The 72089-nt window shown below is 40.7% G+C and overlaps 2 protein-coding genes and 1 long non-coding RNA gene across 5 annotated transcripts in view; 2 read left to right on the forward strand and 1 right to left on the reverse strand.

Annotated features, from left to right (window-relative positions):
• Positions 1-367: 367 nt before the first annotated feature.
• hapln1b (hyaluronan and proteoglycan link protein 1b) lies at positions 368-24002 on the reverse strand. 2 transcript variants are annotated; one of them, XM_085464655.1, is made up of 6 exons: positions 23651-24002; positions 8270-8402; positions 6925-7088; positions 6302-6500; positions 5207-5509; positions 368-3743 (listed from the first exon to the last, which is right to left on the reverse strand). In XM_085464655.1, the coding sequence occupies exons 2-6, from the start codon at positions 8373-8375 to the stop codon at positions 3454-3456; spliced, it is 1062 nt and encodes a 353-aa protein (XP_085320781.1). In that variant the 5' UTR covers positions 8376-8402; positions 23651-24002; the 3' UTR covers positions 368-3453. The 2 variants fall into 2 exon arrangements, with proteins under 2 accessions (XP_085320781.1, XP_085320782.1); XM_085464656.1 differs by lacking the exon at positions 23651-24002 and adding an exon at positions 8802-8865.
• A 12602-nt stretch (positions 24003-36604) lies between these two features.
• LOC146706493 (uncharacterized) lies at positions 36605-38151 on the forward strand. The gene is made up of 2 exons (XR_014921570.1): positions 36605-37636; positions 37717-38151. It is a non-coding gene; the product is annotated as an uncharacterized LOC146706493 (long non-coding RNA).
• Positions 38152-69577: 31426 nt separating this feature from the next.
• Positions 69578-72089, forward strand: part of cetn3 (centrin 3) — a 5094-nt gene continuing 2582 nt past the window's right edge. Inside the window, exons 1-4 of one of the 2 annotated variants that reach the window (XM_085464658.1) lie at positions 69578-69757; positions 70919-71054; positions 71260-71374; positions 71495-71686. In XM_085464658.1, the coding sequence (XP_085320784.1) occupies positions 69741-69757; positions 70919-71054; positions 71260-71374; positions 71495-71686 (460 nt within the window). In that variant the 5' untranslated portion in view covers positions 69578-69740. Of the gene's footprint in view, positions 69758-70880; positions 71055-71259; positions 71375-71494; positions 71687-72089 lie in introns of those variants that run through there. The other variant, XM_085464657.1, reaches the window with a different exon arrangement.

The raw sequence follows: 72089 nt of genomic DNA on the forward strand, positions 1-72089 counted from the left end.
ATAGCACAAACAAAAGAATCAGCATGAAAACCAACATGCCGTCACTCAGCTTTTAAAACAGTCATTTACTTTGGCAACATGCTGTATTTCAGTTACAAAATTAACTGATGCAGCACCATGAATGGCCTCAGTGTTCCCACTGGAAAAACATTTTCATGTAAGCAGGACCCCTCCCTCTGCAAACATTTACACATTACAGCATTACCCAAGAACTACAGCTCTGCAAATACACATCCTAACAAATAAAGGGCAGACATTAACTTTGATGATTTTTCTTTTCCGCTGCAACTACAGTGGAATCGCTCATCGTTGCTATGATGTATTTATGTTAATTCAGTAATGGTTGTATACATTGATAGAGGCTGAGTCATGGTTTATATATTCTTTTATTATCCCTTTGTCTGCAAATCCCTAAGATTGTTTTCTATGCTGTGGTTCTCGAAGAACAATATCAGAAAGACAATAGAATACAAAATAGAAGCTTTAAAATGAACAGTTGAAATGGTGAAAACATAGATATTTACTTTCTTGTGATATGACAAAAGTGATACCACTGTCATATCTGTACAGTAGATACAAAGTGGTAGATAAGCAGGAGACACGTAACTTCATTTAGCATAAAAGAAAGGCTAGTAAAGAGATGTGAAAACATTTGCTGAAATGTGATATTCCTGACAACTACTTGAACTTTAGCTACACACAGAATTTAGACTAGCAACTGGTAGAAACAGGTAATCTGGTTAGGAAAAATGTAACATACTAAGTAAGGCAAGTAACAAATGTAAACAGGTAGCTGAGCTGCACTAAACTTGAAACACTGGACAACGAATTAGCAAAATTTCCCCACTATTTTCTTCATTTAACGAGTAGCAGGTTGAGACAACTTGACTGTAGGAAATATGGATGATGTAACATCAATTGTGAAATTGCTTTCAATCCGCACTGATGCACTGAAGAACTGCCTTGCATATCTTATTATATATCTTATATATTAGTTTCATTCTATTTATTTTACAGGATTTTCCAGGTATTTTTCTATGCTAGCTAATGAGCTTGTGGGTGTCCTAAATTTAAACACTGGTGTGAGCTTGGTGTCAACATGTAGCTCAGAATCTTACCAATTAACACATAATACTGTTTACTTTCAAGAAATATCTTGATTTTATAGCCCATTATGAGATCTAGCTATTACACAGCTGTGTGTTAGCGTACCAGTTTGCACTTTCACAAATGTCAAACTATTCATTTAATTGACTGTAATTTCTGCAATAATTCTAATCAATACACTAATACAAAAGGAGTAAATTAAATAAAACAGATCTTTAGTAAGTGTTTACTTCATAGCTGTTATAGCATTTTATCTTCCACATCATCAGTGTGTGATCATTACAGGCTATTTTCGTCCAGCAGTTCACTGATGATAAGTATAGCAAAACTCTGATTGTGCAGTGACTTGAGTAGCCAAGTATAGCCAACTCTGCACCATTCCAATTAGATTACCTAAACTTCAGTCTTTTCCATCCTGGGCTGTGTACAGTGAGCTTACACATTACATTTACTGTTATACCCTTAAATGGAAGAAACCTTTAGAGGCTCCTGCAGGAAGAACTGGTCGGCTGCTTCATGGCTGTGCCTTGCAGAACTTAGACAGCAATTAGGGGACCAGTTCAGGACCTTAGACTTCATCTCTATATACATTAGTGTGTAAGTCAGTCACAGAGTGTTATCTCTGTTAACCTCAGCACCTTATTCTTTTACCTGGTATCCATTAGTAGGTTTTCTGAATACTCTGACCTAGCCTAGCATTAGTCCCAATTTATTCAAAAGAGTTGCATATTATTTTTAGTCACAATTGAGTTTCTTGTCAACGTAAACTAAGACTTTATTACGTCCCCCCCCCCCCCCCCCCCACACACACACACACAAAGCATCAATACTATATGACTTGTTAAAGAGAGGGTAGATTTTTGGGTCCAAAGAGTTTGCAAGTCTTGTTTAGGCTGACAATCCACAGTGTGAGTAGTAGTCATTGGCCATGTGTGTCTGTTAGCATACTAACAATCACTATTTTGCTTTTTTCTTTGTATTTGGCACAAAGAACTTTGCAATTTCAGTGGTACAAACAACTAAATCTTTGCTTTTGTGACATGACTAATATTTATTTCTTTTTATTGTTTTGCTTTTTTGTTGACTAAAATAGATCAAACATAAACCTGAGCATAACCTGGATTTAAATCTAAATTTTCCAATTCTAGCTACAATTCTAGTTAACAGCAGCCTAGCACCATCATAGGAGAGGAATGGAGTAGAAAAATGTGATTTAAAGGTCAAGCAACATTGTATGCAGAAAGCAGATTTTTATGATATTACAAACACATGCTGAAGGTCAAACCCACAACTGAATAACAGGATTTTTTTGATTGTCCTCTCAGGTTGCACTGGGATTGCTGGGCTAATGAGCAACATCAGTCACAAGCAGGGCAAAGCCTGGCTCTGGTAATAAGCTAGAAGAATCTATGGCATTTGTATCAAAAATAGCAGTCTATAAGGCGCTAAATAGATAGCAAGAGTAGCTATACTCTAATAGCAATTTTGCTGTTGAAGTCAAGGCATGCTCTGAAGTACTCTAGCACTGCAAAGCATTTTTTCATGCCAGGCATTCTGTATTGCTGCAAAGAGCAAACTGCTGTTTGCCTTGTCTTCTCTCCTCTATGCATCATATTCGGTAAATTCAGTGCAAAATCATTTTTTGTGGTGTTTTTTCCACCGTTATTGTATGTTTCATGTAAACCCAATAGACTTGGATAGTTTGACCAGAAAGATAAAAATTATATTCTAAATATTTCTACAGTATATCAAAAAATAGTCATTAACAGAAATACATTTCTAGATTATCACATTCTACATACTTAGAAAACATAAACAATGCTAACAGTTAAATGATTTCTTTTTCATTTTGGTGATGAGACTAGTGTTTGGTTCATCACGTTTGTATAAAAAAAAATAAAACACTGGGTGGTAGGATGATTTACAAAGTACCTGTCTTAGCACCTTGTTAACATTGAACAGCAGAGATTGGATTAGTTACGTTTCAGACTTTCAGACTTTCAGACTTTGACGAGCCTAGTCCATTTGTAAATGACAGTATGTCTGTAGCCGTAGGTTATCTAATCCCCACAACAATGTGCCCACCTCTCTGAAGGGCATTGATTAAATAATATAAACCTTAAATATGCGTAAACTATCCCTTGTAGAATATAAGGTCCCAGTTTACAAAGCACAACATGAATCGGTCTGGATAAAACATCTTAAGGTTTCCATTAAAAAAAAAAAACTATCACAGTTTGAATGTGCTTTTTTTCTCTGTTTTCTTTCTCTCAATTATTATGCTCATTATTGTATGTGTTGATGCATGTTAGTGTATGTAATTGTTTGCTGGATGTGTGTTGTGGCTCAGTTGTGGCCCTTGAAACAATACACTCCATACAGCTTATGCTTCTTGTCAGGGAAGCCACTGAACCTAACAGCAGCTTCAGTGGGACTGCAGCGCCGGCGCGGGTGGGAGATGGGGTAACGGACACTGCCATCCTCCAACCAGCCTGCATCACAGCGGTCATAGCCCAGCAGCTTCCAGGCAGCATACATCTGGCCAACCTTGGCAATTTGAGCACCATCTTTTTGGCATGCCCTGACTGCCTCATCATAGGTCAGCTTAAAGGGTTGGATCAGGTAGTAGAAACGACCTGAGGTGACAAGAAAACAGAAGGATGAACATAATGGGTTAGAACATACAGAAAATATATCAATGTATCAAATTCCTGCAACCTAACATGATCCTGTCACCACAACAAGACAGGATATACATGCTTTGATGCCTTTACAAATTTGACGAAGTTAAAACATCCATCATTTCATATTATACGCCATCGTTTGTTTTGTGGTGTTGCAAAATACACTGTTTACGGCAATATTGAGATGATGAAGATCAGATGAGAAGCAAAAAAGAGCCGTCAGGTGCTGAAAAATGAACCTTAGACTCAAACGTTAGAACAGCCTTTTTCACACGGCACGCCATGTAATAAATAGAAAGTAAATGGCAGCCGTTACAACAATCTAAAGATATATAGTTTCATGCATTGGTCACAGGTACACTCCAGGTACACAACGCCCAGCTGAAAACACTTTACCCAAGTCGAGTTGCCCAAGATTCACAGAATTTACCAAAAATGCGATATATATCATTATCGGGATGAGAAATGTCTTACATCGGGATAAGAGATTTTGGTCATATTGCACAGCCCTCAAAATCTGTTGAGACCATGTGTAACATTCAGACATTCCGGAATATAATAAAATAACTTGTCATTTTCATCATAAGATAATGATGTGATTTACTATCTTTTTTCAGCTATTTTGTAAAACTGTACATTAAAAGAATTTGGACTAGAATATTTGTATTTTATGATTAAAAATATTATCATAAAGATCTCTCAAATATTGGTGGAAGCATAAAAAATCATTTTGATAATTACCAGTACTTAGTACGCAGCTGTGACATAAAACTTACACTGAGTGGTGGTCTAAAAAATCGGATACCACATCCTAACCCCACAAGCTCTAAGTTACCCTCTGTTCCACACTATTCAGTATTGTGCCCTGGGACACCTGAACAAAGAGGGAGGAGTCCAGTGGTGGAAACCATGGTGTGTCTCCTGAGCCACATCTATTCTAGGTGCTGCTATAGGAAGTAAGATGCAAGCATCCCAGTTGGAGCTCACATGGCTCTTCATACTAACTCATATTAAAGCTGGATTGAATAGTGTGTAAAAAACAAAAACAACAAAAAAAACCAACAACAACAATTTGATAAATATGAGGTCACTAGCTACATTTTAAAGACATGTTAATATCAAGTGTTAATTAACTTCTTTAGACCTGCTATCCATCAGGGCACTAGCATCCCATTTGTGGTTAGGGCTGGATTCTGTTTTAGCCACATAAAAAAGAAGCACACTTTCAGAAACTCTTACATGTTGGTATTATAGTATTAACATTCGTTTCTTTTTCAATTTTAGGTGGCCAAACAGGTAAAAATGTTTTCAATCAACTCATAACCCAGTAACCACAGAGAGCATGTTGCCCTCAGTATTGCAGATGTGTTTGTTGCCAATACCTACAAAAACAAAGTTTTAGTGCTGTTCCTCACCTTTGTAGTGGGAGGTAAAACAGAAAACATCATAGTGGTTCTTGTCCTTGTCTCTCAACCCATAGTTCCGAATGCCTGGCACTGTGTTCTTGCCACCACAGGGTTCTCTGGGGGTGTTGATGGGATACTGGACTGTGCCATCAGACAGCCAGCCAGCATTGCACCAGTCCATCCCTCCACGCCATGTGTCATACAGTTGGTCAAAAGATGCCACGATAGCATCCTGATCGTGGCACGCCCGCTCTGCATCGTAGAAATTAAGGTTGTAGCGTCCCAAGCGGGGGTAGTATGGGAAGACAACACCTGCACAGACAGGGTGAAAACAGAAAATGAGGGCAGAGAAGGAGATGCAATAGAATAGAATAGAATTTATTTTAAACATGTCAATATAACTAAAATAACAAGAAAACACATACACAAAACAAAGGCATCAAAGTTGTCATTAATATCTCTATATCCACTCAATTAATACGCTTGAAAAGGAGTAGAAAAGATAGATTTACACTTATTTGTTGCTACCCGCTTGTTTCAAATACCAAAATTTGCTAAAAATATAAAAATGAGACAAGGATTCAATAGAACACAATGATACAGCAACATTCATGTAACTTATTGTTTTTACATGAATCCTTACTACATAGGGTTTCCTCTAAGGGTATTTGGTCTTATTTGGAACAAGTTCTGAATGTTGTGGCTCAAAGATTTGTTTCCTACTTTATACATTATTTGTGCCGTTATCAGGTCAACCAAGTCTTTAAATTTAAGAATATTTAATTTAATAAAAAGTTGATTTGATGGTTCTTTTTTGCAGAATATATATTGGATGGGTGTGTGTTCTATAGGTGGCTCCCCACAATTCCACACAGTACAGAAGTATAATGGAACAATACAAAGTATATAATATATAATGATGTTTGATTTAGAAGATCCTTAACTTTATAGAGATGACCTGCAGCCAGGATAAACTGGATGTGTTTGGTCAGCTGTGTGTGTGTTTGACTGGCTCCAGCATTTTTGTCTTCAGCTGACATTACCCCCCCCCCCTTTTCCATATTTAAATTCTAGTAATTTTTGAAGTAGTTCCAAATATTATACCTTCAAGGTCCAGCGACACCACTGCTGTTCCATCTTCCAGCCCGTCAATTACTTCACATTTATACCTCCCATAATCCTCCAAAGTGATTTCTGTAATGACTAGAGAAGCATCCATGGCCGAAGAACCTTGTAGGTGGACACGTCCATGGAATCTGCCATAACTCCTTTTGTGATAATCCATGGCAACAAACACATCCACCTAGAGCACGATGAAAAGTGTTCATGTTATACTTTTCCACTGCTTTCAGTTTTTGGAATTTCTTAAGAATAGTCCAGCACATTTTGAACAGAATAAACAAGAAATTCAATTCAATTTTATTTATACAGCGCCAAATCACAACAACAGTCGCCTCGATGCACTTTATATTGTAAGCTAGACCCTTCAATAATACAATAATACAACAGAGAAAACCCCGACCCTGAGCAAGTGCTTTGATGACAGTGGGAGGGAAGATGTCTTAGCAAGTGATGAATAATAAGATAATAAGGCCACCATTGGACATGTGTAACAAAACTAGTTTATAATGCTTCTACATAAATTATATATTGATACTTTGGAATGCTACACACAATGTTTTGAAAAAAAAATTACTAATGACAGTTCATGTCAAATAAATGATAACCTCTTTTAGATAGTCTGAGGTCAGCTTGGTCCATTTGATCCGCATCTTACGGTTTTGTGCCAGTGTTTGGTCCCTTAGAATCGTGCATGGTAAAGTAGCATTTCCCCCTCGTCTTGACACCACTTTGGTTTTTTCTGCTACCACTGACAGTTGGGGGCCATTTTCTGAAAAACAGCAACCAAACAGAGAGCAAAGTGCTTCAATGGGACGGATTTTAAGAAATGAATGCAGACTGATTATTAGCGACTTTATATGTGAGAAGAAGGGTTCTAAATTCGATTCCATATTTACCAACGAGGCAGTCAAGAGAAGCTAATAGACAGACAAAGTATTTTAGAAGTATGATTTTCTTTCTAGTCCCAACCAGAACTCCTGTCGAATGTTTTGGATCAGCTGACAAGATGTTTCTAGTCTTAGCAATTGTGCAGGTGAAAGAAGACAGATCTGTGGGGTATGAACCCTCTAAAATGTTTGTCCTCCAGTTTTAAAGAGGGAAATTCTATTACATTTTAGTCTCTAACTGAGATCAGACTATAACAAATTTGAGAATGCTGCAGCTATGCAGCTGAATATCCAAGCCTGCTGAAAACTTTGAGGTTCTGGCATTCTGCCATCTTCTCTATGTATGGTCACATTAGACTAGAAAAACAAAAGTAAATAAATGAATGAACAAACAATAACAAAAAAACCCCAAAATGAAGCAAAAACGTTAAAAAATGCTAGTCCAGTTAAGACGAAACTGCTCCAAGGTCTCAAACCAAACAGCAAAGAATATTTGTGCCATAGATCCAAACAGTGCCAAAGACTCAGCTGCTGCTAAACTGCTTTAAACTTTACTTTAAACAATAACTAATAGAGATTAATTTATCATGTGTTATTTTACTAAAAATATTATACAGTAGCTAGTGATATTGAAAAAAAAGGAAATTGGAAGTCATGCTGGTAAAGATTTATATCATCGTTCTCACTGAATCACGCAGCCTAAATGAAAAGGGCTTTGGTTTTGTTCGTATCTCACAAACAAGGAAAACCAAACAATAGATAAATAAATACATTTCCGAAGTGACTTGCATAACAAAATAGCTGTTATGTGTTGTTGGGTTTTTTTTTTACCATGTAAAAACTAGAGATATACAGTGTTTTAATTTGCTGATAAAAGCCAAACTGGATAGCTCTGTCTAAGTTAGCTAAAAGTCCCTACATAGCAGTCTTATCACTGAGAACATGCTGATAAACTGAGGGAAGAAAGGACACTGCAGAGTGAGTGTTCTAAACGAAACACAGAAACAGACGCTGGAATGACATTGTCACTCTCACAAAGAAACACAAGTGAACATGTACTCACCTGTGACATAAATGGTTCTCGAATGCTCCAGGTCAGGGTACAGAGCATCTAAGTCGTTTTCTGCTACATTCAGTGATATCAAAGCCCAGATCAGCACAGGAATCATCTTCACTCACCAGCTAGGTTCTGACCACTGCAGAGACACACAGACAGAGGGTGGGGTTATGCTACAGTGAGGATGCTAAGGAAAGTTTTCCATGTATAAGCTATACAGAAAGCCCGTTTATAAGCTTCTTCTGTATGCAACTGTATGACCCTGTGTTTCTATCTGCAGTGCTTTTTCTCCCCCGAGAGCTCCGTAATTACAGTTGGTTAACAGGACGCCTGCCTGCTGGGTACTGAGCACATCTAAAGAGAAACACACACATCTCAAAATCCCATTTCTAAGTTGTTGAACGCAGTTAAACATACAGTCAGACTCAGCACATTAAAATAAAGCTTCTCAATGCACAAACCAGGCATCCCTACAAGCTACAGCCCACAGAAGATGTTCACACAAATACACATTCTGTGTAAGCCATATAGTACATACTGTGCAGGAAGTATTCTGTCATTCAGCACTGTGAGAAAGCAGCATGTCCTGATGACAGCCCACACTTTTAGAAGGAGACTGCCACCGTGCAGCGTCACCCCTGCACCTCAAGCTTCATTCACACTCACACACTGGCGTAGCTGTAGTTGCATCCTTGTGAGGACACCAGCTGACACAACAGAAATTCTTGATTTAACAGCTAACTAGCCCTTTGAGTTTCCCACATTTTGTTCATTGCCCTCAATTTGACTTAAAAAATTACATGTAAATATACATGTAATGTATTTACATGTAAAATATATATATATTGGTGGTTTCTGTGGTATTTGTTTAGGTGATGATGGGTGAAAAATTATTGTTGTACCCTTATATATCTTATACAAAATATAACAGAAGAAAAAAACCCAACAATTTCATTTTAATATTGGCAGGACAGGTTTTGTATAACCTGTAAAAAATATTTCACAGCTTGTGTGGCAATATATGTGCTGGAGGATGGTTAGGAGTGCTGGCCGACTTTGCCAGGTGGAGTTCCTGAAGTCAGCAGAAAAACTGCAGCGTATACACACACACACACACACACACACACACACACACACACACACACACACACACACACACACACTTACTTTATACCCCTCCCAGCCTGTCATTATGGGCGGGACAACTGGGGAGGGTGCAATGATAAGGAAGTGAAGTATGTTGGGAAAGATGTATGTCGTTTAAAAAAAAGGTAAAAATGCTTGAGTCAGAATGTGCACTGCAGGACACAAGAAGAGCAGGTGATGTGTGAAATGATAATAGAGAAGCAGACAGAGAGCGACTAAGACTGGGAGATACGGCGAAAAAAAGAAGCTAAAGCAGGGAGGGAGGGAGGGAGGCGGAAGAAGCTGAGGGGACTGCAGCAGCAAAAATGATGCAGTTTGAATCTTCACTGGCACCATTAGGTGATGAGCTTCAGCACCTCATCATCCACAACTGTCATGTGCTGACTTTATTTGAACAAAATGTTAACATTATTAAATAAATATAAAAGTTAATAAGTAGTGTTTTTTCCATACAGCTGAAGAGTGGAAGTTTAGATCAGTTTGATAACATTTGCATTTATAGTACACCTCGTACGAAGAATTATTTCTTTTACCTACTTGGATACTTACCAAGTTATAAGTTCATTGAGTCTTTTTACTTATCCATTTAATTCATGTTTTTCAGTTGTGTAATCCTGGACATGTTACAGCAAGGGAATGTTTTTAATGTCTCTACATTGAACTGCAGGTCTGTGATGTTTTATCAAATTCTTGATGCCTGATTTACATTCACTTTTAAGACCTTGTAAGAGAAAATCTTATTTAAGTTTCTGAAGATGTTTCAACTCTTATTCAAGAGGCTTCTTCAGTTCTAAACCCAAAAGGTGGAGTGCACCAGGTATTTAAATCCTAGTGGGATTCTGTCTTCTCTGTCCAAAATGTGAACATTGGCATCCTCTAATCTCTGGCTATCTACTGCAAGATCTCTTTGATCTTTCTCCCCTCACCCCAACCAGTTGCTCAGATGGCCGCCCCTCCCCGAGCCTGGTTCTGCTTGAGGTTTCTTCCTATTAAAAGGGAGTTTTTCCTTGCCAATATCACCAAAGTAATGCTCATAGGGGGTCATATGATCATTGGGGTGTTCCGTTTTCTTGTCCATTTTTTATTGTAGTTTGTACCTTACACTTGAGTCAACTGCTATATAAATAAAATTGAACTGAAGAGGCATGTTTGTGTCTGTAGAAACCCTCACTGTATTTAAAATATCTCGTGATGAGGCAGACGTGTAATCGTGTGCAAATCTGATTTGGGGTAAAGTTGGTTCTGCTTTGGGAGGAGCTGTCTTGCTGTAGTCATTTCTGACAGCCTCCTCCTACAAGGTACAGCATCCCCTGGGTAAACATAGTGGTATGTAGGGCTCCACGTTCAGCTGCATGAAGCGTAAACACAAAACCTATTTGTACTCAAAGAGCATGATGGTTATGCTCAATCATACTCTCTCTCTCTCTCTCTCTCTCTCTCTATCGAGACAGAGAGAGATATAGATATATACCTAAATAGAGATATGTATGTATATATGTATATGTAGAGGAAGACAACCATTAATGGTCACAACTTATTTAAAATCACTAAACTGATCCTTGTCTTTGGACTGTTGGGGGAAGCCAGAGAACCCACCCAGAGTAGCTGGACAACCCCCACCTAGTTCATTTAAAGCCAGGACCTTCTTGCTGTGAGGCAACAGTGCTAAACAATGAACCACAGCTGAAATTGGAAAAGATTAATTCTTTTGAGATCTTATCAAAAATGTATGTTTTGCCACAAAAGGATAGCAGCAAGACAGAAAGGGAAGCCTTACGTAATAGTAGTGTGACCTGCTGTAAAGTATGGTTTCGAGAATGAAACAGACAAAGGATGTTGAACATGGAGCTGCCAGGCAAGAGAAAAAGAGAAAGACCAAAAAGAACATCCATGAATATAGTGAAGGAAGACATGCAGAGGGCTGGTGTGAGAGTGGAGGATGCTGGGACAGTGAGATGGAGGCACATGATCTGCATTTGGTGATGAAGACATGCCAAAAGAGATATCGTGTCATTTTTCAAAAAATAATACTTTTATACATTTGTTTTCCTAACGGTATCTTGAGGTAAAGCAAACTGTACCAGAAACAAGTGCATTCATGGGGTTCCTACCATTTTCAGCATTGCCTGTAGTCACTTAATAAATCAGTGTTTATGGTACAAAATTACATAATGCATTAAGTTGGATATGTTCATGCTTGACTTTGTTTTTAAGTGTATTAGCATAAGGTACTCAAAGTACAGGATCTCCAGGATTTTGTCAGACACAGGAACAGAAATACTCTCTCTTAGTTAAGTAAATGGTAAATGGCCTGTATTTGTATAGCACTTTACTTAGTCCCTAAGGACCCCAAAGAAAAAACTTTATACTACATTCAGTCATTCACCCATTCACACACATTCGCACCTTGGTGATGGCAAGCTACATTGTAGCCACAGCTGCCCTGGGGCGCACTGACAGAGGCAGTCATCAAAAAGGTTTGCTTCAAGTGCATATATTCAAAATGTCCACTCCTTGTTTGTTTATGAACATTTTTTAACATTTTTTTAATAGCAGCAACCAACCAAATTTAGTTTAACAGTAATTAAAGAAATCGAATGTCCAGTCACCATCTGCTAAATCTCTCATATTCTAATTAGCAAAAAGAAAGAAAGAAAGCACCTTTTTAAAAAGAAGCTGTTGAGTTGCATAAGGAGGATTGGAGGACTGAGTTTTTACACAGTTTGTCACTTTGTTGGAGCCCAGAAGTAAGATATTTTGCTGTCTTTTGCCTTGAGTTTGACATTGGCTGCACAGTAGAGTAAATATGCTGCTGGTGCTTCAGTTCATTGCTTTAGTCTAAGTATTATGTATGAAGAGGATGCTAGGGACAGGGCAGATTCTTTACCCTGCTGTTGGACATCCATTGATTTTTTCCCCACCTTACTCATGAACCCACAGGTAAGTCTTAGTTGCAAAACTTACTAGTTTAGTATTATGCCATAAAAATAGAATTAAACCCATTTGGGATATATAAGTACATTCCTTCTTTAGCACTGAAAAGACATTGTGTATGACATCATAATGTGCCTTTACCCTCAGTTTTGGTTGAGTTTGATATGCTCAAAATGAGAACAGCAGGTATTGGTGAAAGGGGCATATACATAGCCTGAGGCTGGAAGGGGTGTGAATGATCCTGTTCCTGAAATTCAGATGCTATGTCCACTTGCTTCTTATCTGCATTTAACATATAAGATAATTGACTAATATGCTAATATGTCCTTTGGGCATGATAGCACAGGGGTCACAGCAGTCATAGTTTGGAATCTCTTGAACCTTTAGTGTTCCATGACTAACAGAGGACCAGAGCACTGATGGAAACTGGGAGTTTTCCAGTTGAATCTCCAACTTTAAGAGCTATTCCAGGCTACTTTTTCAAACAGACTGGATTATGAGCTGTGAGTTGAATCAAATGCAGCATTAACCTTGTTTAATTAGTCTTTAATCAACCGCCACTGGAACACTGTGGCACTATTTTAAGTGGACCCATGAATTCATTAAACCTTCAACATTTCTAACAAACTGCTGTGGCAGTGGATGTGGATTGGAGACGGGCATCTGAACCACCTCAAATCGCTCCCTTTAATGTGGAAGAGTAGCAGTACAGTACTCTGAGCCCCTTGTGAACGACTGAACTTCTTGCCCTTTCTCTGAAGGCCAACCACCCTTCAGAGAAATCTAATTTCTGCTGCTTGTATCCATAATCTTATTCTTTCGATCACTACCCCACATAGTAGACAGGTCTGGCCTGGATCTGGTGTTAAGTCGGCACTGCTGGCTGACAGCTGGCATGGTAAGTGGTATGTCATTCAGATATGGGCCAGGCCTGGCGTAGATGGCACTGTTTATATGATGGCATGCCACATCTGGCCCGATTGTGGATTGGTTTATCTGGCCAAGGCTCATAGAAAACAGGTCTGGCCTGTATCCGGCAATAAGCTGGAACTTCTGACTGACTGGTGTCATGTCAGGGTGTATGTCAACCATATGTGGGCCAGGTCTGGCAATGATAGTGCTATTTATTTTCCTATTTTAGTTAGAGGACCCAAGTGCCATGTTGCAATACTATACTGCTATGGTAGCCAACTTTTCAAATGCAGGTTTGACAGGTTTGTGAGTGTACACTTCATCCACAACCTAGTGAGGGTTTACTTATGTCTACTACCGGGCTCCTGTAGCTCAGGAGGTAGAGCGGGTTATCAACTGATCGGAAGGTTAGTGGTTCGATCCCTGGCTCCTCCAGGCTGCATGTCAAGAGTGTGAATGTGTATGAATGTACAGAGTTGGCCATTTATATGGATACACCGTAATAAAATGGGAATGGTTGGTGATATTAAAGTCCTGTTTGTGGCACATTAGTATATGTGCAATTGCACACTGCTTGCATGATCTCTGCGCACAGAAAATCTGCGTTGCGCACACAAAAAAATCCAAGCTGAATTGCAATTAAAACTTTAATAATTCTGTTTTGCGGTGTTAGTCAGTAAGTGACTGGCGGCTCCCGCATGGGATTAGAACGATGCCACCTTATCCCATAATCCAGCCAATATTTACTTTGGGGAGAAACGGTAAAAACTGCGTTTTATAAGGAAAGCCTCGAAAGCGCTCTCCACCTGTGAGCAAAACCAAAACCAAAAACCCCAGCCTTTCCTGTTGGTCGAAAAATGTACCATGTCGACCAATCAAAAAAATGATATGGCAACATGGTATTTAGTTGTTTAGGAAGGGGAAAGTTTTGGAGTGACGATGGTGTTTTGAAATGTGAGAGATTTGCGACGTTTAGCGCAAATCTTGTGTAGTTAGTGTGTAGTGTAGTCAGTAGTTTTCTTGTGTGTGTCAGAACAATGAGGCGACTGCTGAATGTGTAACAGCAGTCTGGCGAGGAAGGAGCGGCTAGCCGGTCCAGCGGGCATGTGGTGTGGAGGTTAGCCGGATAACACGGAGCCAGTCAGTTAAATTAAACAACAGACCTTTATTCCTTGTCAGCAACATAAGACCATACAAGCCAGGTCTCCACGGCTCTACACTGTCCGTACATACATGTGCGGGGATCGGTAGTCGCCGGTGCCAGGCCGTTACAATGGTGAGGTCTATCCTGAGAACAGAACACGAGCAGCATGTAATGGCTGCCACGCTATACTCACACACCCCCTAGGAGACTCCCCCCCTAGTGGTGCTATAACCCAAAAGGTTTGTTACAAATGTTACAGGTGTTACAGCAGTGATACATCTCCTGTTGTCAGGCCTGCAGGTATCAGGCTGTTGTTCCCCTTTATCTCATAGTGGACAGAAATTATGTTTTGGAGTGCATAATTGTGTGGCATCAGATTTGATGCAGAACAGCTGATTGTTCTGTAAATAGTTTGAAATGTTTATTTTAAAAAACGCCTTGGCTGCATTTTTAGATAAACAGCTGCAAAAAACTTGTTTGCAAAACTTTTTTGAAGAAGTAACTACATAATTAATTGCCCAACATTGGTCATTATATACTGTATTTTGCAGGCAGAGAGTTACAGGACTCTCTCCCAGACCACAGACTCATACTCATAATACAAGTCAGAGCTTTATTTAAAAAAAAGAAAAAAGAAAAAGAAAGAAAGTTGTGTTTTCAAAATTGGAGTTCAAATTATTTTTACTTCCAAAAGTGTTAACATACTATGCAGGTCATGAACAAGATTTTTTTTTAATTTTCATTGTAATTGGGCTAAACACTTAATTAAAAGTAGTCTAATGCTTTCATTTGATTATTTTAATAAACCATGTAACTTGGATGGATTTGATGCTGGCGTGACCACAGTGCACACGTCTAATGTTGCTCTCAGTGGTCCAAGTGTCCGCTCAGGGAGTTTGTGTGTTCGCTCAGACACATGAAAAATTAGAGGGAACATTGCCTACGAGACCACCCATCTTCCATGCTACAGTTAGCAAACTGCTTTCTAAGTTTCGTGAAACTGGTTCAGTGTTGGATTTGCCAAAATGTGGACGCAAGAAAACTGTCACTAATGAAGAAACATCAGTGGCTGTCCTAGCTTCATTCAGCAAGAACCCACAGTGTAGCACTCGCCGCATGTCACTGGAGAGTGGCATTAGTCAAACATCCCTTCGGCGGATATTAGCTACTCACAAATGGCACCCTTACAAACTCCAGCTACTGCAGCATCTCAGCGAGGATGACCCAGATAGGCGGACAGAATTTGCAGAATGGGCAAAACAAAAATTGGAACAGGACCCTCAGTTCACGCAGAAGATTTTGTTCAGTGATGAGGCAAACTTTTATGTGAATGGTGAAGTTAACAAACAAAAACACTGCTATTGGTCTGACACTAACCCACATTTGATGGATCCCTCCAAGACTGTTGGAACAACAAAAGTGATGGTTTGGTGTGGTATATGGGGACAACGATAGTGGGTCCATTCTTCATCAATGGAAACCTCAAGGCCACTTGATATTTGAAATTGCTACATGATGATGTGTTTCCCTCTTTATGCACTGAAGCTGGCATGTTCCCTGAGTTTCTCCAGCAAGATGGTGCACCACCACATTATGGGTGCCAGGTCCGAGCATTCCTAGATGAACAGTTTCCTGGAAAGTGGATTGGTCGTCGTGGGCCAGTTGAATGGCCCCCAAAGTCTCCCGATCTGACCCCCTTAGACTTTTATCTTTGGGGTCATCTGAAGGCAATTGTCTATGGTGTGAAGATACGAGATGTGCAGCACATGAAACTACGGATACTGGATGCCTGTGCTGGCATTTCTCCTGCGGTGTTGCTATCAGTGTGTGAAGAGTGGGAGAAGAGGGTTGCATTGACAAGCCAACACAATGGGCAGCACATTGAACACATTTTATAAGTGGTCAGAAACTTGTAAATAACTCATGAAAGAATAAAGTTACATTGAAACCAAGCACACCATTGTTTTTCTTGTGACATTACCAATAAGTTTGATGTGTCACATGGCCCTCTTCCTATTGAAAAAACAAAAGTTGTATCCAAGATGGCCGACTTCTAAATGGCCACCATGGTCACCACCCATCTTGAGGAGTTTGCCCCCTCACATATACTAATGTGCCACAAACAGGACTTTAATATCACCAACCATTCCCATGTTATTACGGTGTATCCATATAAATGGCCCACCCTGTAGTTAGGAAGCACTCAGTTTAGAGAAATTGGGTGAATATTGTATAGAGCACTATGAATAATCCAGGAGAGTAGAAAAGCGCTATGTAAGAAACAGTCCATTCACTGTCTGAACAAAGTTTCATCATGTTTCTTTTGTGCTATCATGTTCTGGCACATGTTGTTATTACATGGCTTGATTAAGGTACACATTAGGCTGACATCTGGGGCCAGAGCTGAAACTGTTCTGGGCCAGCACAGGGCCAGCAGTGTGTCTGCAACTGGCCTGTGGGTGCACACAACTTACACATGGCCCACATACCACAAAGAATGATGAGCCTTTGGTGGCCCAGATCTGGTTTCCCAGAGGTAATCCAAACATGGGCCAGCACAGGACCACCAGTGTGTCTGCAACTGGCCTTGTGGTGGCCCATGTGTGGATCTGGACCATACCAGTTTTGCTATGTGGGACCCAGAGCTTATGACCATAGGTAAGGGTAGGGACATCTTTGCTTTTGCACTTAGCTTTCTCTTCACTACGACAGATTTGTACAGTGTCTGCAAGACTGCAGCCCCAATCCATCTGTCAATCTCTCGATCCTCTATCCACTCACTAATGAACAAGACCCTGAGATACCTAAACTCCTCTACTTGGGGCAGCAACACATCCGTGACACAGAGTGGGCACTGCACCTTTTTCCCACGGAGGACCACGGCCACAGATCTGTGCTGATTCTCATTCCCGCCACTTCACAGTCAGCTGTGAGCCACTCCAGTGCAAGCTATAGAACACCTCCTGATGGCTAACTAAGCCCAATAGGACGGACTCCTCCTTCAGCTTGATGGCTCTCTTCTCGGATTACCACCACAAAAAGCACCAACCACCTTGCAGTAAAACTGCAGTAAAAAACAGATGCCACAGATGTTCAAAAGCAGCCACAAAGCATTAAAGTAAATGCAGTTTAGAATACATCTATGTCATGGGCTTGTGAATTAATGTGTTGGGTTGACTTTGCTGCCTTACAATTTGTGTGGATTGAAAACAGGCCCCCACATTCTTCTTAACTCTTATGTAGAAGTTGCTAAGCTCACTTTTCCATTTCAAAGCAACAACAGGAAATTTTACTGAGAGCGTTTTATATAAGGTTTTAAAAGCCGTGGGGTTACTTTTTTATTAAGCTGAGAGGCAGCAGCATGCAGAGAAAGCATCGGGATACGAAAACTAGGCTAACACTAGCTAGCTAGCAAGTTCATGAACCTGGTGCTAAACTGCAAGAAAGCACAACATAACAGTAAACCACTTACTCACCAAATCAGTGTACCACACATTAGAATCACAGCGGTGCCAATAATAACCACTTAAGTGGAAGCATTCTCCAGCTGCACGCTGGTTTGCTCAACATATTCTAGAAGACCCGTGCTGGCTACAATATTCTCATCAGGTTGAAAAGAAGGGTAAACAGCCTATAACCTTCTTAAATGTCTCCTTTGCACACGTCATTACTACATGTGATGCAATTTTATCTTATGTATTCAGAACTGTTTTTTTTTTAATTAATATCCATATACTCTGTTTTTTTTTTTTTTAAATTTAGTGTTCTTTCCAAATTCCAGGTTTGGAATATGGAAATTATTTACATTTATGACTAAGCCACAAAACAGAGTAACTTGAACCTCAACAAACCTCCTTTAGAGAGAAAACTAAATTTAGTGTAAAAACCTTAAAAGAGAGACCTGATGAGCCACTTAGAGGGAAAGAAAAGTCTGTGTTATTTTCTTTTTTATTTGTAAGACATCATTTGCTCAGTTATGGGTTATCTCCTTTAAGGTACACATTTGTGTGGGAGCCAAGCATCTCTGGACTGTTGCCTTCTTTTTAAACAAAAGCACCAAAACCTCAGGACAATGATACATGCAAAGGAATGCATGGGTAATGACATTAATGAGACAATGAGATGTGAAGACCACCACAAAGAGACAAAACAATCATTTATGTCATTGTAAAGTGACAGTACTTGTTCTTGTAAGAAATGCATAAGTGATCATGAGATTTGGAAAGTTTCTTTGAACACTCAACTGTATAACTAGAAAATAGTTCACAGGTTAATGCAGACATCTCTCTATCTTCTTTCAGTTATACAATTCAGGGTCACAGGGAGTTTAGAGGCTATCACAGAACAAGGGACAGACTCCACCTGGGAGAGGTCACTAATTTGTCTTAGGGCTAACACATACAGACAAACAACTATCACCAATGCATGTTTATGGACTGTGGGAAGAAGCCAGGGAGTTCATACAGAGAAGAACATGCAAACACCACACAGAAAGGCTGGATATAAGCCCAGGGCCTTCTTGCTGTGACGCAACAGCAACCACACCACCACACTTCCCCAGTGTAAGCTTACAAATAAAGTAACCATTATGAATTAAAGAGGCGGAGTTTTGTTCTGCTTGAATGGACATCTCACTTCTGACTGAGTGAGAAGGTGATGTAAGAGCTCCTGAGACTTTGTAGCCTGAGCGATAAACACAATACTTTCATTACATACAAGTTGTTAACCTGGCTTATGCTGAAAACCAGTACAAAGGAGATGCTTTCCTCCATGTGTTTATAGACCACTCTGCATTTAATTGTTAATCATTTTAAACTGTAACTCTTTTCCACAGCGTGTCTTTTATCCTGTCTTCCTCCTCTCAATCCATACTGGTCGTGAACAAGAAAAAAAGAAAGAAATCAGCAAGGGAGCATATACTTTTCACAGCACTGTACATGTCCTTCTGAGCGGTAGATTAAGCAGGACAATTGAAGCATTCAGTTTTAGTCAGTATCTTAACCAGCTAAAGAGCAAGCTTCAGCTACAGCTATAAAAAGACAAAAATCTAATGATAAAAGCAGCTTCTTTATCTCCCAAGTTGTAAAAGAGTCTGGGGAAAACTGGTTTCAGACAGGTATCAATTTGTAGGTTGAATGTGAATTCAATAAATGAGATTGCATTCAACAAACGTAACAATGCAACAGGCCAGATCAGGCTGTTGTGGTTGGGTGAATAACTTCATGGTACAGATAGTGACAGACTCCTTTAATGTGCTGCTATCTCTGCTGCAAGCCTGCAAATGTTCAGAGCTCTGGACAACATTTAGGGTTACCTGGCTTACACTAAAACTTCTGGCGAACAGAGAGGCATTCAGTCTCTGCAGCACCAGTGCAGAAGCATAAATGCTAAACATATTTATTTTTCTTATGAAGGAGTCCACAAAGATCACATTAAAACTCTGTAAAGGTTACATAGGAGAATCATTCTTAAAATAAACTGAATGGAAACTTGGAGGTTTAGTGTAAACCTTAGCCTAGGGTATGCTTATGCATTTCTTTTCCTCGTGTAGTCTTTCCACAGGGAAATGATGCAGAAAACATTCTATATTCAGCATCTCTAAAGTGGAGTAGGAACACCCTGTTGGAGAACGTCTTTTAAAAGCTGTGAGGCAACCTGCTTTGGAAAAGCAAACCCTGCCAAGCATACAGACATTAGCAGTCTCTAGAATCTACTATGTGTTTGCATGTGGGTGGGGTGCAATTCGATGGGTGTGGTATTTACTGTATATGCAGCCTTAGGTATTCACAAATAGTCTGTCTCCTTATTGCACAGCTGATATATTTTCCTCCTATGGTTGACGTGGTGAGTTCAAACTAGTCTACTGAATTCTTTATTATACATCACCAGCACACCACGTCATACCTGCCACAAAGAGCCCTCAGTACAGAGCACAAGATTTTCCTTTTAATATTCCATATAAATACTATGAGAAAACAGTAATACTGTTGGTGACACTGATTGTATTGCAGGAACAAGAATAGCTAGAAATGTATGATCCTACAATCCTGCCCATCTCTGTTTTTGTTTCTGCTTTTGTTTTCTGTGGGAAATCAAGCTTTGGTTAGGGTTAGATACACTCCTCATAAGCATCTAAATGGGTACAGGGTACTCACTGCTAGCCAAACACAGGAGGCACTATCAGAGCTAAAAGTAACTAAGTGTTCAAGTTCTTTTTTAATCCTTGCCTTGTTAACTGTCCATCCATTTTGGGCAGGGATAGCTCAGTAGGTAAAGTGGTCGCCCCATGATCGGAAGGTCGGCGGTTCGAATCCACTTAACGGCTACCCTGAGGTACCCCTGAGCAAGGTACCGTCCCTACACACTGCTCCCCGGGCGCCTGCTTAGTGGGCTGCCCACTGCTTCACTGAGTGAATGAGTCAAATGCAGAGAAAAACAAGTAATTTCCCCATGGGGATCAATAAAGTATCTATTATTATTATTATTATTATTTTATTCCACTTATCTAATTCAGGGTCACGGGGTTGCTCTCCGATGTGTTCAGTAAGGTGTGAATTTTAGATAGAAAGCACTTAGACTTAGAAAAAAAAGTGCTGTGAATGGGTAAATAAGGTAAAAAGAAAAGTACTATATAAGAATCAGTCCATTGGAATGACCGGCTGCATCTTCTCCTTAACTTGCTGTCTGTCTGAGTGTTGTCTAGAAAAAACTATGTAGGCTTTATAGATAATTGAGAAACTTTCTGGTGGAAACCTGGTCTTGTTAGAAGAGACAGCATCCATCCCACTTTGGATGGAGCAGCTCTCATTTCTAGAAACTTTGCCAAATTTATTAACCCCCCCAAAAACGTTATTATCCAGAGTTGGGACCAGGAAGCAGAATTGCAGTCTTACAAGCCTCTCTGCAGCTTCTCTCCTCCTGTTATCCCCCAAACCCGATCCCCTTAGAGACTGTGTCAGCTTCCAAACAGACAAAAAACAAACTAAAAACCAGCAAAAAATAGCTTCAGTATGAGAAAAAGTTACCAAGAAAGATATTTCACAAATAGTCTTGTAGTGAGAAAAATCTCAACCTTGTGATTTCGTCCATCCACTCAACACCACAATAGACTCACCTACAGCATTTAACTGGGAGCATGGTTAAATAATAAATAAGGTAAGGTAATGTTACTGAAGAGAGAAAACGTTCAGAAAATTTGGCTCATGTGTCTTGCTTGACATTTGCTATATAAAGGTGAATACACATAAATAGACACACACAAGACATACTGATGCAGATTTTTCCCTTTCAAGCTAGCAGCCAGTAGATGTTGCTGTTTCCTGCTCACTACTAATTCATATAAAGTGTGTGTGTGTGTGTGTGTGTGTGTGTGTGTGTGTGTGTGTGTGTGTGTGTGTGTGTGTGTGTGTGAAATAACACCCCCCTTTTGATTAAGGGTTGACATGGTCCACTGCAGGCCCCAGTCTGAATGTATGTTTGTGTGTGTGTGTGTGTGCTCTGGGTGGGTGCAGGGGTAATGGGTGGGGGTCCGGGTGGAGCCGCAGAGTCTAAGCCAGCAAACAGAGAGGGGTTGTTGAGCTGAGAGCTGCTCACAGTCCTGATGTTTTCAGCTCTAAATCACTTGGCCTGTTGCTGCACAACATGGTCGACCACAACTATTCTCAGAAGTCTCACAAATATGATCGGCTGCACGATTCCATGATGAGCAGATGAATGAAGATGGGGAAAGAAAACAAAACCTTGGTTTATAGCGCAATGGAGTTTATAGAAGCAATTTCTGCATTCCACTTGCAATAGTCCAATAAGTAAACTGTGAAAACTGTCAATATCAACTATTCTTAAAAAATAAATTCATCCTTGTTATGTAAGACACTGCTCTTTGCTCTTTACAGGTTGCTGCAGTGGGACATTCTTCTTTATTCACAGATATTCATCTCTTCCGTGGCTTGGTTAGATGTTCCTCCAGAACATTTTGCTTAGTGTTTCCATGGCCGGGCCCCTGACCAATGAAGCAACCTGGCTTTGAATAGCACAGATTTCCAATTCCCTGTTCGCAGTGTATAACAAAACCTGTATGTACATCAGTTGTAATATGTCTTGGTCTGCTCATGCTACAAGAAAAACTACCCGACTGCCTTTACAGATATTAGGAAAAAAATTCAGGTTGTATTACTTTACTTCAGAAAACAGTAGACTTATCACTGATAAGTTGATAAGTATCACTGAGCTGCAAGTCCCTCAACAGATGTTCCTGAACTGTGTGAAAGTACTACCCCCAAGCAGGAGCATTTTGTGGGTAAAAACTCCTAAAACCTAAGCGAGACCCTGCCTCATCTTTACTTCATCAAAAGATTACACCCTCTAGCATGCATATTGAAAACTCAACTAAAGCTCAAGTACCTTTAAGCCTATGTCTAAATATAGCACTCAACAAAGGGTGTTTGGAGTCTACTGCAGTGGAAATCCTTAAAAGTCCAGCTCCACAAGGAGACAAATATTTCCGTTACCTTTTACAAAATCCCCCAAAATGTTCCAGACCTGTGCACAGGACACAACCTCAGGCAAGTATTTATGTTGAGGAGGAAAAACAAGCAGGACTTTTTAAAAGGAAAAGTAAATAGTTTTTGATCTGTGGCAGTCAGAATGCTTTTTGTTTCTTTACATTTTAATATTTGTTATAAGATAGTAGAGTTGATGATGATAATAATAATAATAATAATAATAATAATAATAATAATAATAACAATAAAAATAATAACAGTAATAACTACAACAACAACAACAACAACAATAATAATAATAATGATAATAATAATAATAATAATAATAACAAAACAACAACAACAACAACAATAATAATAATAATAATAATAATAATAATAAGAAGAAGAAGTAGATTTACAAGGCGCTTAGTGAGTGAACGTTCGTTTCTGCTGTTAAAAGGACAAGTCGGTTTTCTTTATGAAAACAGTTATATAGCAAAAACAAAAACAAAAAACAAACAAAAATAGTGTTACTGCTTATTCCTATTAGGTTTGGTTTGTGATACGCACTTTAACGTCTTCATTACTGTTACACGTCTTTCCTTTTCCCTAAAACACCTTGAGATTATTACAAGGTGTTATATTTATCATTCCAATAAACATCGCATTAATTCTCATATTCTTTGTAATGCGTCAAAGTGACAAGAGTTTCACAGGACTTTTTTTTTTTGTAAACACAAAACGAAATAAAAAACCCCAGCTCTTTACCTCGCCCTGTGCGCTGTTTGGAAGCCTCAATCCTGCGGCAGCCAAGAAGGTGATTGAAGCGTAAACCGTTTACGCACCAAGTTAAGAGCAGCAGGCGGTGCGGGTGTTTCTCTATCTGCTCCAATAACAGGTTCCACTATCAGCACTAATAGCAGTGCGGCAGCGCGGTCCTCCAGTTTACACGCACGTGGGTAAGAACAGTCCGACTTGCGAGCGGCACCGCGCGCATGCAGGTGAAGTGCGTGAAGTGCAAATCCACACTGTGAAGTGGATGTTTAGCCTTTTTGGACAACTATTTCCAAATGCCTCACACCCATTTCAGGAAAAGTGTCAAACAAAGGAGGTACCCGGCCCTGTTGCTCAATCTGTGCTTACAGACTAGATTTGCACAAGCCCATCACCCCGCCTTCTCATTGCTTCTCAGCGCCTCTCAGCTTTAATCACACGTCGTGTTTAAAGTTAGTAAACATTCAAACGTGCCTTTGTCAGCAGTAGTGATGTACTGTTTATGTGTTCTTCTCTTTTTACCTGAAGAGAAACGAAAAATCAGACATCAAATCACAAACATGCTCATGAAAAGAATGAAGTGTCTCGTGAGAGAGAGTCAGTCTTTCTTACACTCAGTAAAATGTAGTTCAGTATTTGAGTTCCACCATGATGAGCTCTTTTCACTGCTATGACAGAACAAATCAACTGTCATGGGCCCTATTTCAGGAAGCCGGTTTAGAAAACTCAGAGTGAAAAACGATACTCAGGGTTGAGTAACCCCGAACTGTCCAACTCGGAATATTCGGTTTCAGAAAGGCTGATAACAAGTAGTTCAGTCAACGCGGAGTTGCTTTAACCCCAAGTTAAGCGCGCGCACGAGGATACATAAAGCCCTGATTAGTGGAGCACAGATTAAGCGAATTACCATGGAGAAGGAGGGAAAGAAGGCGCGGTCAATGTATTTTACAGCGCTTGAGGCCGAAATTCTGATGGCAGCATATGCTGATAACATGCAAATTTTGCAGAAAAAAAGTAACACAGCCTCAGCTGCAAAAGAAAGGGGGCATGGCAAAACATAGCCGACAGAGTCAATGCGTGAGTGTTAATTTAAACATTGATCTAGGGATTTCCACCCATTTAACACGTTATTTTATTATATTTTATTTTGTATTTTATACCTTTTATTTTGTGATGTGATTTGAGCGCAGGTGCAACCCAACAGGCCCCCAACGTTCCTGGCAGCAAGTAAAAATGAAATATAAAAATATAGTCCAAACAGGTAAGGTGTAATTGTATTATGAGCCATAGTGCTTGGTCTGTTTGTCCTATGTAAATCAATTTCAGTTAGAGGCTACATTAATTTCCCCTCTGTAAGCACTTATTGAAATTATCTGAGCACATTATAAGTACATATTTGCTTACTCTGTATGCTCAAATGTGACCCATTATGGCCACTAGAAAAAAAGCGGAGGCCCAAAAAACAGGTGGGGGTCCTCCACCACCACCACTCACAGAGCCTGGCCACTTGGCTTCCACATTTGTGATAATGTTGGCAGCATCACATATGATCTTCACAGTGCAGAGAACACAAATTAGCATCCATTACTATAATGAAATAATTTGTTAGTTTGAAATGCTACAGGGAACTATGTACCTGTACATTAATGCTGTGGAAAGACTTCCTGTTCACATAGTCTCCTTCATTTACTGAAGGAGCAATGATTGGAATGTGAGTGCCATCTATACAGCCAATCACGCCTGGGAACCGTGAAAATAAATGTAAAATTTAAGTAGTAGTTCAAGTATCACCACATCATGTATTAAGTTTTGTTCATCCTGCTACCTGCAATTTTGTGGCATCCCTCTTTGATAAATCTTGTGGGTCTATGACCGGGGAACACCACAAACCAGTACAGGAGACGTTTCAGTGCAACTGTAACATTCCTGACTGCCCGACAGACGGTAGCCTTGGAAACGTGCTCAGCGTCACCAATATTATACAGAAAGCTCCCGTTTGCAAAAAACCGAAGTGCAATACAAATAATATGTACAGAACTGAGAGAATGTCAGCGATGTGTCACATGCGCAATATTAGGCCTGAGGATGTTATTCAAATAAATTATAGATTGTGCTGAGAAACGGTAACGTTCGCACAGGAAATCATCAGGAAATGATAAAATGTCCAAACGCGCTCTGATCACTCTCTCCCGGCGGAGAGCTCTGCGGAGTATTTGGGCTTCAAGATCTACTGGCTCTTCAAGGAAGGGACACGCCATGTCTGACACTTCCTACTGTCAGGTTTCCGACAAAGAGGCGGGGACAGTCAGGGTTAGTTGTAGTAAACCTGCTAGGGGGCAGGTTAGCTTCACGGAGTGTGTCGTCATAGTGACTCACTCAGGCTTCAGCTGAACTCGCTTTGTGAAACCGAAAACCCAGAGTTTTCGTTAACTCAGGGTATACTTACTCAGAGTTTGCACTAAACCGGCTTTCTGAAACAGGGCCCTGGTCGGACGGTCCTTCCCAGGGCGACCTGCCTGTGTGTGTCTGTGTGTGCTTCTCTCTCTCTCCTCCTCCACCCAGTGGCTGACACACCTGCACCTAATTTGCCACCCAGCTGTCACTGATCATCCTTCGTTGTGGGCTGAGGTATTTAACTGTGTGTCCGGATTGTACTGGAAGCTCGGTAGTAAAGAGTGTTTGTTACTTGTAACATAGCTTTAGCCGGCTACCCTTCTCACCTGTTGTTGTCGTCACTCGTTTGTAGGAGGAAGTGATACGGAGCAGAAGGTTGGAGAGAAGGAGCCCGCTGGATTAAGCTCTCGGAGGAGAAACACACTCGGATAATCACTTGGGAGACTCACCTGCACACCACTGGGAATTTGGAGATGATCACCGTTGAATTTTTGCACTTCGCTTTGTGTTTTGAGACTGTTTTTGAGCACTGTAAATAAACGCACTGTTTGCTTCGCATCCAGAGCTCCGCGACTGAGTCCATATTTCCCCATTACCCGTGACATCAACAAAGTATTATAAACTGAGCCTTTACAGGGTCACCAGCAAACTACTGATATTTGGCATGCAGAATGGAGCTACAGTCACATAGTTTAGTTCAAGTTTGTAACAGGCATAGTTTCAGAAACTAGAAAATGGTAGATGCATTTTGGCCAGCAATTTTAATTCAATTCAGTTTTATTTATACAGCATCAAATCACAACAACAATCGACTCAAGTTGGTTTATATTGCAAAGTAGACCTTACAATAATACGACAGAGACCCCAACAATCATAGGACCCCAGAAAGCGCTTTGGTGACAGTGGGAAGGAAAAACTCCCTTTAATAGCAGAACCAGGCTCATCTGGCATGACCGGTTGAGGTTAGGAGAGGGAGACAAAACAAAAGACATGCTGCACAAGACAGCCACAGATTAATAACAAGCACGATTCAAAGCAGAGACGTCTATTAACACATAGCAAGTGAGAAAGGTGGCTGACTAAGAAATACTCAATGTATCATGCGAATCCCCCAGCAGTCTACGGCTATTGCAGCATCACTAAGGGAGGATTCAGGGTCAAATGATCCAGTGAAAAGGAAAGTTTTAAACCTGATCTTAAAAGTAGAGACAGTGTCTGTCTGCCAAATCCAAATTGGAAGCTGGGCGCCTTAAAGCTGAAGGCTCTCCTTCCCATTCTACTTTTAAATACTCTAGGAACCACAAGTAAGACAGCAGTAAAAGAGAAAAGTGCTTTAATGGGATGATACAGTACTATAAGGTCATTAAGACAAGATGGAGCTTGATTATTCAAGACCTTGTATGTGAGGAATGGGACTTTAAATTCAATTCTGGATTTAAGAGGGAGCCAATGAAGGGAAGCCAATATAGGAGAAATATGCTCTCTCTTTTTCTAGTCCCTGTCAGCACTCTTGCTGCAGAAATTTGGTTTATCTGAAGGCTTTTCAGGGAGTTTTTAGGACATCCTGATAATAACAAATTACAGTAGTCCAACCTAGAAGTAATAAATACATAACTAGTTTTTCCCAAGTCACTCTGAGACAGGATATTTCTAATTTTAGAGATATTGTGCAAATGGAAGAAAGCAGTCCTACATATTTGTTTTAATATGTGCGTTGAAGGACACACTATGGTCAAAAATGACTCCAAGGTTCCTCAAAGTGTTACTGGAGACCAAGGTTATACTATCAAGAGTATAAGTATCTGGTTAGATACCATATTTCTGGTTAGATAATGTTGGATTATAATACTATTTTATGCCATGTTATACCCCTAATTAAAGATTGTGAATTATTATGTAGTTTTAGTTTGCATTATTCTCCTGAATTAGAAGAAGCTGATAACTATTGCATTTGTTAAACTGATTTGCATTACATTAGACTGCTGATTTGTTGTGAATGAATGATATTGTTTTATGATGCATTATACTGCTGAGTTATAAGAAATACTGTTCGCAGAAAGTCATCGCCTTATTTGTCTGATTAGAAGAGAACAGAACATACTGGAGTTTTCTGCCCCATCTCAGCAGGAGCAGATAAACAGGGAGCCAAGGTCGTAGCTTAGGCGCTGTGTGAGAGAAAGAATGTGAATGTTTAGGCTTTTATGATTAGGTGGGGGCCACTAGAGGCTATAAGAGTTTGATCAATGCTCCACCATTTTGAGATCTGATGCTGTCTGCGTACGGTGTCCATCTCCCACGCGTGTGATCATTAAAATCATTGTTTGACTCAACCCGGCCGGACCAGTGTTGTTATTGTGGTTTTTCCTCTTGTATCCATCCCCAATATTTGAATCCGTAACAGTTTGGGGGCTCGTCCTGTTGTATTGGAGTGGAAGTTGGAGGTTTGGATGGTCCGAGGTTGTCGAACGGACAGGCAAGAGCCAGTGGTCTGACGTGAGTGGGCATAAGCCGGCTTATACAAAGGTAAGGCACTACCTGTTGAATCTAGTGTGAATCTAGTGTGCCAAATTGGACATGATAAAATTAAAGTCTACTCACTGAAATTACTGGTAGATGTCTGTTTTGATTTTGATGAAAAAATCTCATGAGTTAAAGCAGTTAGAGGCTGCTAAGAAGTGTTTAATGCAGTTAGAGGCTGCTAAGAAATTGAGTTAGAGGCTCAAGTAGTTTGGTAGGGAATTGGTCATTTTGTGAGTTAGAGGCTCCATTGGTTATATGGTGGATCTGAGTTGGTCATGTTGTGAGTTAGAGGCTCCATTGATATCTAGGATGCACCTGCCTCAGTCACACTCTTGTTTCGAGGAGTTGACTGCTGTTTCAAAGTGTTATAAATTATTATAGGACAGCAGTTAGAGGCTGCTAAGAAGCGCATAGCCCGGAGGTTACGCTCCCTCCTGGCCGTGGATGCGCGACCTTGACCTGTCGGCGAACAGGGTTAGTTCAGTTTGGCTTAACTGTGGGGTACAGGGCATCCTGGAATAAGCTAGGAGTTAGAGGCTCCTTACCATGTTAAACGGTATCTGCGCTTTTTTGGACACTGTTAAATTGAATTAGGGACTTTAGAGATTAGGCCAGATACAGTTAGAGGCTGATACTGGTTAATTGATTACAAAAAAGTTGGACTTTCTTCGGTTGGACCCGTTAACTTAAATTTGTCAAAATTGTGTAGGCGCTAAAGCTGTCAGGCCTGAGAGTGATTGTAAATATAAGACGTCTTTGTAAAATAAAATAATAGAGCTGAGGATTAACCTTGACAGGTTGTGGATTAACCTGTCAAGGGCAAGAACAAAAGAATTCTGCCTCAAATACAGGAAATCATAGCTTTCCTGTATTTCCTACATTGTTGGCATGCTGGTTAGTGCTGTTGCTTGACAGTAAGAAGCTCCTGGGTGCAAATCCACAGTCTGGCTAGTTTGCAGTGGTTTCTCTCTGGGTATTCTGGTTTCCTGCCACAGTGAAAAGTCATGCAGTTATTAGAGCTATGTTAATTGATGATTCTAAATTATCCATGAATGGAAGTGTAAACGGCTGTTTGTTTCTATCTGATGGACTGGTCAGCTGTCCGGGTTGTACCCTGCCTGGTAACCTGTCACTTCAGGGTTATTTCTCAGCCCTGTTGCAACCAGGATAAAGATAGGAGGATGGTAATTGTTGTAGACCCCTTCAATTTTTACAGTAACCAGGATCTAGACTTTGTTGAACAGTATGCAATATGAAGACAACATGTAGTATTTAAGTGACCAAGTAGTATTTGGATAAACGTTATTGAATAGTGTTGAAATAAACTGACAGAATTGTGAAGGATTAAAATATTCCAGGAGCTCAACTTACTCCATCTGAACATGTTTCAATTGTGTTTTATGAACACAAAATGCACAGGTTTACTGAATATGAACTGTTCAGACTGCTTCCATCAGGAAGGAGGTTCCGCAGCATCCGGTCCCGTACCAGCAGACTGAGAGACAGCTTTTTCCATCAGGCCATCAGACTGCTGAACACGTCATAGACACCTCAGCTTCACTACTGGAACTTCAACATTATGCACTCCATACTGTATATAAATGCCACTTGTTTTGCACATATTCAACTCTGTATATTTTATATATTTTATTATTATTATTATTATTATTATTATTTTATTTTATTTTTTTACTATTTAATTTGTAAAAATGTGTATACACACACACACACACACACACACACACACACACACACACACACACACACACACGTAGGAAAATATTTAGTATACACATCCAGAAATGCATACACTATTATATATTGTACATATATTTATTAGTTTCAGGTTGGCCATTCTTGTATTTTGCTCGTTTGTGTTGTTGTGTTTGCACATCTCTGTTGCTTGTGGGGCTCGCACACAAGAATTTCACTCGCATGTGCTGTGCCAGTGTGCCTGCACATGTGATGTGACAATAAAAAGTGATTTGATTTGATTTGATTTGATATGAAAAGGTTGTGTTGATTTAACTCAGGTGTTTAAGTTTCTGCCAAAGCAAAACATTTGTGTGCAACCAGTGTACACTATTGAATCAAGTAAGTCCAACATGTTTTTTCAGTGCAAAAAGGAGTTACGGTACACAATATTGTCCCGGGAGGGAGAAAAACTTTCTGGTGAAGTTTTGGTTGATTTTTGGGTTTTTCTTGACACTAGGTTGATTTTATCAGTGAGGTTTGGATTGTTTTCTTTCTCTAAGAGAGAGAAAGATGGTTTTATGCTTGGACATGTTTGCAATGGGCCCCAGTATTTGTTATTATATGAGTATTTTATTGGTTACGTTTGTTTTTGCTTTTGTTACAGTGCACTGAGATAAGACCATCTGAGAGGTGTGATCCACCGGTTGTGATGTTTTGGTATTTTGTGAGTTCCTGATTTAACAAATCAGCTCTTTAATCCAGGCCTGAGAGATTGAACTTTAAAGCGCTATAAAATATTCTTACTGGAAACAGTCGCAAAGTATTTTTCTCCATGATTATAATGGGCTTGGGAGAAATTCACTTATATGGGACATTGATCACATGAGAAGTCCTGAGCCTAAAAGGATTGCAGCAAGTCAATCCAGTCCAAAAAACAAGGAACTGTTTTCCTTTAAAATGATGACGTCATCTTGCTGGTGAGGGAGGCTCGAATAGGTTGCGCGTGAGACTCCATTATCAGCAATATCTGGTATGAATGTGTGTGGATGTATGCATGTGACTGGACTGTGATGGACTGACGACTAAAAGTTTTAACTGACTTGATACTGAGACAAAAACGGTACCGACTTTAGGATTAGTAAATGTCCACAAACAATTCACCCAGCCTGTAAGAGAAGGGTGGATGTTTTGTCTTGCTTTGTTTTGTTTTTGCAGGAACAGAAGGATGACAGGGACTAAAGGGGGAGGCTGTAGCTTCACATGAGTGTGAACTGCAGACTTAACCCTTTGGTTGCTAATTTTGAGTTACTGATGTTTGCATTAAGAAAAGTGTGTTTTAGTAGCTGTGTTTCGATTAACGTATCACATTATATTGTTGGGAATGTTAAATGCTAAAGGGAAGAAGAGGTTTGATTTCACTCATGACTGAGCATGTTATTATTAACCATAGCGGGCCACTGTAAAGAGTCAATTAACTGGTCACTTAAATAGAGGTAAAAAAAAAAAAAAGCCAAAAAACTCTAGTAATATCTATGGATAACAGGGAAATGGTAGGCTTGTCACATTCAAAATGGATATATGTAATAATAAACACTGGTCCCCGTCTTTTAGGTGCTTTCTTGAAATGGTCAGCAATTTAAAAGTAGGATAGAACCAACAGGGGCATGTGCTGAGAGGTGGTGCTGCACAAGAACAAGAGTAAAATAAAGAAAAATTATTGTGTTTAGCTTTGATAAATTCAAATTAAAATGTACCATTACACTCAGAGGATCAATATGAAATCAAATATATGCTAATGTTGTATGAAGTACATGACTGATAACTGTTCTGTCCTGAGCTTTTGTTTTTACAGCACCCACTTGACCACACCAACAGTTTCTCGCCACCAAAAGGGGGTACTTGCAAAGAATAGGGAGGAATATCATCAAGACTGGGAAAGGTAAGCCCCGAAGGGGGTGATAACACCATAACTTTCGTTTATGGTCAAATTCTCAAAATTTGCCCCAAACATGGAAAATTCTTCAAACATTTAGAGACAGAGTGGAGTTCTAGATAAATATAATGTGCCAAACCACATGCGGATGGAGAGTTGGAATCGATAAGATGGTGAAATAACACGCAGTAAAATGTTGATCATGTTGATTATGTTTATTCCAGTGTGCAGAGCAAGGTTATTATTATTAACGAAAACTAACGAAATAACGAAAACTAGAAGTGAAAAAACATTTTCGTTAATGGAAATAAAAATAAAAACAAAAAAGGAAAACTAACTAAAACTGTAATGAGTGTTCACAAAACTAACTAAAATTAACTGAATTTATAGCAAAAATGTGTTTAGTTTTCATTGATGTGTGCATGTCCTACAATAGTCAAGGGTGAAAATGAAGTTTAGTTTCCCGATTTTTTCTTGCTGTCTCATTATGCCAGCCGGTGGCAGTACATTAGTCGAGTCATCTGTGTTGCTGCTCCGTCCACGCGCAGAATCATGTTAGGAAAAGTCGGGAGAAAGCGCCAGAGTCCAATTTGGGATTACTTTGAGTATGACTGTGCTTTGCTTAAAGCAAGTGTCTTGTAGTGGAAAGAGACAAATTATATGAGGGACATTTCTAAAGGGAAAAAATCCCACAAACCTTAAAGTGCACTTGAAAAGCTCACACCAGAAGGCTAACCTAGCTTACCTTGAGAAGGTACGGGAGCACACTCAACCCTCATCCCCAGAGAACAGAAGCTAACCCCAGGCAAGGCAGCGTGATGCATCCCGAGACAACAGGACGGGGATATCTACATAACTGTGTGAGTCAATTGCCTTCAAAAAGTTTATCAATTCACTTGAACCAAAATTACGAACACCCGGTGCTGCAAGAGTTAATAGTCTCAATACCCAAGGATAAGCACAAGAGCATGACTGATATGATGAAACTGGGATTTTGTTACACTTAATTATTGCAAACACAACTAAAACTATAACTGACACTAATCAAAACTAAACTGAAACTAAGGATTTTCAGAAAATAAAAACTAGACTAAACTAGCAAACAATTGGTAAAAACTAATTACAACTGACATAAAATTGAAAATCTGAAGTCGAAGCTAAATAAAAATAAAAAATAATGAAAATTGCAAAACTATTAAAACCCTGGTGCAGAGATTGGCAAATCTGACCAGGAAATGTTATAAAATGGATTGTCGGAACAGTCAGCGTTACAGTCACCTTTGACAGTCCAGACTAAGATGGCGTTGGACATCTTCAGGGTGGAAAAGGGTTGGTGTGACCAAGGTGTGGTTTGGCTTGTATGTATCTTTCAAGATGATACAGCTCTGGATGAACCAGTTACCAGGGCATGGAAGGAGGACAGACTCATTAAATGAGGAGAAGGATTTTTCTGGGATTGGAGATCCTCTGGGTGAGTGGTTGACTAAAAGCATGCATAAAATAAAAGCTATTTTTTGTTATTGATTGGTAATAGATTGATAATTGGCCACATTTACAGCTGTATTGATTTGTTGTGGACACAGTCTACTTCATGTTTAAGCACTCTAATTAACAGATTGAAAATAGTGACATAAGAGGAAGAGTATGCAGCGCCACCCTGTCAGATGCCAGTGACGGTGGGGCTCAGTGATTAATCAGGTGAGCCGGATTCATGGCTGATTCCCCTGCTGTGGTCAGTAAGGGGAAAACTGTCATGAAACGCTGTGTGGCAGGCAGGAGATGAGGACTCAAAGTGCAGGACTCAGACTCAGGGGATGAACTCAAAATCACAGCTTTATTTGCTGGTCACAGAAAAACGAGCATACAAAGTAAACTAAGCTAATGTCATGATCCTGGGTCCTTTTGGTTTTGTGTTTTCTCTTCGCGATTTTGGTTCTGTTCTCTAATTGGTGTTTACCCTGTTCCCCCCGTGTGTTCCTGTTTTATTGTGAAGGTCTGCGTCTTATGTGAGTGTTTTCAGTTTGCCTCCCTGGTCTCGTCATGTTAATCACTCCCAGCTGTGTCTCCCACCTGTGTGTAATCTCCCTGTGTTCTGAGTGTATTTAAGTTGTATTTTCTGTCTTAGTAATCGCTGGTTCGTCTGTGTTGTTTCCCCTCGGTCTCCCTGCGTCTCCCCGTATGTATTTCTCCGGACCTCCCTGCATCCTCATTCTGGTTTGTCTTATTAGTTTACCCAGTTTAGGTTTCCGGTTTCATGTTTTGTCGCCACCGCTGTTTGTACTTACACCCCTGTAAATAAACACTCACCTGCACCAGAGCTGCCGCCTTTTGGGTCCTTACTACAAATCCACACGGCTTGCCCCGCAAACCGTGACAGAACGAACCAGCCACCATGGACCCAGCGGCAGTCAATCCGTCCGAGGAGCTCCAGGATGACATCGGCTACAATGTGGAGATCCTCCTCGGGCTGTGGCTGGAGAATCCTCCGTACGAGCTTCGCCACGCCGTGGAAGGTCGGCTACAACGTCTCTTTTCCGGCCTGCCATGGCTACTGAATTCACTTCCTCCGACCATACAGGCTTTTCTCCGGCACACACCTCACCTTCTCTCAGCCACTCCTGCCTCGCCGGATGTGATCTTGCCCGGCCCGTCGGAGCCGTCTGCGGGGAGGAAACGCCGATCGCGCCGCAAGCGCGCCACCCCACAGCCGGACGTTCGGGCTTCTAAATCGCCGGCTGTGGTGAGTGAGGACTCTTTTTCATTTTCAGACTGCATGACTGTTCATTCAGGGGCTGCGTTTTGTGTGACGGATGTCAACGCGAGCTGCTTATCGCCTGTGCAGCTACCGGCAGCTCAGTTAGCTCCCCCGCAGCCACTCTCAGCTCGGTTAGCTCCCCCGCAGCCACTCTCAGCTCGGTTAGCTCCCCCGCAGCCATTCTCAGCTCGGTTAGCTCCCCCGCAGCCAGTGCTCCTCTCAGCTCAGTCTCCTGTGCCTCCTTCAGCTCAGTCTCCTGTGCCTCCTTCAGCTCAGTCTCCAGTGTCCCCTTCAGCTCAGTCTCCAGTGTCCCCTTCAGCGCAGTCTCCAGTGTCCCCTTCAGTTCAGTCTCCAGTGTCCCCTTCAGTTCAGTCTCCAGTGCCACCCTCAGTTCAGTCTCCAGTGCCACCCTCAGTTCAGTCTCCAGTGCCGCCTGTAGCGCAGGCCCCAGTAGCTCCAGTGCCGCCTGTAGCGCAGGCCCCAGTAGCTCCAGTGCCCCCGCTACCCGTAGCTCTGGCTCCAGCAGTACCGGTTCCACTCATTCACTCCATGCAGGGAGAAAATTTAAGGTCCAGTCAGGGAGTTTCTCGCGCTTTAGCTGCTTCAGGCACCGTTCTGCACTCCAGGGCTTCCCCAGAGGCTAGGTCTCAGTCCCCAGCTGATTCTGGACCCCTGAAGATTAAGCAGCCCTCAGAGAACAACTCCGTGTCAGTGCTGTCTGAGCAGGGCCAGTGCTCAGCACAGCACCCATTGCCTTCATGTTGCCAGAGGACTCCATGCCTGCTGGCTTTGTGATGGCTTCTGCTGGAGGGTCCAAGGGGCCCGTCCAGCCTTCGTCTCGTGTCTCCGCTGGAGGGTCCGAGGGACCGCTCCGGCCTTCGTCCCGTGTCTCTGCTGGAGGGTCCGAGGGACCGCTCCGGCCTTTGTTTCCTGTTTCCGCTGGAGGGTCCGAGGGACCGCTCCGGCCTTTGTTTCCTGTTTCCGCTGGAGGGTCCGAGGGACCGCTCCGGCCGTTGTCTCCAGTCTTCGCTGGGGGGCCCGAGGAGCCCGTTCAGCCACCTGTCTCAGCTGGAGGGCCCGAGGAGCCCGTCCAGCCACCTGCTGCAGCTTCATCATCATCCTCGCCGGCTGCAGCATCATCATCATCCTCGCCGGCTGCAGCATCATCATCAGCCTCGTCTGGTCCAGCCTCAGAGCCTTCAGCCTCGTCTGGTCCAGCTTCATCCGAGTCTTCATCCTCGCCTGGTCCAGCCTCTGCAGCCTCGCCTGGTCCGGATCACCATCGCCTGAGTGGCCGCCGTTGCCTTCCGCACGGCCGGCCCCCGGACCGCCATCGCCTGAGTGGCCGCCGTTGCCTTCCGCACGGCCGGCCCCCCGAACTGTGTCCACGTCGCCGCCGTTGCCGTCCGCACGGTCGGCCCCCCGAACTGTGTCCACGTCGCCGCCGTTGCCGTCCGCACGGTCGGCCCCCTGAACTGTTTGGACTCCTGTGCTGTCGGCCCCCTGAACTGTTTTGGACTCCTGTGCTGTCGGCCCCCTGAACTCTTCTGTTTTGGGCTCTGTTTTTTCCTGTGTTCTGGTGTGCTTCGTTTCTTTTGGTTTTGGGCTCGTTTTTTGTTTTTGTCTTTTGGCCTTCTGGGCCCTGTTTCAGGAAGCCGGTTTAGTGGAAAAACTGAGTAAGTATACCCTGAGGTAACGAAAACTCTGGGTTTTCGGTTTCACAAAGCGAGTTCAGCTGAAGCCTGAGTGAGTCACTATGACGACACACTCCGTGAAGCTAACCTGCCCCCTAGCAGGTTTACTACAACTAACCCTGACTGTCTCCGCCCCTTTGTCGGAAACCTGACAGTAGGAAGTGTCAGACATGGCGTGTCCCTTCCTTGAAGAGCCAGTAGATCGTGAAGCCCAAATTCTCCGCAGAGCTCTCCGCCGGGAGAGAGTGATTAGAGCGCGTTTGGACATTTTATCATTTCCTGATGATTTTCTGTGCGAACGTTACCGTTTCTCAGCACAATCTATAAGTTATTTGAATAACATCCTCAGGCCATATATTACGCATGTGACACATCGCGGACATGCTCTCAGTTCTGTACATATTATTTGTATTGCACTTCGTTTTTTTGCAAACGGGAGCTTTCTGTATAATATTGGTGACGCTGAGCACGTTTCCAAGGCTACCGTCTGTCGGGCAGTCAGGAATGTTACAGTTGCACTGAAACGTCTCCTGTACACGTTTGTGGTGTTCCCCGGTCATAGACCCACAAGATTTATCAAAGAGGGATTCCACAAAATTGCAGGTATCAGGATGACCAAAACGTAATTTATGGTGTGGTGATACTTGGACTACTACTTAAATTTTACATTTATTTTCAGGGTTCCCAGGCGTGATTGGCTGTATAGATGGCACTCACATTCCAGTCATTGCTCCTTCAGTAAATGAAGGAGACTATGTGAACAGGAAGTCTTTCCACAGCATTAATGTACAGGTACATAGTTCCCTGTAGCATTTCAAACTAACAAATTATTTTATCATAGTAATGGATGCTAATTTGTGTTCTCTGCACTGTGAAGATCATATATGATGCTGCCAACATTATCACAAATGTGGAAGCCAAGTGGCCAGGCTCTGTCCATGACTCACAAATATTCCGTGAATGTACACTGAGCACAAAATTTGGACATGGTGAGTTGAGAATACTTTAAAATATATAAAGACCAATTGCTTCAGGGACATTTGAACTGAAGTGTATCCTTCTGTCTTAGGAGAGTTCACTGGCTACTTGCTTGGTGATAGGGGGTATCCATGTTTACCCTATTTGCTTACCCCTTACCCTGACCCTGAACCGGGCCCACAGCAGCGATATAATCTGGCTAATTGCAGGACAAGAGCCAGAATTGAAATGACTATCGGAATGCTTAAGGCCCGGTTCCAGTGCCTGCAAAGACTCAGGGTCACCCCAGAAAGGGCATGTGACATTATTGTGGCATGTGTGATTCTTCACAACATTGCCACAATTAGAGGAGAACACTGTCCTTCTGAACCAAACATCAGCAGTGATCCAAACCATGAACATCCTGACCCTCCCACGGACATACAAGATGGAAGCGCAGTCAGAGACACCATATGTCACAATCATTTCTTTTGACCCATCACCTCAACATGTTGAAAGAAGAATAAACAGATTTTTTGTTCAACTGGCTTTATTGGTCACCTGTATTTCCTGTACACAAAGTATTAAAAGATGTAAACCTCATAAAGTGTCTCTGTTGCTTCCTCCTCTGTAACAGCTGTCAATGTTTCTTCATTATTTTCCTGTAGTAAAGAAATAAACAACATTGCTGTTCTACTGTACACTCATATAATCTGTGGAGTATTACTCACAACTGCATGTTGGTCTGGCTCAACAGGAGGCTGCACCAGATGCAGTACACCATCACCATCAACTGATAGAATATGAGGTTTATACAGGTCACTTATAACTTACAAGGGACCAAATGGCAATTAACAAACATACCAATCACCTTACACTTCATTGTCATTATGCTCTCAAAGACAACCAAGGCTGAGGGAAGGCAAGATCAGTCGGAAAATAACTTCACTACAAAATAATCCATTATGGTAAAGAGTTTATCAAATGAATGAGCAGCACTGCAAAGGTGACTGTGAAGAAAGGATGTATGCACATCATGTATTATTTTGAATTTACCCCTTATGTAGGCACTTGTGTCTTGCGGGGTTATTGCCTCAGAGGATGTCCCCGCAGAGATGCCTTCAGCCACAGGGCGCCCACTGTTTTGGCTGAGGGCCAACTGCTCAGCCTCTGTGAGTGGTGGTGGTGGAGGACCCCCACCTGTTTTTCGGGCCTCCGCTTTTTTTCTGTTGGCTATAACGGGCCACATTTGAGCATACAGAGTAAGCAAATATGTACTTGTAATGTGCTCAGATAATTTCAATAAGTGCTTACAGAAAGAAAATTAATGTAGCCTCTAACTGCAGTTGATTTACATGGGACAAACAGACCAAGCACTATGGCTCATAATACAATTACACCTTACCTGTTTGGACTATATTTTTATATTTCATTTTTACTTGCTGCCAGGCACGTTTGGGGCCTGTTGGGTTGCACCTGCGCTCACATCACATCACAAAATAAAATGTATAAAATAACAAATAAAATAACATATGATAAAATAACGTGTTAAATGGGTGGAAATCCCTAGATCAATGTTTATATTAACACTCACGCATTGACTCTGTCGGCTATGTTTTGCCATGCATGCTTTTGCAGCTGTGGCTGTGTTACTTTTTTCCGCGGAATTTGCATGTTATCGGCATATGCTGCCATCAGAATTTCGGCCTCAAGCGCTGTAAAATACATTGACCGCGCCTTCTTTCCCTCCGTCTCCATGGTGACTCGCTTAATCTGTGCTCCGCTTATCAGGGCTTTATGTATCCTCGTCCGCGCGCTTCACTTGGGGTTAAAGCAACTCCGCGTTGACTGAACTAATTGTTATCAGCCTTTCTGAAACGGAATATTCCGAGTTGGACAGTTCGGGGTTACTCAACCGTGAGTGTCGTTTTTCACTCTGAGTTTTCCAAACCGGCTTCCTGAAACAGGGCCCTGGTGCTCCGGTTTTGTTTTGCTTCGAGCCCTCCTTCCTGGGCCCCCGCCGCCCGCCCTGGTCGGGTTGTTTTCTGTTTTTTCTGGCTGTTTTGTTTCTTGTTGGGCTGTCTGGAGCCAGCCTTTGAGGGGGGGGGGGGTACTGTCATGATCCTGGGTCCTTTTGACCCAGCGTTTTGTGTTTTCTCTTCGCGATTTTGGTTCTGTTCTCTAATTGGTGTTTACCCTGTTCCCCTCGTGTGTTCCTGTTTTATTGTGAAGGTCTGCGTCTTATGTGAGTGTTTTCAGTTTGCCTCCCTGGTCTCGTCATGTTAATCACTCCCAGCTGTGTCTCCCACCTGTGTGTAATCTCCCTGTGTTCTGAGTGTATTTAAGTTGTATTTTCTGTCTTAGTAATCGCTGGTTCGTCTGTGTTGTTTCCCCTCGGTCTCCCTGCGTCTCCCCGTATGTATTTCTCCGGACCTCCCTGCATCCTCATTCTGGTTTGTCTTATTAGTTTACCCAGTTTAGGTTTCCGGTTTCATGTTTTGTCGCCACCGCTGTTTGTACTTACACCCCTGTAAATAAACACTCACCTGCACCAGAGCTGCCGCCTTTTGGGTCCTTACTACAAATCCACACGGCTTGCCCCGCAAACCGTGACAGCTAAACTGGGAAATAATGACCTAAAACTCACAGGGAGACACAGGGAGATCCACACAGCATGAGGGACGACGCAACACTGACTCAGAGAAACACAGGGTTTAAATACACTGGGGAGTAACGAGGGGAATGAGACAGAAGGAGGGCACAGCTGGGAGAAATCAGGACTGACGAGACAAGCAAAGCAGGACACATTCTCATAAGACACGGACCATCAAAGTAAAACAGGAATTAGCACAGATACAAACTAGACTAGGGGAGACAGCAACTAAGAAACACAGAGGGCAGCTACTAAATACTCAGAGAACTAAACAGAATACAAGAACACCAAACTAAGACACTACACTAAAGAACAAGCTAGGACAACAACGAGAACTAAGAACATAATACAGAAAACTCAGAGGCACAAGAAACTCAAAACACTGGGTCACTGACCCAGGACCGTGACAAAAACAGGGGGAAATAAAATTAGAAGAGGCATGGATAAACGTTTATGTGTGAAGTTTATAAACAGGATAAAAGGGGGTGTTTTACTGTTATTTTAGCATCAGCATTATTATTGCATCAGAATCATATAACAAGCATTGCATTAATCATTTATTGAAGCTTTTGACATTGTACTAACATTTGTGTTCCATTGATGGTTATAACCTCAGGTTAATCTCCTATATACAGGTGTCAGGGTAATCATATGATCTTTCATTGCAGGTGTAACCATGATCATTTTTATACATATTGCAGTTTGTTGCTCATTATAGAGTTGTGCTCGAGTTAATAAGGGTTAAAAGCTACAGTCAACGCGATGTTTGGCTGATCTATGGACTGGAGTGACTTCGAGCATAGAAGGCCGCACGCGCTTACATAACACCGATGTCATGCTTTTCTTTGTGATCTTTTATTCAGTTATATCTTTTGCTAAGTTTTAAGTAGTGGCAGTTGATTAAACAACATTCATTTAATATTACATACCTGATTCAGAGCATTACACACAGATCAACTTAACAATCTGCAAAACCTTGTAGCTGCAATGTTGTGTCTCCATAAGGGACAGTTGGCTCCAGGAGATAAGTGGGAGTCAGTGCCTGTCCTCGAGAAGGAGAGAATGTTCCTTTGCTGTGTCAACAAGTTCATATTCAAGTGAAGTTCATATTAATAAAGGTTTTGTTTCTTGGCAATTCTGCGGACGCAGGCTCTGAGCGGAGCCAGGAGTTGAACAGATCTAACATGACAATTAAATTGATTTCATTCCCTAACACAGGATGACGGGACGGGAGCAACGACACTGGATAGGAGAAGGTCTCATACTTTCTAAGATATGAGGTCACTAACCTTTTCTTTTAATTTTCTAGCTCCGTTGATTTGACACATGGGAATGTGTCAAAAAAGGGGGGAAAGTTGAGTTTTAACATCAAACAAGGGTTATATGAACATTTTTATGACTTCATTTGTGTTTTTAATAACTTAGGTATGGTAAAGCTTAAGCTAATAGTGACCCAAGAGGTTTCCGGACTTTTTTAGAGAATCAGTGAGAAGCATAAATCATTATTTCCATGTTTAAGCATTAATCATTGAAATTAACTGAATAACGTTTAGAAGATAAAATGCCTGTGTTCATGAGAAGCTGAGTACCACACTGGAGAGGAAACCGTGGGACAGTAGGCGGAAGCAAACACATGATTTTTGGGGGGCAAATGTTAGGATTAAAAATGGCTAATTTGTTTTTGATGTCTTTGGTTAAAGTGAGTGGTTTTAATAGTTTTCTTACACACCTTGCAAATGTGCTTATAATGAGTTGGCACTCAGTCTTTTGGAGGTCATAAGCTTCGTTCGGCGTGATGGTCCGGACTGATATATTGCAGGTATTGACTTTGAGTGCAGAGGGCTAAATGCAAACACGCTTACACACACATAGGATATGATTAGAATAAGTCCCTGGGACATTCTGAATATTCTAAACCAATTCTGAATTGCCAGAAGATCAGTAGATAACAACATTAGATTATTAGAGCTAGGAAGAGAGGTGTTTTGGTTTTCTGTCTCTTACAGAGAAAGGAACAGACACCAGACGAGGTCACAGACATACGAGGATCCCTCGCAGCAGAGACAGACACAGTTACTGCCGAGACACCAACTGGGTTCAAGTGTCATGGCGTTTGGGCTCCAGCTAGTTACCTCAAAAGGATGGATCCCATAAACACAGCAATAACCATGAAGGGGTTGGCGGAAATCCAGGAACACCAGACCAGCGAGGTTCAAGAGGCTCTTGGGCAAAAGGGGGACACGTTCCTGTTCCTTTTTCTGGAGGATACACAGGATACACAGGACCCGAGGATACACAGATCGTTGTTTGAAATCGGGGCAGAATAATCCCCTGATCTGTGCAACGACTGAAGGGTTGTCTAACCCCTGAGGTTGAAGAAAGAAGAGCAGAGAATCACCTGACTGGAAGACACTGGTGGCTGCAGCAATAAAATAAAGGCTAAAAGCTCCTCGGACAGAGGTTCTAGTCTGAGTACGTCTGAAGGGTATAAGGTAGCACCAAAATAAAGCTGTGGAAGAACTGGGGAGTGTCATCTGTACCTGCTATTGTTGTAATAATAGTTTTTCTTGCATCTGAACTGCGCAAACTCAGAGGTCATCTCACATATGGTTCGCCCAACAGGGGAACAAAGGACCTCAGGAGTGAGAAGAAATGAACCCGGCCACACTGGATTACAGGGTGTAGGTGAGCTCTTTATTCTAAAGAGCTCATCAGGGGGAATGTTGGATTATAATATTATTTTATGCCATGTTATACCCCTAATTAAAGATTGTGAATTATTATGTAGTTTTAGTTTGCATTATTCTCCTGAATTAGAAGAAGCTGCTAACTATTGCATTTGTTAAACTGATTTGCATTACATTAGACTGCTGATTTATTGTGAATGAATGATATTGTTTTATGATGCATTATACTGCTGAGTTATAAGAAATACTGTTCGCAGAAAGTCATCGCCTTATTTGTCTGATTAGAAGAGAACAGAACATACTGGAGTTTTCTGCCCCATCTCAGCAGGAGCAGATAAACAGGGAGCCAAGGTCGTAGCTTAGGCGCTGTGTGAGAGAAAGAATGTGAATGTTTAGGCTTTTATGATTAGGTGGGGGCCACTAGAGGCTATAAGAGTTTGATCAATGCTCCACCATTTTGAGATCTGATGCTGTCTGCGTACGGTGTCCATCTCCCACGCATGTGAAAATCATTGTTTGACTCAACCCGGCCGGACCAGTGTTGTTATTGTGGTTTTTCCTCTTGTATCCATCCCCAATATTTGAATCCGTAACAATAACGTGTGTTATCTGGCTTCATGAAAAGATAAAGTTGGGTGTCATCTGCATAGCAGTGAAAATATATGCTATGCATGCTAATGGTACTGCCTTAAGCAGCGGTTCCCAAACTTTTTTTTGCCAGGCCCCCCTTTGTTTTACAAGAAAAATGTCCTCCGCCCCCCGCACGCACGCAAAAACACATCCTCCACACACCCATATTTTGCTCCATTGCGATTTATTTCACACCTCAAACATTTAGTAAACAGTTAAGCAAATACAGGTAATCTGCAATAAATTACAGGTAGTAATAAAATAAATTACTAACTCTTTTACGCTACGTCCACACCTACACGGGTATTTTTGAAAACGCAGCTGTTTCGTCCACACGTAAACGGCGTTTCGAATCACCGAAAACTGAGATTTTTAAAACTCCTTATTTTGCGTTTACGTGTGGACGAGGAATACAGAGTTGGTCACGCAACGTCAAAGGTATGTGCCGTTTTTCATGTCACGCTGTGCGCCACATTATTGTTTACATGAGATGAATTGCAGAATGGCAGATTGAGACAAAATACTGTTAATCTGACTATCTGCAGTTTTTACACGCTTACATACACACCCACAGTTACTGTCCCTCCATTTACAAAGGCAGAGGCTTCACGGTGTGATTATTTTAGGTGTAGTTGTTTTTTTCCTGTGTAACAATATTCAACATTGCTATCAATACATTTTTCAAAAAATGCTTCTCTGTGCAAAATGGGTTTAAAAACATAAACAGATGTGGGATACCGTTTGTCCGTGATTTGAACCGGGAGAACAAATTGTGGCAGGATCAGCCTGATATTATTTGTATCCCGCTGTAACTTTACTGTATAAAGAGCTAACATCTCCAAAATGTCAGGAGTAGTTAGTCATTACAACAAGTGTTTGTGAACTAAAACTCTAGAATGTGGGACACTGTTTGTCTGTGATTTGGAGAGCCCAGCTCCCGACGAAGGGAAAACCAATTCTGCTGAGGAGACCTACCTCGGCACTTGTGCAGATGAAGCCAAAGGGAGGATATGCTTCACCATATTTTCTAGTATTTGGCTTAGAATGAAGTTGGTTTGGAAACATATTCAGCTTCATCTCCTGCGTTGCGTTCGTGTGGGCGCCCCGTGCTAGCAGTGTCCAAGCGTTGTTTCCCCTCCCCCCCTTTTCATACCCCCCCCACAATGGCTCTGCGGGCCCCACACTTTGGGAAGGTCTGGCCTAAAGGAAGCATGTATAATGTAAACAGAATAGGTTGTGCCCTGAACCCTGTGGAACTCCATAATTAACCTTAGTGTGTGCGAAGAGGACTCTCTGTTTACATGAACAAATTGGAGTCTATTAGTTAGATATAATACTGTACCTGTAATACCTACAGCATGCTCTAAATGCTCCAGTAAAATATTGTAATCAACAGTATCAAATAGTGCACTGAGGTCTAGAAAGATAAGCACAGAGATGAGTCCACTGTCAGAGGCCGTAAGATCATTTGTAACCTTTACTAAAGCTGTTTCTGTGCTGTGATGAGCTCTGAAACCTGACTGAAACTCTTCAAATAAGCCATTCCTCTGCAGATGATCTGTTAGCTGTTTGACAACTACTTATTACAAATTTGTTGAGACAAAAGGGATAGAGATACATTTCTTCTGTTATCAGATCTCCACTCTCTTAAAACAGAAGTGTGGAAAACAGTTGTAGGTAATCCCATGCACCCTTGGCAACAGAACAACCTAGATAGAGTATCTCTTTCAGTAAAAAAAAGTGCTTGGCAGGCAATTTTGGTTACAAAGGATTCCAAAATAACCAGTTACTGTAATTACATAAAAATTTTCAGTAACATGCTAAATTCAGTTATCACAAAAATGTTGTAATTGTTGCTTTTGTTACAAAGATCCTTAAGTTATCTGCTCACAACCGTTGGACAAAAAAACAAACCAAAACAAAAAAAAACAAAAAAAAAAACCCCCAGGCATACTTTTTTTTTCCTGTGCAGATAGTCAGCTGATTTCAGTTCCTATGCAGGGAGGTGGAACTTTTAAGGGGTGGAGATATAGACATTACTTTTACTTTTATTGCACAAAAGGACAAGAGCAAGATGTTAAAGTGTAAGTTGTGTCCAAGACATAAAACAACTGCATTATGCTGTTAATACAACTTTAGCTCTTTGCAAGCATCTCCACATATAGCATGCTAACGCAAACCTCACCCAGAACCTAGTGAGCTGTTATAGTTGAATGTATGCCGCTGTTGAGCCAAAAAGCGATCACCTGGCAAAAAACGATTGCAAGTGTTTCTACTCATTATTGTAAAGTGTAATATCTTTGCTTATATTGGGAAATAGACATTATAAATAGACACTGGGAAATTGGGTATAGACAACAGGAGTTACAAAAGGATTATATATATTATTGATAACATATAAAAACCATTTTAACTAGCATCTTTAAAGAAATCCAAGGATACTTTACAGAAGAAAAGAATTAAATAAAAATATAAAAAATAAAAAGGCTTGAACTACAGTTTCTCTTTGTTATTAGAATAAATGCATTTCTTTTTCACCACTTAAAATATTTTTGTAAAAGCATTATGTTTGTTGAAATTTCTGCTTCCCTCTTCACCACATTTGTCTTGAAAAATACATTTGTAACTTAAGATTTGTAAATTGTGTTTTTTAGCTGCAAAGATAAAAAGAATATCTAAGAATCACTTTGCCAAAATTGAGCAGTGTCACAGCCTGGTGGTCGATGTGTTGTAAGTGAAGACCTTAATGTAATAAAACAAGACAATGAGGCGGGAACTTAACGAAAGGTGAACCGATTTATTGGCTGATTCAAGGATAAGAAACAAAGGCACACGGAAACTGAGGCAACACTAACACTAACACTAGGGATAAGAGACAAAAAAAAAACCCTGAACATGAGATACATTGAACGTGATACATGATAAAAAGATAAACACAAGTTAAGCATTACGAGACATGGGGAAGCAAAACAGAACACACTAAACGCAGCACATGACACTGTCAAAGTAAAACAGGAAACACAAGACGCTGACTAATCACACACCAGGAAGGAAGGAAGGCTCAAGGAAACTGAACGGGCTGGGGAGACAATGAGGGGGGACACAAAGAGGGGAACACAGAAAACTGTCAAGGGAGATGAGAGGTAAAGAGGGACGCGAAGCGAGAGAGACACAAGAAGAACTGGGGAGAACATACACAAAGGAAAAACAAGCAGGGAAACTTGCAAACAGGAAGATAAGATAAGATAAGACTTTATTGATCCCACGGTGGGGAAATTTGTGTGTTAGGGGAGATGAGACACACCAACAAGACAGAATGAAAACAGAAATATAAATAAAAAGATAAAGCAATACTAAATAATAGAAAGTAAAACATTACAACACAATGAAATCACAAAAACACCATACCCCAAAATGCTGGATCAAAATGACCCAGAACCACGACATGCAGTTTCTACCTTGTGACAGGAACGATCATTGCTGCTCAATATAACTTAACAAAATTCATAAGAGATATAGGCAAACAACTCATTCGAAATATTTTAAATACTGGCAATGAGTTTTTGGCAAATACTGGAAATTGCAACCCACCAGCTAAGTCTGAACTTAAACAGGTAACAGAGGTACCAGTGAGCAGTAGGACTGTAGCCTCTGTTTCTACCTGTTTACGTAGAATCACTGTGATGATCATCTCTTTGTGCTCATCTTTGCTTTGCTGGTTTTATGTTCATATGTGGAACTGTAGCCTCAGGTTTATATTGTTAACTAATAATTATGGGGCCATCTATCTTTATGAAGTAGCGAGAAAGTAATGTAACAAGTTACTTTCTCTGAGTAATTACTGCATTACTGTTAAAAAATAAATAAATAAACAATTTGTAATAGATTGCTTTTTTTTAACAACTACATCTTTGCCATGGTCCCTGAGATTAAATGTGTTCTTTGCTTAAAATTCTTAGAGAATATAACTGAGGTTGAGTTCTAGTGTTGGGAGATTTTGACTCTTGTGTAATTCTTTGATTGTTGTTTTCATCTCTTGCTATCCTGGTATGTTGAACATCAGTTTTACGGTATTATTTGAATCTCGTTTTGTGGAATTTGTAATGTCTGTTTTGATGATTTACTGATTTGTCTTTCTTTGAGTTGGTTAATTGTGTGTTTGAACCTTTGTGCTTTCTTATTCATGCATCCCTTTTCTTTCTTTCTTTCTTTCTTTCTTTCTTTCTTTCTTTCTTTCTTTCTTTCTTTCTTTCTTTCTTTCTTTCTTTCTTTCTTTCTTTCTTTCTTTCTTATCCATCCATCTATTTTCTTCTGCTTATCCAATTCAGTTTCAATGGAACATTAAAGGAACAGTAAAGTGGAAAATGAAAGTACTTATTGTTCTGTGATGAGATGTAAACATATTACAGAACATTATGTCATAGTGAACAAACAGGCACTGCTACACGCTTTCAACATTCAAATTTAAGAAACTGAGAGCTAAATGGAAAGTGTCCTATAGGACACTGTTTGCCCAGTCTTTAGGCTAATTAGGAGCATTTCTCAAGTGTCTCCAGTATGAACCACATGCTGTGGGAATGTTTCACAACACCCTAAGCCCAGAATTAATTACACTCTTGTTATCACACCCCATCCCTCCCCCCATGTCTCTCCAGCTATCATTACTTATCTTCTCCTAACTGCCTCACCATTGTCTGCTTTACAGCTTTTCTGGACACTGTGCTTCCTTCTTTTTGTTTCCCTATCTTCTGATCCTGTTGTTCTGGGGGTACAGTACGAGACTGTTAAAGACAAAAAAGGTACAAAGCCAAATGTCAAACAGTTAAACATCAAATAATCAAAGCAAACAATTCCTTAAGCTTAGAGTGCAATTCAAACTATTTAGAAAGGATTATACTAAGTAAAATGTAATCTGTGCTGAATGAAGACAGACTGCTTTTTCCATGGAAAGAGTGCTTGGCTGGTGAAGCTTAAAGCTTGCCTTTTCTTTTCTTCAGCAGCTGCTCCAACTGGTTATGCTCCATTCCATCGCATCCTAAGGCGTCTCCTTTATCCTGTTATCTCCTCTCTGGTTCCTGTGGAAGGACTATGTGTCCATAACCCTGCTAGCTGATGTTTTTCGCTTCTTGATAGTCGTGGAATAAGCTTTTTCAATTTTCGCCCATTAACTTGGGCTTCACAGACAACCTCTACCCAGGCTCTGGCTCCAACGAGGATGGCTCTAATACAGTCCTGATCAAAAGTTTAAGACCACTTGAAGAATGGCAAAAATCATATTTTGCAAGGCTGATATTAACAAGGTTCCAAGTAGAGCAACATGCAACAAGAAGAAATGGGAGTGAGACAAAACATTTTTTTAAGCGTGCAACTTATTGAATACAACGCTTAAACTGAAACGGGCTGTTTTACAGCTGATTGAAAGTTTAGGACTGCATGCCTTTAAACAGCTAAATCTGTGCAAAAATGGGGATTCTGTCACGGCGAGTGGAGTGAGCTGTGGAGAAAATAAAGGAGGATCCAATTGCAGGCAGTCGTGAAGGTGTGAAGGTGGTTTATTGAACACAGGGAAAAAAATGGCAAACGAAGATTAAACTAAACTATACTGGGAATAACTAAACTACTAAACACAAAAATGAAGGAGGGTGGGCAGAGGCAAACGACGGTTGACAGCAGGTAGAACACACGGGTGATACATGGTAGATACACAGACAGACCAGCAAGTATTACAACAGAAGACACGGCTTAAATACACTCAGAGAAAAACAGGGCGATTACACATGGGGGACACAGCTGGGAGTAATTAACAAGACGAGACAAGGGAGGTAAAACTGAATACACTCACATGAGACGCAGACCTTCACAATAAAACAGGAAACAAGAAATCACTACACAAAGACGCAGACTGGGCACAGATTAAAACCCACACCAAACATGAGAACACAAAACCTGAGAGCAAAAACCAAAACCAGAATCACAGAAACAATAGATAAATAATAATAATAATAATAATAATAATAATAATAACCAACAAAGCGCCAGCGAACAAAACGATCATTCAAAAATAAACCAAAGCAAGAGAACTCAAAATGCTGGGTCGAACTGACCCAGAACTGTGACAGATTCATTGTCAGTTTCTGTCAGGTAGTCACACTGTCATGACTTTTTGATGGCAAAGGCAAAACACCTTTCCCTTTTTGGTCGAGTTGTTGAGCTGTATAAGCAGGGTCACTCGGTAACCTTGATGGCCCTGATGGTTTCCAACATTACTGGCATAACAAGCAAATCCCACCTGAGATGAATTCTATGCGCCACAGTGTAGGGGGCGCCATAATGGTCTAGAGTGCTTTGTCCTCCAGTGGAACAATGGAACTTCAGGAGGATCCCTATCAGGATCCAACAATGCAAAATATAATTTTTTGCCATTTTTAAGTGGTGTTAAACTTTGAATCGGGGCTGTAAATGTGTAGTCTTTAGGAAATAAAACATTCATTATACATTTTTTTTCTGCTAATGTGTTGGATCTCTTTTTTGTGACTGAGACATGGATGAGAGTTGGTGAATCTAGCATTATTTATGAAATGTTACTCTCCAACTGCTCATTTCTTAATGCTCCAAGGATGTCAGGTAGAGGAGGAAGAATATTGACTGTTTTTAAATATAATTTTCACTGCTAACTACTCCAGGTGCTAGTTTCCTCCTCCAGCTTTGAACTTGCATATTTGAATGGGGATGTTCTCAACTAGTAGTGTACAGTAATCTAATCTAATCAGTTTAAAAAACATTTTTTAAATGACTTTTCATGATTTTGGCTGAAATTGTGCCTAAATATTTTAATAGTTAGTGATTTTAATATTCATGTCTGTTGCCCTGATAAACTGTTAGCTTAGGAGTTTTTAAATCGTATTTAGTGTTTTAACCTTGTACAAAAGACCCTACACACTGCACACTCTTGACCTGGTGTTATCATGTTATATGGTTTATCTGTTTTTAATTTGGAAATTGGGATTCAGTGTTTTCTGGTCACAAACCTGTTTTATTTGAAAGGCGCTGCTGTACGTTTAACTCCTCCATTGCGGCTCTCTTCTCCTCCACTTTTATGAAGAAAATCTTTAGGCCAAGCACCCAAAACGTATTCCTCAGTCCTGGTTAAATGAATCGACCCGAGCAGTCAGGCATCAGTGTAAGAGAGCAGAGTGAAAGTGGAAGAAAGACAAATTGCAGGTTTAGTTTGAAATGTAAATAAAAGAGAAAAACAGAGATTTTTCTCAGATCACTCTGCCAAATTGTCATAATCCCAGTGTTCTTTTTAAGACTATCAGCTCTATTTTAAATGTGCCACAGTCTACCGCCCTGAAAGCCTCTGCTGACTCATGTAATCAATTCCTTTCTTTCTTTGTAAACATGTCGAGGTCAGGTCAGCAATAGTACTTCCAACATATGACCCACCCATGCTAATTCCCTGCTCAGCTGTTTTACATCAGTTTGAGCCTGTTTCATTTAAGTTCTCAAAGAGGTGGTTAGGCAAATGAAACCCTCTGGCTCTCACGAGATGTTATACCTGCATGGCTCTTTAAAGAGGTTTTTCCCTCGACTGGAACCTCAGTCCTTGCCATTATAAAAAATAATAATAATAATAATGGATTGGATTTATATAGCGCTTTTCAAGGCACCCAAAGTGCTTTACAATGCCACTATTCATTCACTCTCGCATTCACACACTGGTGGAGGCAAGCTATAAAAAATAGCAGTATTACTTCCAATGTGTTTCCTGGTGGTTTTAGACATGCAATTGTAAATCTTTTATTTAAAAAAAACTGGCCTTGACCCTTTACTTTGCTCAAATTTTAGCTCAATCTCAAATTGATCTCATCCTTTCAAAGTTATTAGAGAAAATAGTTTTTACCCAGTTGAATAATGGTAAATGGCCTGTATTTGTATAGCGCTTTATTAGTCCCTAAGGACCCATCCAGTCATCCACCCATTCCTACACACACTGGTCATGGCAAGCTATATTGTAGCCACAGCCACCCTGGGGCGCACTGACAGAGGCCGGACACTGGTGCCACCGGGCCCTCTGACCACCACCAGTAGGCAACAGGTGAAGTGTCTTGCCCAAGGACACAACGACCGAGACTGTCCGAGCCGGGGCTCAAACCGGCAACCTACAAGGCGAACTCCCAACTCTTGAGCCACGATCACCCCTTTAATCGAGGATTTTTAGTCAGGTTCTAAACATTTACATTCCACTGAAACAGCACTCTAATGGGTTTTCAATTACATCCTTATAGCAAATGATTCTGGAAGCTCTGTGATTCTTGTGCTTTTAGATGTTACTGCAGCATTTGATACTGTGGACCACAGTATTCTTATCTCACGTTTGGAACACTGGGTTCCAACTGGGTGGCAGAACATTTAGTGTTACTATTGAACATTTTTTATCCACCTCAGTCCCCCTTTCCTGTGGGGTACTTCAGGGGTCAGTCCTTGGTCATCTTTTTTCCCCCTATTCTTGCAGCCTTTGGGCTCTATTCCTAGAAAACATGAGATATCCTTCCACTGCTACGCAGACGACTGCCAAATTTACCTGCCTTTAACACCTAATAATCCAGGCACCATCAAACTCTTTTAAAACTGCCTTTAAGATGTCAAGGCTTTGATGGCTCTGAACTTTTTGAGCTTCAATGAAAGCAAAACAGAGGTAATTATATGCAGGCCTAATAATACCTGACGCAACCCAGTTATTAATTATGGTTGGCTTGGGTCATACATCAGACAGCATGTCACAAATCTGGGAGTCATTATGGACTTGGATTTTAAATTTAATAAACAAATCAGTTCTGTGTTGCAACAAAGCTTTTTCCACTTAAGGCAAATAGCAAAGCTTCAGCCAGTTTTGTCAAGGCATGGCTTGGAGAAAATAATACTTGCCTTTATCTCAACTCGGCTTGGGTATTGTAATGCACTTTATGCTGGAGTCAGCTAAGCATCCCTCTCACGTCTTCAGCTTGTTCAACATGCTGCTGTCCATCTCTTAACTGGTACACACAGGCATGAGCATATCTCTCCTATCCTGTCCTCTCTTCACTGGCTTCCTGTTTATCACAGAATTTATTTTAAAGTCCTAAAGTTGGCTTATAAGTGCCTAAACAGTCTTGCTCCTCCATACTTTTCTGATGTACTTCAGCCTTATATTCCCTCCTGGGCCCTTAGATCAGCCAACTGCTGAGAGAGGCACCTTCACTTCCTGTTTTTAAGTCTCTTTTGAAAACACATCTTTTTTCAAAAGCATTTGGACCAGTGTGAGTTGACATGCTCTTTTTATTCTCTTTGTTTTACTGGTGGTTTAGTGGTTTTGTCTTTCGTTTTATCTCTTGTTTTGTTTTTGTACAACAAGCGCTATATAGTCAGTATTGTATAATAAATGTCACTTCAGGAAGTATCAATTATCTTTAGTGCACAATTTTATTTATTTGACCACATTTTGAAATTGACTGTTAGTAACAACACATGGGAAATACAGTGGAACCCCGGCTTACGAAGACCCCATTTAACGAAAAAGTCAAGTTATGAAATCACTTAACGGCAATATTTTTGCCCGTGGTATGGCAAAATGCCCGCGTAACATACACGTACGTATGTATGCTTTCTTCAGCCTCCACCAAGAACTTCGTCTTCAGCCAGCATCGCCTCACTCAAAAAGGCGATGGAAAAAGGCTCTTAGACATACGAAAATTTGGACTTACGAAACACCCTCTGTTCCACTGTATATTATTCTGAGACAGAAATTGTGGTATTATGATATTGAAGGCAAACGTCTGCAGTTAACACCACTTTCCTGATTAGTTTATTGGATGAAAAGTTAATTTCACTTCTTGAGGGAAACAGTAAGCTGTTTAGTTTGTTTTGTTGGTTAGAGGTCTCATTAAAGTGAGAAGGGGGGTAAAGCAGTGTATGCTTATTGGTGAATGACTTATCAATCAGTACAAAGTACAAACAACTAGATGGCACTTTGTTGGTATAGATGAGACATGGTCAGTGTTGGGAAGGTTACTTTTAAAATGTATTCCACTACAGATTACAGAATACAGAATACATGCCCCAAAATGTATTTTGTAACGTATTCCGTTACGTTACTCAATGAGAGTAACGTATTCTGAATACTTTGGATTACTTAATATATTATCATGCTGTTTACAACTACGTGAATGTACTATTGCTGTGTGATTTATTACTATTACTGAAGGTCCGCGGCTCCGAACCGTAGTAAAGGGACCTCTGGCTAATACCGTGGGTTCCGTAGCCGAAAAATAGCTTTACTTTGTTGTGTGGGTCAACTTTGCTTGCGAGAGACAGAGAGAGGCGTTGAAAGGCTGCTCCAACGGAACTTATTGTTTTTGGAGGAAAACACGAACACGGTGTACAGTCGAGTCTTAATAGCTTACTTACAACTGGGCTCGTCAGGCACTCTTCTTGGCTGCAGTGGTTATTATTATATTTACATGCTTCCAGCTCTCGTTTCTGCTCGATGACAGCTCGTACTTTTCCTTTTTTACAAAGATTTGAACCATTTGACCTGGTTCACCCTGAAACTATGGTTCAGGGTTGTGGGGAAACTACAAATAGAAAAGCAGGCTAAGACCTTGAATTGGATAGCTTATGACCCGGAGTTTGTACCTGCCAGGCTGGATGGGACCTTTAAACAGTGGACTCTGAGAGGAATTACTTCTTTTTGTTCACTAGCAACAAATGGGGGATTCCAAAGCTATAAAACCATCTCAGATACATACGGATTGGCAAAGCACGACTTTTTTAGATACTTGCAGGTTAGAGACTATTACAACAAGACGTTGCTAATCAGAGATGAAAACGAATACAACCTAATTCATATCTTTCAAGAGGCATACAAGAGAAATGACTCTAAAAAGATGGTCTCGAAAATATACGGTAGTATACAAGCCTCTAAAAATCACTCTACGCTGTACATTAAGCATAAATGGGAGAGGGAATCAGGCTCACGAATTTCGGAGGACAGCTGGTGGGGAATATGTGAGTCTCAGGCTACCACTGCAAATTCAAGGTCCTTAAGAGAGTTTGGTTGGAAGAATGTAGTGAGATTCTTTAACACTCCTAAACTCACAGCTCGGCAAACAGGCTCACAGAGCCAGGGCCTATGTTGGAGAGGTTGTGGAACCCCCATGGCAAACCATTTTCATGTCTTCTGGGCCTGCCCAAGGATTCAGCCATATTGGGGGGAGGTGGCCCTTGAGATAAACAAAATAATTGGGATTACAATAGACTATTCATTTGATACGTTGTATCTTGGCAAATTGCCTACGGCACTCCCACATAAAGATATTTATTTATTGAAAATACTTTTGGCTGGCTGCAGAAAGGCCATAACCCGTAGGTGGCTAAAGGCAGACCCTCCAACTCGGGCCCAATGGCGTGGGATAGTGGAAGAAATTTTTGGAATGGAAAGGCTTACCTTTGTCCTTAGACTCGAGCTCGAGAAATTTAAGAAGCTCTGGGAAAAATGGGTTGTGTACTCCCCTTTGCACTGCATAAATGAATATTACCATGATGTAAGTAGATGCTATTACTGGAACTGTGAATGTCTCCCATGCTGACCTTAAGTTTTGTATTCCCATACTGTAAAATGATAAATAAAAAGTTATAAAAAAAAAAACAACTTTGCTTGCGAGAGACAGAGAGAGGCGTTGAAAGGCTGCTCCAACGGAACTTATTGTTTTTGGAGGAAAACACGAACACGGTGTACAGTCGAGTCTTAATAGCTTACTTACAACTGGGCTCGTCAGGCACTCTTCTTGGCTGCAGTGGTTATTATTATATTTACATGCTTCCAGCTCTCGTTTCTGCTCGATGACAGCTCGTACTTTTACTTTTTCTCCCTCCCTCGCTCACAGACACATAACGTGTATGGCAGTCCATTCTCCCTGCAGCACGGACTACACTGCCCATGAGGCTACATTCTTTAGAGCTATATCTGTAGCATTCTGCCTGTTAGCTTAGCACAACAACAACAAAAAGGCGCTCTCTCACCCAGGAAACACGCAGAGAGAGAGTGTCACCCTGTAACCATGGCAACCGTAACGCTGCCGCCTGGGACAACAGAACACGGCTGTCAAACAAAACCCAAACAGTCCTGACCCGCCACAATATGAAACAGGAAAGTACCGTACTGTAATCAATTTATTTCAACAAAGTAACTGTATTCTAAATACCACCTTTTTAAACGGTAACTGTAACGGAATACAGTTACTCATATTTTGTATTTTAAATACGTAACGGCGGTACATGTATTCCGTTACTCCCCAACACTGGACATGGTGAGGGGCGAGGTGGCTACAGGTGGAGGTTGACAGGTTGCTGTCCAGTCAATCATCCAATCCTAACTTCAGGAGCTTGTTGGAATCAGCCAATCACAGACACACCCACACAACCAGCCTTGTGGAAGGAGAAAGAAAATACACACCCAACACCCCAGTGGGAGGAGCGACACATCAACACAGGCGGCATGTGATCACAAACCACAACACTGAATCATAACAGCAGAAACAGCTCTAGCTCAGGTTAAAAATGATCTTCTTATGGCCTCTGCAGTGGACTCATCTCTGTGCTTGTTCTGCAGTGTTCAATATTGTTGACCATAATATTTTATTACAGTGAGAAATGTTCCCTCTAATTTTTTCCGTGTCTGAGCAAAACTCCCTGTGCGGTCCCTTGGACCACTGTGAGCAACAGCAGACGTGTGCACTGTGGTCACGCCAGCATCGAATCCATCCAAGTTACATGGTTTATTAAAATAATAAAATTACAGCATTTACATTTATGTTAGACTACTTTTAATTAACTGCTTTAGCCCACTTACAATGAAAATTTAAATAAATCTTGTTCATGACCTGTGTAGTATGTTAACACTATTGGAAGCAAAAATAACTTGAACTCCAACTTTGAAAACAACTTTTTTTTTTTAATTATTAATTTTTATTTTATTTTATAAAGCTCTGACTTGTATTATGAGTTTGTAGTCTGGGAGACAGTCCTGTAACTCTATGTCTGCAAAATACAGTATATAATGACCATTGTTCCTTCAGTGGGCTAGTTTCAGTCATTATGCAAATGTACTGTTTATAAGGTTGGGGAAAACTGCAGTCAGCTGAGACTGAAGAAGTCACTTGGATGAGTGACGAAACGTTTCTCCCACAAAACGCTACGTCCAGATGAACAGAATCAACCTTTGGAGATTTACTTTCCTGGATGATTGAGGATGCATCAAGACTGCAAAACAGAATTGTTAAAGTATTAATTTTAATTTCAATTAAGGTTAGATTTTTTTTTTGTGCGCAACGCAGATTTTCTGTGTGCAGAGACCGTGCCAGCAGTGCGCAATTACTTTTTACTAAAGCATATAGTTCAGGCTAGATCAGATGATCCTGATAATAGTAAAAAATATTAGGTATTCAAGCCTGCAGTGGTTTGAATCATATCTATCAAATAAATCCCAGTCTGTTCATCTAAATGGAGAGTCCTCTTCACACAGTAAGGTTCCACAGAATTCTGTGCTAAGACCAATTTTGTTTACATTATACATGCTTTCTTTAGGCAGTATCATCAGAAGGCATAGCATACATTTTCACTGCTATGCAGATGACACCCAACTTCATCTATTCATGAAGCCAGATAATACACACCTATTAGTTAAACTGTAGAAATGGCTTAAATATAAAAAGACATGGATGACCTCTAATTTTCTGCTTTTAAATTCAGATAAAACAGAGGTTATTGTAGTTGCCCCTAAAAATCTTAGGAATATGGTATCTAACCAGATTCTAACTCTTGATGGCATAACTTGGCCTGCAGTAACACTGTGAGAAATTTTGTCTTTCAATGCAAATATTATACAAATATATAGGACTGCTTTCTTCCATTTGTGCAATATCTCTTAAATTAGAAACATTATGTCTCAGAGTGACATTGCAAAAACTAGTTATGTGTTTATTACTTCTGGGCTGGACTACTGTAATTTGTTATTATCAGGATGTCCTAAAAAATCTATGAAAAGCCTTCAGCTAATCCAAAATGCTGCAGCAAGACTACTGACAGGTACTAAAAAGAGAGCATATTTCTCCTGTACTGGCTTCTGTTTTTTGGCTCACTGTTAAATCCAGATTCTAATTTAAAATCCAGATTCTCAGATACAAGGTCTTGAATAATCCGGTCCCATCTTATCTTAAAGACCTTAGAGTACTGTATCACTCCGTTGAAGCACTTTGCTCTCAGACTGCAAGATTATTTATGGTTTCTAGAGTACGTAAAAGTAGAATGGGAGGCCGAGTCAGCTTCTAATATGGACTTGGGAGACGGACACTGTCTCTAAGATCAGGGTTAAAGCTTTCCTTTTTACTAAAGCATATAGTTCAGGCTAGATCAGATGATCCTGAATCCTCCCTTAGTTATACTGTAATAGGTATGGGCTGCTGGGGGATTCCCATGATTCATTGAGTATTTCTTTTTCAGTCACCTTTTATACTTAATAAGTGTTTATACACCTGTCTGCATTGAATCATTACTCATTATTAATGTCTGGCTCTCTTTCACAGCATGTCTTTTGTCCTGTCTTCCTCCCCTCACCCCAACCCGTTGCAGCAAATGGGCGGCTCGCCCTGAGTCTGGTCACCAGTGTCGCCAAAGTACTGCCTCTTAGGGGGTTGAATGATTATTGGAGTTTTTTGTGTTGTATTATTGTAGGGTCTTTACCTTACAATATAAAGCGCCTTGAGGCAACTGTTGTTGTGATTTGGCAAACTGTCACTGGCATGTTGTTAGGGCGATTCTTGCAGATATTATGGTATGTAAATAGGGATGACGGTAAAAATATTAATTGCATATAAGTTGCTGTTTATAAGTGTTATAATTGATTGCGGTAAAAGCAATACTAACCAGCAGCTGATAGTGTTTGTACCACACTTAACATGTTAATAATTGTTAACTGTAAAAGCTTTACATCAATAGTGTATGAAAATCTTTTATGTTTTCAGCATTTACAAAACAGTAACGTCATACCTTTGGTAGGTCCAGTCTCCAGGACTAAATACAGCATGGTTGCTTTTTTCCCCCTGTACATCAACCCATTTCTTCTACCTTTTGAAAACACTCCTGATAACATGTAAAGATCACTTGATGCACATTGGTCTACCTTATTGGTGCCAGAGAACAAGAAAATCAGCTACACTTTAGATTAGACAAGTGGATCTTGATTTGCACAGTTTAAAATCACTTTGATAAAAATGTCTAATGGATCACCAAACAGCATAAATGACTCAGGACCACATGCAATACATCTTTTAGTGTAGCTCACTCTGCTCAACTTGCATCATTAACTACACCATTATGTGACTTTTCCGGCAGAATAAGTAATAAAACGTTGTAAGTGTCAGCAGTCAGGCTGTGAGCCGTAACAGCTGAGGAGGAGGTTTGTCAGAGGAAGTAAATCTTGCTCTGAACTTAATGAGTTTTGCTTGGAAAAAGTGCTGTTGTCATGTTACAGTCAGCGCTTCAGCAAAAATTGTTATTCTTCTGAATAACAGAAGAACAAGAACAAGAATAACAAAAATGAAGCCAGTTTTAAAGAAAACCCACACTGCATAAAAAATTGAAATGGGCACCCAAAAGTTCTCCCTGCACATTAAAGTGATCTTAAAGGTATTCTTGGTGTCATCGTATAACAGCCTCACTTTTCTGATTTCATTTCACCACAGTCACGTCACCATTAAAACTGCGAAACATAACTTTGAAATACATTCATTTCAGCAGTGTAGTAGAGTCCCTGGCAAGGAGCTTCCTGAACTTTAATTTAATATTTTTTTAACAGTGAAACATCCATAGCTGACCACAGTAGACCTTACTAATTTGCAGTCAACCCAAAGAGAGCGAATAGACAGAAAGGGCAAAGCTGTCTGCATTTTGTAATCCAGTTTGTGATTAACTGCTCCAAAAATTCCTCCAAAATACATCCAAGCATTGAAAGTGAAGTGAGGATGCTTTCAAACATAATGCCACAAACAGTTCTTATGTGTTCAATAACTTCAGCAGACATGCTCACAGCTTTTCAACTACTTGTCTTCTATCTTGTTATCTGTCTTGTTCTGCTGTGGCTTTAGGGCACTCACTGTCTACTGCCTCTATCACAAGAAGTGCTACAGCTTAAGTAGCACCAAGGTGTGCAGGAAGTATAGTTGGTATTTCTACTTGTTTAGTGAGAGTTCAGAGGGTATTGTTTTAATAAGGTGAATCACACACGTACACTTCAACTTTAACATTCTGCAGCCCCTCCCCAGACACCTTGAATGACTCTAGGCAACCATTCATAATTCATATTTTATAAGAAATTTTAATCTTTTAGAAACTGTTATTTATCATTTGTAGCTGGTTTATGTTTTTTTAAACAACCATTACAGTACTTGCTGTTTTATTTTGAAAACCTGTTCTATTGGTCAGTGTTAGGAAGATTTAATCCAATAGCATAACTATAGCATAGAACTGTGAACTGTGTGAATTCTGCTAAATCCTACTATGAGGAGTTCAGCGTTGCATTTGTAGTCAACATAAAATATTACAGTTACCTCAAAGGCCACAGAATAACGGTAAGTTCCCATAGAGTGAAGTATACAGAGGTATCCTAATATAGTAGTGAACGGTCAGTCACAGGGTAGTTACACTCTAAAGCATATCCAGATAATCTTCTGTTTTACTTTAAATGTAACTGCAATTTTCAAATATAACTTCACGCTCTATTGAAAAAGACTTGATACTAAAGATTTAAAACCATCAACAGAAGGGAATAGTTTAATAGGGCAATAAAGTGGAAGTCTCACCACTTTGCAGCTACATTAAAATGATGCTGTGTACTTTGCTTTTTCCCCCTGAAAAATGGTACTGCCATTGCTTTTTATTTTATTTTATTTTATTTTATTTTTATTATTAACTGTATCTAGGCATCTATCTTTTATTGTTGTATTATTCAACCAATAATGCGAAATACAACTTCAAACTATTTTTCTCTGTGATCTGCTAATGTTTTTTAATTGTTATTTTTTTCATTTACACAATCCAGTAAATAGTCTCCAGCAGTATGGTGAGCAAAGGCTTCACTACGTCAAACACTCTGAATTGCTTAAACTTGAATTTCATCAAAAGTTAAAGTTTGACAGCTATAAGTAATTATAAATATAACTAAATTTATAAAGGTCTGCTGAAAAAGAAATACAGTACACTGTACACTGAAATAGCCCAGGGTTCAAGCCTCAGACTCAGTTATCTGTGTATGTAGAGTGGAGTCCTTTAACAAAGCTCCTTTAACCAGAGCTAAGCTTCTGAAAAATGTGAATCAAACTCTGTCCGAGTAGAAACAAGCACTCCTTTCTGAGTCCAGCTCTCTAACCTGCCACCGATGCCTCCATTAGCCTACCTCAGGCAAAGTCAGACACACACACCTACATACATGCACAGGCTGACCGTTTGCTGGTCTGTTTGCATAGCATGTGCTTCAAGCGTCACGCTCACATGTGGCTTCTTGAGAAAGCCACCTCTGTGCAGCCTGCTGATCCTGAATGTGCTTGTTTTATTAGACCTGAAGAACTGGGTTCAACCATGGAGAGGGGGTATGAAATACAAGCTTGGTCTGAGGCATGGAGGTCTGACTCACAACTAGCTACAGTCAAATGCAGTACAGCGCTACTGGTTATTTTTATTACTCGGCTTCCTCCTCCTGACATAACTAGAACACATTACTGATTGTATTCACCTTCATTTGACAACGAAGTCCAAGTCTTGAGATTTAGACTCTCTTTTGTGAAGACCCATGGAGACAACCAGCGCAACCCCCGGGAAAACATCCAGAGTTAACATACTAGAACCCACCATAGGTTTAGTAACAAGCAACAGTCCTAACCACTAATTAAACAGAGCTTAATACTCCAAGTTGCTAGTTTCAAGTCTTCTTCAAAATGCATGGATGGCTCATATGCAAAAAAAGTGTGTCCATTTAGAGTAGAATGAGTGATTAAAGGTGTGCTTTAAGGCATGTCTGTCATGATCCTTGCTTTTGTACCCACTGTTTTCTGTTTCATATATTCCGTTTGAATTTGTTGTAGTTTTCAGTTTAAAAGTGACCTTTGCTTTGGTTAGGTTATGTTTATTTTTTTCTGTCAAGTTTATGTGTGCAGTCTCAGGCTTTTAGTTTCCTGTTTTATTTTGATAGTCTTTCGTCCTGTTTGTGCCATATTCAGTTTTGCTGCCCCTGTCGTTAGTCTGATTTAATTCACTTGTGCCTTGTTTTCCCCAAGTGCATCCCATCTCTTTAATTACCTCCTGTGTATATTTATATCCTCAGTCTCCCTCTGATGGTCATATTGTCATATTGTTCCCATTTGCTGTGTGTTTCCATGTGTTCAGTGCTTTCTATCAATTTTTCCTCATTCCCAATTTCTAATTCTTGGAATTTTGTACTTTTGTCTTTCTTTTTAGTCTAGCAGTTACAGCAAATAAAGCGGCCTCTTTTAGTTACCGCTTCGCTTCTGAGTGCTGTGTTTTTAGTTTTTAGTTTTCAGAAGTACATAAACCAGTGAGCGATGCCAATGGCCCATCCTTTGGCCAATTTCTCTCATATGCTGTAAAAAAATTTTTTTCAGACATTACCATGAGGAGAAGATTTATGGAGGGCATGCAGAGGAGGATATTGGAATAGTCATGGCAAGACAGAATTCATCTGTAAACAGCCCAGGATTTTTTTCCTCCAAGTACTATAAAAAGCAATAATAACAACTACATGTTTGTGTTTGTAGCTGACCAAGTGTTCATGTGTTTTGACTTTTAAGAGTGTAATTCATTTGACCTGCTGTAGTCCATCTGTTATGTTTGTGAAACAATATTTTGCAGCAACAGCCCAATTGAAAGCCTAACAGTGGGTTTTCCACTGTAATGCTGAAACTATTTCTAGATGTGAATACCATTTTTGAAAGCTGCAGTGTCTACAAATTAAAGACCACGCCACAAATTTCTGTGATGATGGACAAAAATCTCATAAAACTATAAACCTTCAGAGTTCTCTTGAAATGACAATACATAACGACAATCTATTTTCATAATCTGAATGAAACACAGCTTTAAACACAGCAAATAATTACTGGTCATTTAATCTCACTATGTTCAAACCGATGGAACATCTGTGCAGGAACAGTCGCACCCATCTCTTCTTCAGTATGATGCTTTACTGCACTCGAGGGAACCCATTCACTGCAGCAGGGTGTAGTTTGGTTATGAGCCATTTGTCATTTCTGTCAATTTGCTCGTGCAAAAGGGAATGAAGCCTCAGATTTACAAGAACAGTTTACGCCTGGTTGGACGTCAGGACATTATCAAGTAAAGAAGAGACTTTGAGCAACAGAGATCTGCTTTCCTTCCAGCTTCTATCTCAGCATACACATGTGAAACAGGAGACTCACTTGGAGATAACCAGAGACCCAGTGGCACCTACTTCACACAGTGCTGTCACTGCCAGTGAGAACTCTCTGTAGGAAGTTCATGACAGTGGTGAAGAAAGTCTTTGAAGAGACAGCATTCACATGGACTGGAAAGATAAGCAGATCTAGAACCGTTTTATCTGAAATGTCTGCCTTCAGATAACTACAGAAGAGTTGTCAATGAATGAACCCCCAAGCACTCTATACAATAAACCACATTCACCTACTCATACAGCCTTTATTATATGTGCTTAAGTATTTAAGATAAGATAAGATAAGATAGAACTTTATTAATCCCTCGGGTGGGTTCCTCTGGGAAATTCGACTTCCAAAAAAGCACAGCAACGACCGAAGTTACAGTTACAGAATTATATATATATATATATATATATATATATATATATATATATATATATATATATATATATATATATATATATATACATATATATATATATATATATATATACACATATACATACATATATATATATACACATATACATACATATATATATATACACATATACATACATATATATATATATATATATATATATATATATATATATATATATATATATATATATATATATATATACACACATACATACAGAGACAAATATAAATAAAATATACAAAGGGGATAAATAGAATAAATAGGAATAAAAAATAAAAATACAAGTGAATTGCACATTTCAAGTATTGAGTCTATTGCACTGTTGACTATTTACAAAAAGTATTGCACAAGGTATTGTACAGTGAGGTGAAGAGGCACTACAGCTTAGTTGTTCCCCCCTCCCTCTCCCCTCCAGAGAGGAGTTAAACAGTTTGATGGCGTGTGGGACAAAGGAGTTTTTAAGTCTGTTAGTTCTTGTCTTGGGGAGAAGCAACCTGTCACTGAACAGACTCTTCTGATTGTTTATGGCCGTGTGCAGAGGATGCCCAGCATTATCCATAATGTCCAGCAGTTTCTTTAATGTCCTTTTCTCTGCCACTGTCACCAGAGTGTCATGCCGACCACAGAGCTAGCCTTCCTGATCAGTTTCTCCAGCCTGGATGAGTCCCTCTTTGCTATGCTGCTCCCCCAGCACACCACAGCATAGAAAAGTACTCCAGCAACCACCGACTGGTAAAACATCCTCAGGAGCTTCCTGCAGATGTTAAAAGACCTCAGCCTCCTGAGGAAGTACAGTCGGCTTTGGGCTTTTTTATACAGGTGCTCTGTGTTGCATGACCAGTCCAGTTTATTGTCCACCCACAATACTTGTTGACCACCTCCACCTCCTCCCCCTCTATCTGAACCGGCAGTGGACCTTCTCTGGACCTCCCGAAGTCCACAACCAGTTCCTTAGTCTTTGAGGTGTTGAGTTGCAGGTGGTTTGTGTGACTCCATGCGACAAAGTTCCTCACCAGACTTCTGTACTCCTCTTCCTGATCATCCCAGATACACCCCATGATGGCCGTGTCATCTGCAAACTTCTGAATATGGCATAATTCAGAGTTGTAGCAGAAGTCAGAGGTGTACAGGGTGAAGAGAAGAGGGGACAGCACAGTTCCCTGTGGTGCTCCTGTGTCAGACATGATGTCCTTCAGCCTGACGTACTGTGGTCTGTCGGTGAGGTAGTCGGAGATCCAAGCCACCAGGCAGGGGTCCACCTCCATCCTGTTCAGTTTTTCCTGAAGCATACAGGGCCGGATGGTATTAAAGGCACTGGAAAAGTCAAGAAACAGTATCCTGACCGTGCCTTTTCCCCCATCCAGGTGTGAGTGGGCTCTGTGTAGGAGGTACAGGATGGCATCCTCCACTCCGACACCCGCCTTGTATGCAAACTGTAGTGGGTCCTGGGCATGTTGTACCTGTGGTCGGAGGAAGTTGAGGAAGAGCCGCTCTAGAGTCTTCATAAGATGTGACGTCAGTGCCACCGGTCGGAAGTCATTCAGCTCATTGGGCCGGTTCTTTTTGGGGACCGGGACGATGCAGGATGTCTTCCATAGGGCGGGCACTCTCCCCAGTCGCAGACTGAGGTTGAAGACTCGTTGTAGCGGCTCCCCAAGTTCAGCAGCACACGCCTTTAGCATCCTAGGACACACCTTGTCTGGGCCTGCTGCCTTTCTGGGGCGAAGCTTCCTCAGTTGCCTCCTGACCTGATCCACTGTGACACTGGGAGATGTTTGGGAGGAGGGGAGGGGGGGAGATGTCTTGCTGCTGAGAGAGGGATTGGAGGAGGGGGGTGTCATGGTGTCAGGAAGGGGGGGAAGCGAGGGAGGCAGGAGAGTGGGGAGAGGACTCTGTAGTGAAGGTGAGGGTGGGGGGGTTGTGGGCTGGTCAAACCTGTTGAAGAAGTTGTTGAGTTCGTTTGCCTTCTCCACAGTCCCCCCCACTGTGCTTTTCTTGGTGTTGTGGCCTGTGATGGTTTTCACACCATTCCAGACCTCCCTCATATTGTTCCTCTCCAACTTCTGCTCCACCTTCCTCCTGTAGGTGTCCTTTGCTTCCCTCAGGCAGCGTTTCACCTCCCGCTGTGCTGCTTTCATCTCCTCCTTCACTTTGCTCCTGAAAGCCTTCTTCTTCATGTTGAGGACAGCTTTGACTTCCTGTGTTACCCACGGTTTGTTATTAGGATAACACCGTACCGTCTTAGCAGGGGCGACTGTGTCCACACAAAAGTTGAGGTAGTCTGTAAGACAGTGTGTCGCCCCCTCTATGTCCTCACCATGTGGGCTCAGGAGCACATCCCAGTCTGTGGTGTCATAGCAGTCTCTCAGAGCATCCTCCTTTTCTGGGGTCCATCTCCGGATGGAGCGTGTTGTGACCGGCTGCCTGTGGACGAGGGGTGTGTATTGTGGCTGTAGGTAAACCAGGTTGTGGTCTGACTTCCCTAGTGGGGGGAGGGGGGTGGCTCTGTATGCATCTCTCACATTAGCATACAGTAGGTCAATTGTCCTGTTGCTCCTTGTGGGACAATTCACAAACTGGTGAAAAGCAGCCAGAGTAGAATCCAGTGTGGCATGGTTAAAGTCTCCAGATATAATAATGAAAGCCTCGGGGTTTTGTGTCTGAAGTCTTGCTGTGACTGTGTGTATTTTCTCACAGGCAGCTGTTGCGTCGGCCCTCGGAGGGATGTAAACACACACACAGATCACATGACTGAACTCCCGAGGTAGATAATATGGCCGCAAGCTAACAGCTAGCAGCTCCAGGTCCGGACGGCATACCGAAACTTTAACGGAGACGTGTCCAGGGTTACAGTATCTGTTGTTAACGTAGACAATGAGTCTCCCACCTCTGCTTTGTCCGCTGGCCTGCGTGTCCCTATCGGCTCTCACGGATGTGAAACCGCATAGGTCTACGTTAGCCTGCGGCGTTAGCTCGGTTAGCCACGTCTCCGTGAAGATAAACAAGCTGCACCGTAGCTGCACGTAGACACCGTGCTTCATCTATTGCAAATTTAGAACCACCAGATAATGGAGGATGCACGTTTTTGGAACTATCTGGCTGTGACTAAAATATCTGAAACACTTGTGATGCAATAAATGACATACAAGCTCCCTACCAAGAGTTTTCTAATATTTGATCATTTTACTGGTTATACATACTTTCCGGACTAATCAGACAGGAGAGTGTGCTTTCAGCCATCTGATAGCTTTGTCTTGTTTGTTTTGCTTTTTAAGTTTCGAAACTTAGTCAATAAACACTATGTTTTTAGGTTAATGTTCTGGTTTCATGGACGTTCCCTGCATGCAAAAAGATCATATCATGTATGATCTTTTTGAGGAGCTCACAGCAATCCCATAATTCAGCATGTCAGAGATCACTGCCAGAAGACACCTTGCACAGAAATGAGCAGTGTGTTTGGCAGAAAAGCATGAATTAACGTCCTGGAAAACATGATAGGCGGATACTTATTACCTTTCGGGCAGATGGTATCTCTTAGAGGGACTGTGTGAATTACATTTTTAAGTTGGGTTGTTTGGGATAATTTTGTATGGGGTAAACTCTGTGTTTAGTTCATTGGCCTCCCCATTCATTAGGTCTCAGTCTCACAGAACACCTTTGGAAAGCGCTTAAAGATCTGCTTAACTGATGTGATGCAATGACATGCTAGCATATGTTAGCAGATTATCAAAGAAGGTTCACCTTTAATACAGAACTGAGTCTTTCTGAAAGTAAGGAGCCATTCCTAATATAGTGGACACTGTGTGTAATAAATTTGAGCAGTGCAAAATAACTGATGGGAAGCATAGCAAGCATTGGTATGTTTTGTTTCATAGGTGTTTCTCTATTGCTGAAGACAGAGGCAGCTCACATAAGCAGCACAAGAAGCCTCTGTCTGCTGTTCCACAGCTGACTGTTTAAGTTGAACTCAGTTCTACAAGAAACAGTGGATGTCCCCAGGTGTGTGTCTCAGTTCAGCTCTGACACTCTTAATGAGATGAATTTGTTGCTTTTATATACTGTGTTCCCATGTTTGGCTGACAAAAATAAATAAATAAATAAATAAATAAATAAATAAATAAAGCCCAGTTCAATCTCAGTGAAGTTATAAAAAAGGTAGACCAGTTTTCTAATTTGGTTTGGTTTAATGTATGTGAAATATTAACTGCTTGCCTCAAAACAAATATGCGAATACTTTTTGCAAGCTTGCAATGCAAGCTTTTATTGCATTTTATGGAAATTTTGGTAAGGAAAGCAAATCTTGAACTCACAGTGAAAATGCAGGCTACAACATGATGGAGGAAATAAGCACGAGATATCTTCATGGTGTAAGTAGTGTTCATTTGGAGCATAATCACAGCATAATCCCTCTGCTGCCCTGCCTGTAACAAAAGGCTCAGTGAAGAGAGAGGCTTTCTCATCATTATTGCAATACTCAGTTTTAGACAGCAGATGTCTTTAATTTAGAGAAAAGACTACAGTTTTTATCATGAGTGGTATACACTGTATACTGCTAAATAAAGATATAATAGAGCAATGCAGCTAATGTCTTGTAAGAGAAACTGCAGGTTTTGGCACTTAAAGCACTGCCTTCATTTTTCATCCCTTGAGGTAATTAATACCTCAGTTATACAGTACTGACGGAGGGGGTGGCTGTGGCTCAGGCAGTAGAGGAGATAGAGTGGCAAGTTGGAGGTTTGAGTCCCACCACTTAGTTATGAAGTACTTAGAGCAGCATAAAGAATTACATGCATGTATGTGCCAATGGGTAAATGTGGCTTTTACTAAAATATGCTGTAAGTGTTAGAATTGAAGGTGATAGAAAACAGAGAAGCTCATTTGGTTAGCAGGAGAAAGATGCCCATTCAGGAAGTGCTGGGGATGCACCTGCTACTGAAATCAAACTCATGTCTGCACCTCATCAAAAGGTTCACACTATGATATCTGCAGAAAAATAAAGATTCAGATTGAAGATTGTTATTAGTGTATGTATAAAATACATACACCTGACGTGATCTTCTCAAACAATAATCCATACTTTGCATTTCAGAGAGAAACAGATTTTTCATTGCACAGCATTCATCTTATATGAAGGTAATTGTGTACAAAACACCTTAAAATATGATAATTTAAAAAATTGTTATAGATTTAAAAGACTCCTGCAGGGTTTCTGTTTGAAGTTGAGAGTTCTTGTTAAAAAGTCAATAAAATCTGAAAAGATTACAAAGAGACACAAATGAAAAAAACAACTACTGATTGCTGAACAAATAAATAAAATGAAAATGTATTTTTTTTTATTCAGGTGGAGGAGGTCTAGAGTAGGAAGATGGAGACATAAAATACACATATGTGAACACATATGTTCATTGTTCGACATTTTCTTTTTGCATTGACTGCAAAGGTCCAGCATCATCATGCTTAAAAAAACAATCAATCAACTTACCAAGAAAATATCAGCACAACAATATTAAAAATACTTTATTTATCCTACATAGGATATTCTTTTGTTCAGCAGTTGAAATACTACTACTACTACTACGACTGCTAAAAAAATAAAAAGAAATAATAATAATAATAATAATAATAATAATAATAATAATAATAATAATGATGATGCTGATGATGATGATGTCAAGTACATTTTAAACATTAATTTAAATAATAATTAGTCGCAGCCTCGTATAAAATAGCTTTTAAACATAGCTGGCACACAATAAAATGCGGTAAAAACAAAACAAAACAAAACACTCACAGGATCTTGTTCTATGGTGAATACTGTTCAGAATTATACTTAAATACTTACTACATTTTAGGGACCTTTACGTGTTATAATCGTCGTAGTTTAGATGATATGTATTGATTTGCCATACACATCTGCACGTCTACTGCGTCTACAGTGCAGCACACGTGGAGCTGGCGGCGATACTGCTCCGATCCGCTGCGATTGCACTAGAGGAAATATTAAAATAAATAAATAAGCAGAAGAAGAAGAAAAAGCAGAAGAAGAAGAAGAAGAAGACTCTAAGCCAATCAGAAAGCAATTTGCTGCTGCCTGGTGACCAGCTACCAATAGGAAGCGTGAATGTGAGCGCGGATAAACGGAATTGTTGTGTGTCGGCCTCGGTGATATTGTGTTTGGTGACAGTAATAAGAGTAATTGTTTCAGGGCCGTTAAATCCCCTCACAATGAGCCTGTCTCTGAGGTAAGCCGGTTTGTCGCAGTTATTCCAACATTCCTCAAACCAGCGCACAGAGCTATTCGCTAGCTCTTTCACATAAGAGGCGCTAGCATGTTAACTTTGCAACGCGTTTGCTGTGTTTGTTCGGGAGCGATAGTGCATAGGAATTAGCTGCAGCTACTAATCAGTGTAGAGTCGACGTTAGCTGCTTACTGTTTTTTTGTTTTTCGTTTCTTTGAATGTGACTTGGACGACTACAATGTACTGTACTATAGACCACATTTAGTTGCAAAACTACTGTTCAGATGCCACCCCTGTACGACTGCATAGCCACAGCACAAGGTCATCAGTAACAGTACAAAGGAGCGTTTTTTCTCATTTATTTTTTAAACAAATCAGCATTCTTGACCAACATAGTTGCTGATTCCGTTTTATTCAGTGCACATACACTTTTGTGTACGTGTAGTGGAATTGTAAGGGGAAAGTCCTATATTAAATATTATAAATGGATAATCTTGTGTTGAATTGGCACAGAAAGGGGAAAAAGGACCAAAAACAAAGAAAATCTAACCGAGGAAAGTAGCTGTATCAGCGGTCAGCCAAACACTTCCGTGTTATGTGTATCTGACAATTAATGTTATAATGATACTACAGTCAATTTGTTTTGTTATGTTATTTTGTTATGTTGTTGATATTTAGATAAACAGGTGTCAGAGTATTACTCTATCATGTTGTTAAGTTGCTGATAAATCAGATATTATTGAATAAGTATTTGGTCGTAGATACTTCGTTAGATTGCTAACGATATATGCACTGCACTCTGCTTGTGTTGCAAACACAGAGCGTAGATACCTGTAAACTTCAGTCTGTAAATAGTTACAGATTTTAAGTTTGTTTTCTCAGGCTGGGTAAAACTGATCACAAGGCTGTGTACGTTGTCTAAACACTGAGTGCACTGCCTGCATATTTGTCTATTGTGTGTTTTGTCAGCCCTTTGCTTTTTAGCTAACCTTCTTCTGTAAAGCTGTGGTGTTCTGCCATACGCTGTACAACATACTCTGTATTGAAGCTTTAATTTGGGGTAACAGCAGATAAGTGTGTCACTTAAGTTAAAGAAAAATGTTTGCAATATGATGTGATGTGCAATACATTTGTGTATCACATGCTGCATCTGTCTCTCTCCAGAACGGAGCTCATGGCAGACAAAACCAAGCGTAAGAAGAGGAGAGAGCTCACTGAGGATCAGAAACATGAAATCAAAGAAGCATTTGAGTTGTTTGACACAGACAAAGACAAAGAAATTGACTACCACGAGCTGAAGGTGAGCACTGGATGATGAGAGGAAAACAAGTTTGACAGCTAAGAACAGTCCGGTGACGCAGTATTTAATCTGCTGTGTTTAGTATGTTAAAATGTGCAATAGGTCTGTCATAATGAACTCAAAAAACAGTTTTTCCTCACATGTTTACATCTGCTGTACTGCTGTTGGAATACAGAAACATCTCACTGTCACAAACTGTCAACAGGTGGCAATGCGTGCACTCGGCTTTGAAGTGAAGAAAGTGGATGTTCTCAAGATCCTTAAGGATTATGACAGAGAGGGAAATGGGAAAATAACATTCGAGGACTTCAGCGAAGTTGGTAAGTTTGCTTTCCCTGTATGTGCCCCTGTGCAGACAGGGGCCGAGGGGAAGAAAATCTCTGACATCTTTAACTGAAGTGTTTCAGTAACTCTGATGCATGTTATGTATGGTTCTGCAGTGACTGATCGCATCCTAGAGCGAGATCCGAAAGAGGAGATCATGAAAGCCTTTAAGCTGTTTGATGATGACGAATCAGGAAAGATCAGTTTGAGGAACCTGAGACGTGTGGCGCGGGAACTTGGGGAGAATATCAGCGATGAAGAGCTCCGCAGCATGATCGAGGAGTTTGATACTGACGGAGATGGTGAAAGTAAGTCAGCACTTGCTCTTTTCTTCGACATTGATAATTATTGCTATACATTTAATCCCTAGAAGGGAAATGCGTTCAGTTTGTTTAAGTGAACAGGAGTGGATGAGCGGGACTTTTGTTTGTTTTGGTGTACGTACAAAAGAGGCGTATGAACACCATTTATAAGGTGCTCGTATGGAGACATATTTATCGTCAAGTAGTTTGGGAAAAATACATATCTTAATAGTTTTTTATCTTTACCGTTTACGACTCTGGCTACTGGCGCTCCTCTGAAAAAGAAAGCCTCAAATCTCAAAAAATTGTTTGTGGTTCTGTTAAGCGCTATTGAGTCTCTAAACTTACTTAATAATGCCTTCATGAGATTTTAACCATTAGAGCAAAATTACTCATAACCATCTCACAG

This window comes from Copadichromis virginalis, linkage group LG7, assembly GCF_057382275.1.
Source record: "Copadichromis virginalis isolate Kocher_CV1m ecotype Utaka linkage group LG7, C_Virginalis_male_GT1.1, whole genome shotgun sequence".
In the NCBI taxonomy this organism is placed as follows: Eukaryota; Metazoa; Chordata; class Actinopteri; order Cichliformes; family Cichlidae; genus Copadichromis; species Copadichromis virginalis.

Coding starts and splice junctions, on each gene's coding strand:
- hapln1b (XM_085464655.1), bottom strand. CDS start 8,375: ATGATTCCTGTGCTGATCTGGGCTTTGATATCACTGAATGTAGCAGAA. Junction 5,510..6,301: donor GGTGTCGCTGGACCTTGAAG/GTATAATATTTG, acceptor CTGTCTGTGCAG/GTGTTGTCTTCCCATACTAC. Junction 3,744..5,206: donor TTTTACCTCCCACTACAAAG/GTGAGGAACAGC, acceptor TTGTCACCTCAG/GTCGTTTCTACTACCTGATC.